This window comes from Notechis scutatus, chromosome Z, assembly GCF_049901735.1.
Source record: "Notechis scutatus isolate UNSWTSFEM ecotype Mainland chromosome Z, rNotScu1.2, whole genome shotgun sequence".
In the NCBI taxonomy this organism is placed as follows: Eukaryota; Metazoa; Chordata; class Lepidosauria; order Squamata; family Elapidae; genus Notechis; species Notechis scutatus.
This window is the reverse complement of record NC_142025.1, coordinates 56,414,195-56,486,283: the sequence shown is the minus strand read 5'-3', so window position 1 is coordinate 56,486,283 and position 72,089 is coordinate 56,414,195. Positions and strand designations below refer to the sequence as shown.

Sequence of the window (72,089 nt, the reverse complement as noted above, 5' to 3'; positions counted from 1 at the left end):
ACTAGAGTGACAGCACCACCAGCATTTAAAAGTGACCAAACCATCAGCCAGAAAGCATAGGAACTGAGAAGTGCTCTGTGGTCACCACCTGCAGAACCACTCCTTTATTGGGGATGTCTTGCTAACTGCCTATGCTTTCCACCTGTTGTCTATTCCATTTGCACAACAGCATGTGAAATTGATTGTCAATCAGTGTTGCTACCTAAGTGGACAGTTTGCTTTCACAGAAGTGTGATTGACTTGGAGTTACATTGTGTTGTTTAAGTGCTCCCTTTATTTTTTTGAGCAGTCTATATTAGTTTCATTTTATTTTTACTCATTTTCAATTGTTTATTATATACCGATCTAGAGAAAGCTAAGGATGATAATGATGTATAATGTAAAATAAAATAGATGGCAAGCTGAAAATGGAAATAATAAGGGATAAAGAATTGAAAATATATGTGTAGATGAAATGATATTGATATTGAACTAATGAATTGAAATATGAAATGGAAATTTATCTAAAGATTAGTGGAATGGATAATGACTTGAGGTGATGTTAAACAAGATTGATGGAAATGTAATTATGACTATGTATAAATGTTGTGATCTGGAACCACGTTGCTCACGTGAAGAGATGAGTAAAAAAAACACCCTTTATTAAAAAAACCTTGCCAAGTTAGTTTTCTTCCCATTGGCCAAGATATTTCTTTATTGGTGTGTTTCTTTTGTATTTAACAAATAAAACTTTTACTTGCCTTAGAAAAAAGTGATGGGGAAAAGTTAACATTTTTCAAGATTTTATTGCAATACTTAAGGCAGTTTTTCTGGACCTTGGTTGGGGAAGTTTGAAGTTGTCATGGTTGAGTAAACAATGACTCAGGGAACATTATAAAGATCAATAATTATGCATAACTTGAAACTGCACAGAAATTTATGTTAAAGTTATGTTATTATAACTTCAAGGTGTTTCACTGAGGTATTCTAATCCAATTTACTTATGGTTTATTCAATCTTTTTTCTAGGCTTCTATGACACAAAACATAAAAGAAGCATAAATCAGGGACTGGCTGACAGCATGCTAGCCAAAATGTAGCTTACTTTGGCTCAGGATGTTGTACAAATGCAATGATGTATACTGATTTCATTTATTGAATAGCATGAGGTTATGAAAAGCAATGGAAATGGTGCCTCACTCTTTTCTGTTAGGGAAAATTATGGACTTCTATTTTCATTTAAACAGGATAAGCAGAATTATAAAAGAAGCATAATTGCAATGGTTTCTAACAATCATCTTAGCAATTTACAATCTCATCTTTTACAGCAATTTACAATCTCATCTTTTTGGAAAAGTAGATCCTACAAAATTTATGAATGCAAGCTCAACCTTTCTCCTTTAGGTGCAGAGGCCTAAATGAAACTTTATAAAAATTTTCTTATATTTGGAAAGGAATGAAAATTGGCCTTCTACAAAGAAGCTGAACTATTGTACATGAAACAGGCAAGTAATGGATAGAAAATACCACAACTTTGGTTTTGCAGCTTTATAATATTAACCATGGTGAGAAATAGTGTGTGTGTGTGTGTGTGTGTGTGTGTGTGTGTGTGTTTTTCTTAAGTTTTAGGTACTTACATGTATGGCATTCAGCTTTGTTGGGTATTTTCCCACGTCATTATAGTTGTGTTTTTAAAGTTGTAGCAGCGTTTGGCAGAATCTCATCTGCCATCATCAGGCTTCTGTATTGTGTTCGTCTGTGAGTCAGACTTTCACTGAAAGCGGCTGTGAAAGTCTGACTCACAGACAACACTACAAAGCCTGATGACAGGAATTCTGCTGCTGTTCACTACAACTAAGCACAACTACAATGGCGATGAGGAAAATACCAACAAACTGAATACCATATATATATTTTGTCCAACAAAATCAGTAAGATACTACACAGGCATCACATCAAGACTGCCTTCAAAACAGACAGAAAAATAGCAGCCATCCTTAGAAACCCCAAAGATAAAATTGACCTGGAAAACCAAGGCATATATGAAGTCCCCTGTGCATCATGCCCGGCCACATACATTGTACAGACCAATAGAAGAATAAGTACCCGCCTGGATGAACACAAAAATGCAGTAAAAAGCGGAACACACTTCCTCACTAGTCCAACACATGAAAGCCACAGGTCATAGCATCAACTTCAATGGCACCAAACCCTAGCCACTACAGAAAACCCCAGCCACAGAATTATCAGAGAAGCCATAGAGATTAAAAAAAGACCTGAAAGCATGAATAGAAGAGATGATTCCACCAGACTGTCAATTATTTGGAAGCCTGCACTCACAAACAAAAAAATCTCCACATAACAAGCCAGGCAAATACCTGGGCACAAACAGATCCCCCCTGATACCTCTAGCTCAAACACACCCCAAATGGCACCCAGATGAAACCTAGCTTCCTAACAAATGATAGCCGCCCATTTACTCGGAGCCAAGCTGCACTAAAAGCCTCCAATACAGGAACACAATGTTGCCAGCCAATCAAGACACAAAAAGAGCCACAAAACAGACAGAAAATATTAGAAACACCAATCAAGCAGAACACAGCAAACTCCAAGACCAATAAACACAGACCAAGACTCCCAACCAATCAGGATGAAGGAAAACCATTCTGGCACAGCAGTAGGCTAGCCCCAAATTTAAAACTGAAACAACTGTAAAAGTCTGACTCACAGATGAACACAATACAGAAGCCTGATGATGGCAGATGAGATTCTGCCGAAACGTTGCTACAACTTTAAAAACACAACTATAATGACGTGGGAAAATACCCGAACAAAGCTGAATGCCATACATGTAAGTACCGCGAAAACTTAAGAAAACACACACACACACACACACACACACACACACACACACACACACACACCTTGCAGGCACATGCTTCAAAGAGTACCCCATCTGTTCCTCTACATGTCTACTGTTGATTGCCTTATGCCCATTAACATTGTCCTGTTAAGCTTAATGTGAATGTAAACATAGTGATCTGAGACTTAAACAAATTATTGCTTTATGTGAAACCTTATCTTTTAAGTCAAGTAACATAATATACCCAATATTAACTAGTTTCCTTTTTATCCACAATTTCCTTTTCTGTGCACAGAATTGAGAAGATGTAGTAATTCAAAGGTAGCATACAGTAACTTTATGAAGGCACTGTGATATTCAGCAAAAACTCTGTGTAACCAATTTTATGCTATTTCTAAGTGCTGTTACAATAATGTATAACTAATTGCCGGAATATTCAATAAATTTAGTCTACTAGATATATTAAGATAATAATAGTTTTGTTCTATAAGAGAATATAATGGTTAAGGTACCAGGCTAGAAACCAGGTGACTGTGAATTTTAGTCTTGCTTTAAACATAAAATCAACTGAGTAACCTTAGACCAGTCATTCACTCTCAGCCCTAGGAAGGAAGCAATGGCAAACCACATTTGAAAATCTTGCCAAGAAAACTTCAGGGACTTGTTTAGGCAATCTCCAGGCAATACTGACTTGAAGGTGCACAGATACATGATTGTCTATAGATTAATATTGTTTATAAATGTTCCAGGCTATTGGTTACTTTGCACATTCTTAACTTTTCTGTGGAATACTTTGTTTTTATCTTTTTTTGCTTCCCTCTTAGTGGTTGTCCTTGTTTTTATAGTCCCAATATTGTAGTCCATACTTTTCACATAGCAAGTTAAATATTTATATCAACTACCCATTATGGAATGCAAAATAACAGTTGAAAAGAAGCTTGTCCAACTCCATACCCAAAAAAACCCAATGCAGTCCTAGGCTGCAGAGGAATAACTATCAAGATCATGTCAAGTTTAGTGTTTCATGTAGAGTAAAGATCACCCTACAGGTGATCACTGTGCAGAAACCATTTTATTAGAGAGAGTGATACAACAGGAACAGAAAATGCATCACAGGAGCGATAGAGATGAATCATAGTGGCAATATGATACAGGAAACAACTAGAATAGAGAGGAATGATAGAGCTAACATAACACCTGTAACATCTTCCTCTTTTCATATTAACCAACAAAACATTGTAAAATTTCAGATGAGAACCCATATCAAAACATTCTACAGGTTCTGTGTTGGGTGGTTGTGAATGTCAACCACTATGGGTGAATACTGGCCATCTTTGTCCTGAGAACTTCTCCAACTTTGCTGAGGTGGATGGGTTCTTCTCCCTACTTACTGGGACATTCTGCATTTGACTGCTATCAGGTATACTGGCTTGCTCAGGATTATGATTAGCATTGGTCTATGGTATCAACACTGTGCATTCCCTATGGTCAGTGGGTAAGTGTGGCCTGGTAATAACAAGTAAATCTGGCCCATCCACTGGATATGGAGAGTCAGGCTGCTCAGCCACAGGCAGATCCACATGATTGTGATGATATAGGGTTCCCTCAATGTGCACTAGATAGAAGCATGGTGCTACCTGTTGTAAAAAAAACACAATTTTCCAGCAACCTGTTCAATCTCCAGGCAGTGGTCTCATATGGATTCGTTCCCCAATATTAAATTCTGGCAAAACTCTGGCTGAGTATTCTTTTGCGGGTTCTCTTTTCCTGCATAGTTGAACAAATCTATACTGATGATCTGCCAAGGATGTGATGGTATCTCATGTGACATCATGGTTTCTTTTTGTTGCAAACGTGCATATTCATTGCAAGTGGGACAATTGCTAACAAAGTCTTTAATTTCTCCTTGCATGTTAGGCCAGCAAAGACTACCACAAGCTTGTCTGTAGCATGCCTCACCCCCAATGTGGCTCGAATGTATGCGCAATAATATCTCTGCTCTCAATGACTTTGGCATTATGACTCTTGGACCTTTGTACAAGATATCATTTTGTATGCTCATCTCATCTCTAAAGGACCAATATTCCATCACAATTGCAGGAAATGCCTCCTTCTCATCTGGCCACTCATTCAGAATGATAGCCTTCAATGCATGTAAGGCTGTATCTGTGTTTCTGTGTTGCATGAGCTGACCTAGCCGCTGCTTAGTAACATTCAAATAGTCTGCTTGATTGACTTCAGCAAAGAGCATTCATTCCTGTTGCAACCAACAAACCATATAATGCTCGCACTCTCCTCCTGGTGATGTCTGATCTGATGTAGCCCTGCTCATAGTATCACTGATATACATTTCACATCCTGGCTTGTAGACAACATTGAGGTTGTTATGCTGCAATGTAGGCGTCCTGTTCTGCAAATGCTTAGGAGCATATAGAAAGGGCTTCTTGAATATGGCTATTAGCGGCTTGTGATCAGTTTCAGCTGTGATTGTATCCTGGCCATAAAGATAATGATGGAAACGCTGGCAAGCAAATACAATACTTAAATATTTCTTTTCAATTTGAGTGTAATTTAGCTCAGCAGATGAATGACCCCTGAATGCATATGCAACTTGCTGACCATCTTTGAATAAACAATATCCTAGGCCATTTTTGCTTGAGTCACTTTGAATTGTAACAGGCTTTGTGACATCATAAGTATTTCAAATGGTGACCAAACATTTTATCTCCTTTATTGCCTGGTTATGCTTGGGAAGCCAGTACCAAACAGCATCTTTGTGTAGCAGACGTCTCAATGGCTGACACACCTCGAACAGATGTGGCAGAAATTTTGCTAAATTTGTGACAAAACCAATAAATATCTGCACCAATTTGGCATTGGTAGGGAGTGGCATGTTTACAATGGCTCTAATCTTATCTGGGTCAGCTTTTAAGCCTTGTAAGAACAGGATATGTCCATTGAAATGGATTTCTTGCACCTTGAACTGCAATTTCTTTGCACTGAGCCTCATCCTCACCTGCCTACACCAGTCTAGTAGTTCTATGAGCTTCTCATTATGGTCCTGCTCAGCTTCTTCATCTGTATTACCACAGCCCACTACAAGAATATCATTAGCTATTGGCTCACTTAATATTTCATGCTGCTTTTGTTAATACACCTCTGGTGTTATAGAGGCTCCAAAGGGTAGTTTGAGCCATCTCTTTCTGCCCCAAGGAGTCCAGAACAAGTTTGCACTGTAAAAAGAATCTCTGGCAACAAAAAGCGTGAAAACCCATGCTTTGGATAGTTTGTGCAAAATGTCATCAAGTGTGACTGTTTCAGGGCCATATTCAGAAACTTGGATCAATGCAAATTGTGATCTTCTCAAGCTTCCTAATAACAACCATGTTGCTTATCCAATTGGTGGGCTTAGATACTGAAGTAATATGTCCTTCAGATTCATTCTTGCCCAGTTGCACTTTGACCTGTGGCTTAATGGCTATTGGCACATTGCATGGGGCATATTGTACAGGTTAAATGGCAGGATCAAGTTCAAAATGAACCCATCCTGGAACAAATAAAACTTCTCTCTCTTCACTCTTTCTGACTAATTTACATTTACTCACTAATAAAATGGATGAAATACTTCTTTTAAATAGATGCAATTCTGATTTTTACAACTCAGCAGCTCTCTTCTTCACTGAAACTTGGCTAAATGAATCAATTGATGATAGTAGCCTGCATACCCCAGGATTTCAGATATATAGAGCAGACAGAATTGCAGAAACAGCTGGTAAAAAGAAGGGAGGAGGCTTATGTTTATATATTAACAGCTGCTGGTCAAGAGATATAACTATACTAAAGAAATTCTGTGGTGTGGACTTACAGACATTTAATCAATTGCAAACCATTCTATTCTCCATGAGAGTTCTCCTCGTTTCTCCTAATTGTTGTCTATGTTTCTCCACAAGCTTGTGTTAACAATGCATTACGAACTCTAGCTGACCAGATTATATAGGCTGAAGTTAAATACCCATTCATTTCAAATTATTTTAGGAGATTTTAATAAAGCAAACTTTAAGGAAATAGCTACCAAAATATTTTCAGCATGTCAATTGTCTCACTAGAGGCAAGAATATTTTAGACCTTTGTTACACATTAAAAGATCCTTATCAGTCTTTATCATGAGCAGCTGTGGGACACTCTGATCATTGTATGATTCACCTAGTACCTGCTTACAGACAAAGACTTAAAACCATGAAACCAACAATTAAATCACTGAAGACATGGACTGAGGAGGCAAAGCTAAAGCTACAGACTTGCCTTGACTGCACTGATTGTTCAAAGATACCTCTGCAGATTTGGATGAATTCACAGATACTGTAACATCATATGTAGTTTTTGTGAAGACCTATGTGTGCCGAAACCTGAGAATACACAGTAACAACACAGCAAAACTTAAGCATCTATGTCGTGCCAAAGAGGAAGCCTACAGGAAAGGCAATGGAATACTGTACAATCAGGCGAGAAACGTATTAACAAGGGAGATCAGAGCAGCAAAAAGAAGCTACTCTGAAAAGCTAAGGAATCAGTTCTCAAAAATGAACCAGCAAACATATGGAAAACTCTTAAAAATATCACCAGTTACAGCAAACCTCCTTCCCATGCTGAAGGAAATCAACAACGGGCAGATGACCTGAATGAGTTTTACTGTAGATTTGAGAGAAAACTAGCAAACCATCTCCAAATCCCTCATCTCAGACACAACAATGCCAAGCCTCCTACAACCTACCCCATCCCATTGGACCCACCACCTCTGGTGATTACAGAGAATGTGCAAAGTCTATTTCACAGACAAAAGCCAGGAAAAGCACCAGGCCCAGACAAGATAACTCCTTCTTGCTTAAAAGCTTGTGCTGACCAACTGACCCCCATCTTCACCAACATCCTTAATAAATCACTAGAGATGTGCTATGTTCCTTCTTGCTTTAAATGTTCTACAATCATCCCAGTGCCAAAGAAACTTATCAAGGAACTGAATGTTTTCAGACCAGTTGGTCTTGAAAAGCTAATGCTGGCCCATCTGGAAACTATCACGGATCAGCTGTTATATGTCTTGCAATTTGCCAGTAAATAGATTGACAGATGATGCTGTTAATATGACTCAGCACTACATCCTACAACATCTTGAATTTCCAAAGGCCTATACAAGGGTCCTCTTTGTAAGTATTTCAATACCATCATTCCAGATCACACTAAATCAGATGGCTATACCAAACCACACTTGTAAATGGATCTTAAGCTTCCTAACAGACAGGAAGCAGCAGGTGAAGCTAGGCAAAATCACAACAGATTATACAATTAGCACAGAAGCCCCCCAGTGTGCTCTCTCCACTTCTCTTCTCACTATAGACTAATGACTGCATTTAAAAGATCCTTACTGAAGTTTGCAGATGATACAACATTGGTCTCATTCGAGACGATGAATGCATACACACAGGAGGTTGAACAACTAGCCTGGTGGTGCAATCAGAACAATCTTGAACTCAATACACTCAAAACCGTAGAAATGGTGATAGATTTTAGGAGAAACCCTCCTATACTATCACCTCTTAAATACCAGACATCACAGTATCAACAGTAGAGACCTTTAAGTTTCTAGGTTCTATCTATCATTGGATGAAAGTTATGATGATTCCGTATCTTCACTGGAAGTCCTGCCCAGAGATAAACTGACATCGACTGACATAACTGGAAGGTTGTTAGAAGAAGCAAGAAGACGACTGGATAGGGACCAAATGAGGAAGGAACAACCACAAGAAGAGGATTTGTCTTCAACTGCCTATACTGTTAGAAAATGTTTTTCTTGTGGGGCTAGAGGACATACAGCTAGATTCTGTAAGAAGGGGAAAAGACAGAATACTGGTAATCACTAGAAGGCCAAGAAGAATGTTAGTTTAGCTATGTCTAGCAATTTAACTGTAAACCATGATTTGTGGGTTGTTGATAGTGGAGCATCGCAATGCATTACTAAAGATATAAAAAGGTTTGTAAAGATGTCTACGAGTAAACAACATGTATCATTGGCAAATGGATGGAAGATGAAGGCTTCTGGTAAAGGTACTGCATATTGTTCTTGTATAAGCGAACATTTAACTATGTTATATGTACCTAAACTGACATTTAATTTGCTATCCATAAGGGCTTTAGTTAATCTTGGTTATGTAGTAAACTTTAGGGGAGATAACTGTATAATAGAGAAAGAGGGTAAAAGTGTTACTGCTACTTTAGAGAATGATTTATATGTGATACATGATAACCAGTTGAAGATGGCTAACTCAGTTTATAACAATGTTAAGCCATATGATGAATGTATACATTTACTGCATAGATGTCTGGGGCACATTAATTTCAAAATGCTCAAACAAACTGTTGAATTGTCAGAGGGAGTAAAATTGAAACCCTGTAGCAAGTATTTAAACTGTAATGCTTGTAGCCAAGATAAAAGCAAGGTTACTCCAGCAAACAGACTAAATGGGTTTAAGACCAAAGAGCCTTTAGAGGTTGTGTTTGCTGACATAATTAATCCTAAGAAACCTAGTTTAGGAGATGCCTGCTATATTTTGAGTATTATGGACCATTACTCACGACACAGTTTCTGCTATCTCATAAAAAACAAAACAGAAAATGACTATGATGAGGTGTTTGCCCCTAGTCTGAAGGCTACTACTTTAAGGGCAGCATTAGTGTGGGCAGCTAAGGAGAAATACATTGTAAATCATTTAGATGTAGAGATGGCATATCTGCATGCACCGTTGCAACACACTATATATTTAAAGAAACCTTTAGGTATTAAAAATGATAATCCAACTGATTGCTCAAAATTGAAAAAGAGTCTTTATGGCTTGAAGCAATCAGGATATGAGTGGAACCAATGTATAGTTAAAGAATTAACTAAGATAGGTTTTGTAGCTGGCATGGCTGATCCATGTTTATTTAAAAGAGAAAGTAATGGTGTAGTTTCATTATTGCTATTGTTTACTGATGACATAGCATTAATCACCAAAACAGAACAAGAAGCTATTAAAATAATCTCATTGTTAAAGAAGAAATTTAAGATAAAACAAGAGAAATCAAACAATATCTTGATTTAAAGATAGATAGAACTAGGGGAGGATACAAAATCTCACAAGCAGATAAAATTAACCAATTACTAAAAAGTTTTAAAATGGAACTTTGTAAGCCGGCTAAAACACTGATAAACCAGGAGTTTAGTCATAGTGATATTCAAAGTCCTGTTTTTGATAAGAACATTTATCAGTCCTTGATTGGTAGTTTATCTTATCTCAGTAATTGGTCAAGGTCAGATATAGCATACAGTGTTAATCAATTAGCAAGATTTTTATGCTGAGCCAACTGAAAGGCACTGGCAAGCTGCTAAACATGTGTTAAGATATCTGAAACAATGCACTATGCATTGTATTTGGAGCCTAAAGATGAACTGAGTTTAACTGCATATGCTGATGCAAGTTTTGCTACAGACATAAATACACGAAAATCTACATCGGGTACTGTAATATTATTGGGAAAAGTGTTGACTGGATGGAGGTCTATTAGACAGAAACATCTAAGTTTGTCAACAATGGAGGCTAAATTCTCATGTTTATCTTTATGTACAGATTTAGTTTGTTATAAGCAACTACTAATTGATATGGGAATTGATGTAACAGATTCTATTGTTGTTTACGAAGACAACCAATCAGCAATACAGATGGCTTCAAATATTGCTGTTAAAACAAGAATGAAACACACAGATTTAAGATATTTAAATGTGAGACAATGTATGCAAAGTAAAATGATTAAGCTAGAATACTGTATGTCAGAAAACAATATAGCAGATCATTTTACAAAGGCCCAAGGCTCTATAAAGTATAGGGTGTGCTGTGAGGATTATGGACTTAGAATGTAAGGTTGTATATATTGTCCTACCCAAAAGGGGAGAATGTTAGGAATGTAAGTCACCTAACAGTTATTTGGGTTGGAAATATATAAACTAGGATAGACATTTTAATACTGTATCTTTAAGAGAATGCTAAAACTGTAATTGGGTGTGGTTTCTCAAACGGCCATAAGATGGAACCAGAAACCTGGGTTGTCTCAGTGAGTGTGTGAGTCTCTGTTTCTTCTGTTGGAGAGAGTTGCCATTCCTCCTAAATGACTGTTACTGATCATTGATATAAGTCTGTTACTGAACTGTTTTTTGATACTGGATTTTGATATTTGCATTACCCCTGAACTGAACACTGACTGCCTTACCTGTGAATGACATGGACTGCTTATTTGGACTGTGCTTAAACGTTTATTGGAAGTAAAAACCTACATTTACTGTACAGTGTATCTGTGTGCTGTGTGTGTATTATTCAACACTACTCTCACTATGTCTCCCTGTATGCGCTCATTCTCCTAATGGGGAATTACCTCAACAATGCATACAGACAGGAGGTTGAACAACTCACCTGGTGATGCAATCAGAACAAACTTGAACTCAATACACTCAAAACCGTAGAAATGGTGATAGATTTTAGGAGAAACCCTCCTATACTACCACCTCTAAAATATAGTATCACAGTATCAACAGTAGAGACCTTTAAGTTTCTAGGTTCTATAATATCTTAAGACTTAAAATGGACATCTAACATCAAAAACACCATCAAAAAAGCATGAAGAATGTTTCTTCTGTGCCAACTCAGAAAGCTCAAACTGCCCAAAGAGCTTCTGGTTCAGTTCTACAGAGGAATTATAGAGTCTGTCATCTGGACCTCTATAACTGTCTGGTTTGGCTCTGCAACCAAACAAGAGAGACACATACTTCAACGGATAATTAGAACTACAGAAAAAAAATCCAATTGCTACCAATCTGCCTTCCATTGAGGATCAGTATACAGCACAATTTAAAAAGAGGGCTGTGAAAATATCTACAGACCCCTCACATCCTGGACATAAATTGTTTCAACTTCTATTTTCAAAATGACACTATAGGGCACTGCACACCAGAATTGAATTGAAATCTTTATTGTCATTGTACGTATATACAGAGTATACATACAACAAAATTCACATAACACCCAGAGACCAGACCCAACACACACATGACAATCCCTAAACACTCCCCGGCCACCAAAATTCCCAGCCCCTAAAAACACAGACGCATCCACCCACAGATCAAGTAATACTCTCCAACAGCTCACTTAAGGTAGTCCTTAAGTTCATTGTTAAGTGCAATTATAGCTCTGGGATAAAAACTGTTGAGAAACGTGTGGTCCAAGTTAATTGTTCTGTATCTTCTACCAGAAAGCAACAGTTCATGAAGATTGTAAACAGAATGGGAAGAGTCTCTGAGAATGTTGTGCAATTTCCTTAAACAGCGAGATGCAAAGATGTCATCCAAGGCTGGTAGCTGGAGCCCGATGATATTCTGGGCAGTTTTAATGATTCTCAGTAGAGCTTTATTGTCTGCTACAGAGCTGCTCCAATACCATGCGAGAATGGCATATGCCAGGACACTCTCAATAGTGCTGCTGTAGTAGGACAGAAGTATATGTTGAGATAGATTTATTTTCCTGAGCATTTTCAGATAGTACAGCTTCTTCTGTGCCTTCTTTACAAGCATGCTGGCATTCATAGTCCATGAGAGGTCCTCTGACATAAGTGCCCAGAAATTTAAAACTACCAACCCTCTCCACCTCCTTGCCAATTATGTACAATGATAAATGTACATCTCTCTTCCTCCTGAAGTCAATTATGTTCTTTAGGTTTTCTTGGTGTTAAGTGTAAAATTATTTTCTTTACACACAGTGTCATCCCTTTCTATAAGCAGACTCAGTGTTCTTATTAATGAGCCCCACCACTGTCATGTCATCCGCAAATTTAATAATTGCATTGGTGTTATACAATGGGGTGCAGACATGTGTGTACAAAGAAGAAAGGGGGGCTTAGCATACAACCCTGGGGGGCTCCTGTGCTTAGTATCAGAGTAGAAGAATGGTGAGATCCCATCCTTACTGTGGCCCATCTGTCAGAAAATCCTTTATCCACAAGCAAATATTCTGATTTATACCCAAATTGGACATTTTAAGAAACAACCTGTTGGGTAGAATAATGTTAAAGGCAGAATTATAATCCACAAATAACTACCTTGCGTATGTTTCCTGTTGTTCCAAATGATTCAATACAGTATGAACAATAGACATAGCATCATCAGTTGATCTGTTACTCTTATATGCAAATTGGCATGGGTCCAAAGTAAATGGAACACTAGCCTTAATGGAGTTCAACACCAGGCTCTCAAAACATTTCATGACTACAGATGTTAAAGCTACTGGTCTATAATCATTGAGTGATACCACTACTGTGCTTAGGGACTGGCACTATAATAGATATCTTTAGGCAGGTAGGGATAGAGCACTGTGACAGGGATAGATTGAAAATATTCATGAACATTCCAGCTAACTCTGCAGTGCAGTCTCTAACAACTCGTCCCATGATTCCATCTGACCCAGCTGCCCTCCGGGTGTTAATATTCTGGAAAGCATGCCTCACATCAGAAATCTGATAGAAATGGTTGTCTATCAATGGTAAATGTTAGGGGTGTACTATCAGTGGTAGATGCTGGAATGATGGCCGTTCCTGTTTCCACCTCAAAACGGCTGAAAAATTGATTTAGCTGCTCAGCCAAAGAATCTACTGCTAGACAAACTATTTTTGTTGCTCTGCCCTATAATTTGTCACAGACCTTGCCATCCCTGATGAGCTCTCAAAATAATGTTCAATCCTCTCTCTGTACGTAGTGTTAGTGTCCCTGATGCCATTTTTCAATTTAGCTCTTGCCTCACTGTACTGTAACACATCACCAGAATGCAAAGCAGCATTTCTAGTTCTTAATGAAAGATACACTTCTCTATTTATCCAGGGCTTGTTGTTAGAAAACACCCATACCTATCTGGTGGTAGTGCCAGCATCAATGCAGCTTTTGATATAAAACTAATGTTGAGGTGTAAGAATCAATATTGTCCTCCTCAAACAGTGCCCATTCAGTGCTCCTAAAGCAATCTTGAAGTTGCTCAGATGCACCCACTGGCCACAACTAGACACAAGACAGTTTTTTTTTCCTGAATGCCATCACTCTACTAAACAACTAATTCCACAACACTGTCAAACTACTTAGTAAGACTGTATTACTATTATTCTTCTCATCCTTCCTATTACCTATCTCTTCCCTCTTATGACTATAACCATGTTGCTTGTATCTTTACAATTTATATTGTTTTATTTGTTTCCTAGTGATTGCTTATTAGTAACCTGTGACTACTAAGTGTTGTATCATATGATTCTTGATGAATGTATTTTATTTTTTCTTTATGTACATTGAGAACATATGCAGCAAAGATAAATTCCTTGTGTATCCAATCACACTTGGCCAATAAAGAATTCTATAGTATTGACTTCCGGTTTGTCGGCTTCGCTAGCGGCAGGATTTGTGATCTCTATGCAATCCCTGCTAACCGCTTTGGGTGCCTCCGATCCACGGATCTGGAGGCTAAGGCTGCCACGAAGAGGCAGTCGAAGATAGGAGGGATCCGGACAGGGGTTGGGGTTTGCAGACCCCTTCCCCACCCGGCTTAACCCTCTTTTCTCAAGGCGGTGGAGCGGCGGTCAGCAATGGCCGCCACAAAGAAGCTGACAGCTGGACAAGATTGTGCTGGAGGAAGAAGGAGAAAGTTTTGAAGCGAAAGTTTTTTGGCTGAACTGGGACTATAAGATACAAGTAACATCCTGAAAATTCTGATTTTTGAAAGATACTTTGTTTCCAGAAGAGATTTACAAGCGGCGAGTGAAAGTGTTTAAAGAGAAAGTTTACTCTCCTTCCACATGGATTTAACAAATGGATATTGAAAATCCTGCTATTTTACATAGGTAAGGTAAAAATTTAAAAGCTTTCTGTTATATAAGTGGGAAGGGAGAGGACAAAGGAAAATTTTCATTAAGATTTTGTTGGAGGAGATGCCTGGAAGATTTTGAGATTGGAAGTTAATTGTAATAAGACTTTAAAATACAGATTGGGTTTTTTTTTTCCTTGCCAATTGATATTACCCCAGGAAGAAAAAGTGTGAAGAACTTTGTGTTCTGTTTGGATTGTTTGATGACTTTGGGATTTTGGGGAATTGTTTCAAGCTTTGAATTATCTTGGTTGTTTTAAGAAGAAGAAGAAGAAAAAAAAGAAGAAGAAACTGTTTATAATGGCTTTATCTGTTGATGAACTGAGAGAGAATATGGTAAAATAAAAAAAAGAAGAGTAAAGACGGTGTGAGAGAAATTTTTGCTTTTTAGAAATGGCGCTTGCCACTTATCAACAAACACAACAATTAATGGAGGATGCAGAAGAAGAAGAAGAAGAAGAAGAAGAAGAAGAAGAAGAAGAAGAAGAAGAAGAAGAAGAAGAAGAAGAAGAAGAAGAAGAAGAAGAAGAAGAAGAAGAAGAAGAAGAAGAAGCCATCTTTAATGAGTCTACAAAGTTGATCAAGAAAGGAAGGAAAAAGAGAGGAAGGAAAAAGGACATAAGACTTAAAAAACATCCAAGAAGAGAAAATAAGATGCGAAACCAATACAATGTTAGAAAGCAAAAGAAAAGAAAATACAACAGAGGGGGAAGCGAAGTGGGGTAAAAAGACCAGATGGGACAAGATAGGAAGGAAGAAGGGGGAAAGCCACAAAGGTATGAAACAAGATGTGGAAAGAAATCTTTTTTTTAGGGATAATGGGTAATGCATAAGTTTGTTCCAAAATGTTTCTGCAAGGTACATGATAGTATTGTAGTATTTGTATTAGAAATAGAAAATTAGAATTTAATAAGGCTTAAGTAAAGATTAAAACATTAAAGGTTTAATAATGATAGATTTTAAGATTTAATAAAATATTAAAAGGAATGTTTAAAATATTTAGTTTAAGTATAGAGTTTAATTGACTATTGTGTGGATGTTTGTATGAACCTATTATTATGGTATTTGTTTTGAAATAGATAATTGGAATGCTATGAGATTTAATGTTTAATTATATATTTAATTACTTTATGGATTTACTATTTTAGTAAGTAGAATGTTACTAAGCAGAATTAGATAGGGAATTAGGTGTTACCTTAAATGTTAATTTAGGGAGCGATGGAAAGGCATCATACTTCGATTAGTGATTTCAGGAGAAATATTTTTTTTCTAATATGAATGAGATAAATGGATAATTGGAAAAGAAGGGACAAAAGATACAAATATAATGATTTAAATTAAGATGAAATAAATAAAATAGAATTAAGAAAGTGGAAAGCGGGAGAAGTTATAATGAAGATATAGAAGGGTAATAAGATAGGTAATGGCATATAAACTGAACACGAATCTAATTGAAGTCCATATAAAGAGAGGTAATCTGGGGCCAAGCTACTTTTTAAAAAGAAGTTTTATGTTTTTGTGTTTTTGTGTCTGTATGTTTGATTGAGATTTAATAAAACCTTGGGAGAAAGCGAGAGGAATATTTGTAAACAAGGCAGAGGGAAATATGAATATGATGAGTATAAAATGGATAAATATAGAAGAAATGTAATTGAATAAGAGCAAAGAGAAATAATGAGAAATCTGCTAAAAAATATTTAAGTGGAAATGGGATATATTAGAATTATATTGTATACAACAATGTTTTATCTGCCTTGTAAAAATTTATAATGGAAAGAGGTTTAATGTCTTTAATGTCTAATGATGCTTTGTTTGTCTGTAAAATTAATAAAATTTGTTTCAAAAAAAAAAAAAAGAATTCTATAGTATTCTATTCTATTGTGTAACTCAGCCAGAATGGTGAACAGCTTCAAACCAGATGCACATATGCTCGCATGTTAATCCTGACAATAGTAGTTTCTGATCGGCTTCCACAATCTCAAATTAAAGTTTGTAAATTCCCCCACATATGCTGCATTGGGAAAAGTCCCAATGAATACAACTTCAGCTTGGTGCTACTAGGCTGAATAAGTATCTCAGGTGCCAAATTCATTTTGTCCTTTAAATTCATGACATCATATGTTGCACCAGAGTCCAGTTGCAGGGTTGGGTTATATTGTTAAATCTGAAATTTACAAACCATTTTTTGCCTTTAGAGTGTACTGCATCAATGCATTCTTTTTTAATATATTTTTAATTATTTTTTAATTATACTTCTGTATTGTGTGTGAACAGAGTTGGTTCCTGGTATCATTCATATTAATCAAAATCACATTAACAATAATTTTTCTTGCTTAAGGCTGCCAGATATATCTTTCAAATATGACATTTTTAGAAGCCTCTGGAAAAGGCTTCAAAGGCATCTAGGAAGCTTTAGTATCATATTTCTGCTCCTCTGTATGGGTTAAATTGCAAACAGGGAGGCATTCACTGCCCATCAACCTTCTCAATGTCGCTGCTTGCACTGATGCTTGCTTATCATTTAACCCTGTGTCTAAGCCCTAGCTAAGGAGTAATCCTCAAACTAATCCATAACTTCAGACAGTTATGTCAGTTACTGCTGCTATCTCCACTAACTCTCATGGCCTTGGGCAGTGATATGCTGTTGGTGGCTGCTATAATGCTTTTCTTGCTTTGAATTGCTTGGCTTCCAGGACAGGACCACAAGTGCTAGACTGGTATGAATCAAATGTGTAGAGACAGTGTAGATTCAAATGCTTCTGACACCATGTTTCATGTGGAGTAAGTAAGCATACTACAGGCCACCATTGTGCATCACTCTTTACTAGAGAGAGTGAGTAATACAACAGGAACAGGAAATGCATCACAGGAACAATAGAAAAGAATCATAGACTGGCAACGAGATACAGGAAACAACTGCAATAGAGAGGAATGATACAGCTGTATATAAGGTAGACAGAATACCTGTAACATTTAGTACTTCTATATACTGCTTTGGTGAGGCCACACTTGGAATATTGCATCCAGTTCTGGTACCTACATTACCCCCCCCCCCCAAATTGAAAGGGCGCAAAGAAGAGCAACAAAAATTAGGGGTCTAGAGGATGAAACATACGATGAACAACCGTTCATCAGGAACAGATATGTTTAAGCAAAGAGAAGGACTAGGGTAAGGCAGGACATAAAAATATATTAATTTTAGAGAAATAATGATACAAGTTTTATAGATAGTGAAATATGTGGTATTAGCACGAGAAAGAACAAGGAAGTGTGAAAAGCCAAACCACAAGGATCATCTATCGGTCACAAAGTCATATTTGCCAAGATACCTTGTCTTGTTTGTAACAAAACCACAAGCTAAGGAGTTTAGCAAGGTGGGTTTGTGACATCCAGTCATCCTAGCCTAGCAACAGGAGAGGGGGAAAGCTGTGTTTCAGGTAACCAATGAATGACTGACAAGTTATATTTCTGTGTTTTGCCCCTTCTGAAGAAGTATATAGGCTGAAGAAGTATATGTGCTGTTCTATAAGAAATTTGTTCAGAAGTATCTCTGGCTAAAATATTCTGAACCTGCGCAAATAAAACCAACTTATTTTTGGATTCCAAGGTCTGAATCTTGTAATTTCCTGCAACATTTATGGTGACTCCACTGGAACTCAGAGCGATATTTTGCTGAGGACGGCACGGACTGACCGGTGCCCAGCCGGGGCTGTCTCACTGACTCTTCAGCCAACATGGATGATTTATCCGGAAGGGGCAGACGGCACCATAGGGGTATCTGGTGGATAACCGACTGATCCAAGAACCTAAATGGAATCAAAAATAAGTCATGAAATAACACCAGCTGGAAAGAAGATGCCTGCAGGCAAGTATAAGAATTAGGGAATTGTAGACCCACTCATTTGAGAGTGGAAGAGCGGGCCTGATCACCCCACTGGGTCTGGGATCAGTGAATCCTAACGAGGCCCTAGTATTGTGTGAGTGGTTAAGCCATTGCAGTTCCTGTTGGTGACCATTGGAACGTCCGCTATCACAGGTCAGTGGCAGTGTCTAGAAATGGGTGGTGGAGGAAGTGTCCCCTGGATGCCTCTTCAGTGTATGCTGAGGAATTTTAAGAAGGGAAGCCCGAAGGCAGTTTTAATCTAGACATCATTTCAAAAGACCACCAGATTGTTACTGACCCAGATAATGGTCACCCAGATCAATACCAGTATATTGACCAGTGGCAAGTAGTAGTAAAACAGAATCCTGAATGGCTTCGCAAATGCTGAGTCCCAGATCTCAGATCAAGGCGAGTCAGATTAAAATCAAACCTGTCTTGAAAACTGAACCCTATGAAGAAGATAATCCCCCCGCAATGTTGATGATGGCAATAATCAAGTTCCCAGGGCAGGAGTGCAGGGAATACAAAAGGAAATGCCAAAAACAGATCAGGCCTAAGGCTAATTAGGTTAGGCCTAAGGAACCTCTTCTGCCCCCCGCCCCTGAACCCTTGGTCTGAATGAAGATAGAGGGCATCTAGATTTGTAGTTACTAAGTTGTTGGCTCCCCTTTTCTGCTGATGCTATAAATATACAAGGAGTTGATGGCTCTGTAAATTGCCACCCTTTTCTAAAGCCCCTGAGATGTTCCCTGAATAGAAGGGACATTGAATATCAATTCCTATACATGCCCGAGTGTCCCATTCCCTTAATGGGCTGGGACATGTTATGCAAAATGGGGGCAACTTTGTCATTTGAGGAAGATAAAATGGCACTAGTCATGAGGCATTCTCCAAATGAGATGTGGCAAGTAATGGTGGCCCAAGAGGTTTGAGTCCTCAATACTTGGCAGGAGTTTGATGTGACCAATTATGGGCAAAAGGTAATCTGCCAGGATATGCAGTGCACCATATATCACTAGTCATTCAAGTGAAGCCTCTGATAGTACCTGTTTGTCTCCGGCAGAAAAGTTACCCTCTCCCAATTGCACAAGCAAGTCAAGACAAAGAGGAGGGGCAGTTACACAGGTTAGGGAATCTCGACAAGAATGGGGAATTCTTGTAGTTGTTTCAGCTAACTTTTTTCCTGCAGGAGGTAAAGCGAACCCTTAGGGGTGACTCTAACACGTAAGGGCGTGAAAATACCCTTTAGAGCAGTTATTGAGCCAGCGTAGTGAGGAAAACCTACTCTCCTGGACTAAAAGTTTAAAGCAAGAACAGAATGATAAATTTGTGCATTGAAAAATGGCAAAATACATAATTGAGGAACCACAATACAGGTGAGATCATCTGGGGAAACAAGCAAATGTTGGTTGGGTAAATTAAAACAATACTTAATCAAGAGAGCTACCTTTAAAAAAAAATGAAATACCTTATCTTAAACCCTAGTATTTCGTAAATTGAAATACCTGAGCCCCCAGCAGATAGTAAAATGCTTTTGGCTAAAGAAGAAGAAATGTGAAACTCCTTAAGGACAGAGAAATAGGTAAGATTGGTGTTATATTTGGAAACAGGCATAGGAGTGTCTATCTGGAACTGGTAAAATTAGGGCAGTGTTCTCCATGGAGCCCATGAGGACACATTAAACAGTAAAATTTGTCTTTAAAAAGAAAAGTGGAGTTCAAACTTGCTCATGACAGCCCTGGCCAGGTGCAAACGAGGTGTGAAAGAAGGTCTCTATAGATCTTGATCTTTAAAAGTAAGCCAGCTTCGGCTGAGAGATCCAAACTAGAAAGATAAGGGACAGAACATCCAGGGCAGAGACAGGTAGTAAAAAGTGCTTAACAATGAGTGTAACTTCAAGTAAAAGTGACAAAGTTCACTAAAGCAATAAGAAAGAAAGCCCAATTAGTGAAACCCCAAGTTAAATACTTAGGTTATACTATAAGTTAAGGCCACAGAACTATAGGACATGAGAAAAAGGAAGCTGTGTGCTGAATTGCAGAACAGGAGTTTTTTTAAGCAGCAGGCTATTGTAGAAATTTTGCCCTGCTAGCCAAATCACTCTATGAGTCCACAAAGGGGGGAGAAAGGGAACCCTTTGTTTGACAGTGTGAACAAAAACAGGTTTTTGAGACTTAAAAAAAATTAGCATCTCAAGCTCCTGTTATGGGACTTCCCAACCTTGAGAAATCTTTCAATTTGTATGTGGACTCAAAGAATAATATGGCTCTTGGAGTCCTGACTCAAGAAAAAGGGAAGTGGCAACAACCCATTGCTAAAGAAAGAAAAAGTGGAGATTTAAAGGGACAAAACCTCCCCAGGTCTGGAAATGTTGTGTGTGTGAATGTGTCTGTGTGTAATCATTTCCAAACCTGGAGGATGAGACCCTCTAACAACAGTAAAAAAAAGAAAGAAATATAGCACATTGGCTTGAGAGAAAAAGCTCTCAGAAAAGAATTGTAAGTAATGATTGATTTGCTTGGAGAAAGAATGAAATGAAATTTTTGTGTGAGAAATTGGTTATGCAAGCAGTCTGGATTACAGTATAAATGTGTGAGTATGTTAATGATGAAGAAAAAAAACATTGGTATAAATGTCTGTGTGTTGACCCCCATCCCAGATTAAAAGGAGAGTACTTTCATATAAAGAAATTGCATGTACGAGGAAATGAGAAAGGTCTCATGGAGAAATGTGTGTGATTTACTAAAGCTAGATAGAACAAAAAAATTAGATGATAGAAGAATAGGGATGTCAGGAGTCATTGCATGTGAAGTGCCTCCAAGAACACTGGATAAAATTGCAAGTGGGACCAAGAAATTGCGAAATTAAATTTTTAATGGATACTGGGGCATCCTGGACATCTTGAAGCATAATCCCTCTGGGATGCCACATTAGCCAGAATTCAAATTTCAAAATCAAGAAATAAAAATCAACCCATGCCACATCAAATTTAAAATTATAGTATGTAGATAGAGAGATCAAATATCTTGGACACTTGATTAGTGAAGGGAGTAGAAAAATAACTCCTGCTAGAATTGAGGAACTAAGAGAGACTTGAGAAAGTTTTTGGGACTGTTAGGCAATTGTCGAAAAATTGAAAGCAGCACTTAAAACAGCTCCAGTTCTCTCACTACCTCATGGGGAAATACCTTTCCACTTATTTGTAACAGTCTGTGATGGAATAACAAAAAGGGGTTTTAGCTCAAAAATGGGGAAGTCTCTTAAAACCAGTAGCCTTTCTATCCAAATTAATGGGGGTGGCCAGTATGTATTCAAGCTATTGCCACCACAGCTCTCTTAGTACAAGAAAGAAGAAACCCCACATTTGGGGAGGGGGCTTTGGTTTGCCTAGAACTGAGCTAACAGACAAAATTGTGAGAAAATATATTTTGAATTGTCCCAGTCTCTCTTTTAAGACAGAAAGGGGTCCTTGCACAAACACCACCTTGGACTTTGTTCTACATAAATTTAAGGCAGGATAGTGGGTTTTGATAAAATCCTGGAAGGAAGAAACTGTACATTCCTTTTCTATTTAGGACTGAGTGGTTGCCTATGTTATTTCCCCAACATAAAATAACAACCACAGAACAAATCCCACTGCTAAATTTACCTGACGTGCTGGTCTTATAATTGTCTTGAGACTGGTGTAAATACTGAATGTTTGGGTGGTGGGAGTTGGGAAATTACATTAAGTGAGGACTTTCAATAGAAAGGAAGGAGAGAAACTTTGTATCAAACTGTTATGGGACCAAAGTGGCCTAAGAACACGTGAACTATTTAGGAACCTTGAAAAAGCAACACGACCACCACCAAAACCAAAAGTGTGATTGCAACTAGCCTCTAATAAATGGGAAAAGCTAACTCCAGCATCAATAGCCAGAGTTGGGAGATGAATATTAATTTGTAAAGCAAAAGATAAGAATTTAGGAAAAATGCTGAGCTTAAAATATAACTAGTAAAAATATAAGCTCTCTATGCAACTTATTACAGGAAAAAGCATTTTTGCATAGATAGATAGATAGATAGATAGATAGATAGATAGATAGATAGATAGATAGATAGATAGATATGTATAAAACTTACTGCAAGTCAGCTAGGTGTCGAAAGAATCTTAAGGCCGTGCAACAGGAAGAAGAGAGGACGAAATTGTCTAAAATGTCTTCAACAAGACATTTGTGTGTTTTGCGTATGTGTGTGTAGAATCAAATATAGGAGATTAATGGAATCCAACAAATTAGGATTGTGGGTAGCTGTTTTGCCCAATGGGACTGGACTGAGAGAAGTTCTAATAAAAATGTGACTAGTAGTCAAGTGTGATATTGTAAGAATCATGAAGCAAATAATAGCAACTGGACTACCCCAGAAGTTATGTATAGGGAATGTGAAAAATATGCCTATACTAGCCTCCCCACTTGGATTCATAAGGCCAATCTTTCATTAAAGCAACATAGGGGAATCCATATCGAAGGAATGAATTCAGGCTTGGAAAGCAAAGAGCCCTTGAATCCCTAGATACCAGTGATGCCCCGGATGCTTGAAACTCTAAAAGGGCCTACACGTAGATGGAGGATGGCACTCTGGGAGGTAATGGACATACAATTAAATTTGACTACAAACTGTGGTAGAAACCCTCTTAAAAGAGGTGACTGCAGTCTTGGGACCTTAGCCAAAGTAAAGTGTGGAAAATAACATTGTGCAAAACCAGCTAGCCCTAATAAGAAAATTTTTGGAGCGTAGCAAATTGGGATGGTGAAGGGTTCAACAAAGTCTGCTGTATTAGGATTCTGGGTTCTAATGTTTCTCCCCTGTTTGATTCCCTTTATAAGAGATGTAGTACTATCAAAGTTTAAAAGAATCAAAAGTAATAAAAGTAATAAGGTTATCTCCTTTTGAAATGATGTTTGGAAGACCCCCTGTCATAAGTACTAGTTTGAGAAATAATATAGGGGATTTAAGTCAATTAGGGGATTCATGAGTGAGTCTAATGAATGATACGCTTGAAGAAGTGTCCCTTATAACTGCCCTACTGGCAATGGGCAGGCAACATACGGGGCAGAAGAGGCCTTACTGGTGCCACTCCGGAAGCTGACCCTCTATGTACGGCTGAAAATAAGAACAAGTAAAACATATGTTAATGTGTTAGGGATAGAGTGTGTGGTGGAAAGATATATTCTTTTGAATTCTTTTAAAGGATTTTATGTATCAAAAAGGGGGTTGGACTAGATGACCTAGAGGGGTCCCAAATTTTAAAAGCTGATATGTTTAAAGTGCTTATCTGAGTTGAAGAAACCGCAACATGTTTCTTTCTCAGTTGCCTAGCTAAGAGTTTTCAGTGTGGTCAAACTTCCCTGTCTCGATAGAATACCTAACATTATATGTGCAAGGGCTAATCTAAGACATCATAAAAGCGAGACTTAATTGTTAAATAAAGTCTCAAAGGGGGGAATAAGACAGGACATAAAAATATATTAATTTTAGAGAAATAATGATACAAGTTTTATAGATAGTGAAATATATGGTATTAGCAAGAGAAAGAACAAGGAAGTGTGAAAAGCCAAACCACAAGGATCATCTATCAGTCACAAAGTCATATTTGCCAAGATACCTTGTCTTGTTTGTAACAAAACCACAAGCTAAGGAGTTTAGCAAGGTGGGTTTGTGTCAACCAGCCATCCTAGCCTAGCAACAGGAGAGGGGGAAAGCTGCGTTTCAAGTCACCAATGAGTGACTGACAAGTTATATTTCTGTGTTTTGCCCCTTCTGAAGAAGTATATAGGCTGAAGAAGTATATGTGCTGTTCTATAAGAAATTTGTTCAGAAGTAGCTCTGGCTAAAATATTCTGAACCTGTTTGCGCAAATAAAACCAACTTATTTTTGGATTCCAAGGTCTGAGTCTCGTAATTTCCTGCAACAAGGGAAGAGCATTACAAGACAGAAGCTTTTTAATATATACTTGCTTGAGTGTTCAGATGTCTTCTGAAATGCTTGTTTTCAACAATGACCCTCCCGATTCAGAACAGTATTCCAAGAGATAAATGTGCTTTTAAATGAATGATTATTGTGTTCTAAATACTTCCTATAAATGTGATCCTAATGTAACATTTTTCATAATATGTTGAGTCCCAAGGATGTCACCATGATTATAATATTTCACATATCCATTTTATTATTGCTTTTATAAACTGCCTTAAGGTGATTATTATTTCAAGAATGTTGTGGGTTTCAAAAGTATTTTCACAGTCTGCATCTCCTCCAGAATATGTCCAATTGTCATCTGTTTTAAAAGTATTTAGGGATAGTAGCTTGTGGGAAGAACAGAAAGGTTCTATAGGCCATAATGGGTCACATTAAAGATTTGCATATTTTAAGGATGAAGGAAATTACTAGATTAAACCAAAAGTCTAATTCATCTAAAATACTGTTTTAAAATATTAGAATAGTACAGCTGGAGCAAAAAAATCTAGAATTATGTATTCCAGTAACCTGAACACACAATGGCCAGATGAGCAAGGAATAAATTCAACAATTCTTTCCAGAAACCTCTGTTTGTTTGTGTGTGTGTGTGTGTGTGTGTGTGTGTGTGTGTGTGTGTGTGTGTGTTACATCTGTAAACACATGTACATATATGAGGTTTGTCCTTCGAGCTTGCTGCTTGGCTCCCTGATGTTTAATTACCAAACTAGGTAACATCTTTAAATGGTCTGAGCAGGGATGGGATTCTACTGGTTCTGTCACCTCTGTAGAACTGGTAGTTCTGAAGAGCAGCAGATAGAGAACATACATAGAACCGATTCTATGCAGGGGTGGGATACAACAGGGTTAACTACCAGTTCGTGGTTTACGAGCTTCCCTGTCCCCTGTGAGCTGCGTGCCTGTTCATCATCATTAGCCGCTGCATGCTGAGAAGCAGCCTTTGAAACAGCCCTCTTTTCTTGTTTTTTTAACTGCAGCTGTGCCTCGGTCGGCAGCTGAAGTTGAAAAATCAGGAAATAAAGATCAGGTAAGAGCCCAGGTGGGCAGGCGGACAAAAACATCAGCAGACATAGAACCGGTTCTATGTCTGCTGCTCTTGAGAGCTACCGGTTCTACAGAGGTGGACAGAACTGGTAGAAACCCACCCCTGGTTCTATGTCTGCTGCTGTTTTGGCCCACCTGCCCACCCAGGCTCTTACCTGACCTTTATTTCCTGCTTTTTCAACCGCAGCTGCTTTGTGTGTCATAGCTGCGGTTGAAAAAGCAGGGGGAAAAGGGCTTTTCCAACCACTGCGCACTTGCACACAGCGCTGGTCAGCTGTCCGGGCAGCCCAGCAGGTCGTAAATTACACTCACTTGACTCGTGTATGCACATGTGACAAAGCAACAGAACCGGTCAGATCCCATCCCTGGGTCTGAGGCTTTTCCATATATATTCCACATTTGCCAATTTTTAAAAAGGCAAAATAAATATCAACCAAGGCAAAAAGATGACGTCCCTGAGCATGTTTGTATCTACAGATGACTGAGTATTATAGTTTTATCTTTCAGCCACTATGCAAAAACTTGCAGACTTCCTGGGATATTTCTTGCAAAAATTGCTGCTTTAAAAATCAGGATATATAATTCTTTCAAAGTTCAGGTACTTTTAAGACATTGTCGTGTTATCTCCAGCATTTTTAGGCTGTGACATGATTCAATATTCCATACAACGTAGTAAGAACTTGAGTGACCAAGTCATTGGTGACTGCACCGTTAGTGAAATAAAAGCAAAACAAATTGTGTTTCCTTAATATAATTGAATTCCATCTGCCCAAAGTTTGAGTCCTGTATCTGATGAAAAGGATAATGAAGCATTTTTAAATTACTAGATTAGAATACAATCAAGAAATCATGACTATATTGTCATGACTATTCACTCAGTGACAATTCAAAACTATGGTGCTAAATGAAGGGGTATGCAATCTGTGTTATGGCAGCTGCAGCACCCCCACAATGACATGAAAATTCAAGCGATTGGCAATCTGCCCGCCCTCATGACCCATTGCAGGGATGCTGAAACAATTCTGATCTGCCTGTCTTACTCCCCATCTCAGCCACCACCTTGGTCTACCAGTGTGTACAAAACTGATTTTGGTCCAAAGGCTTTGAATCTCCTTCCCACCCTGCCAGGTCCCAGAGTCCATGGGCCTGCTTTCTGCCCTGCTAGGTTCCACAGGCCTTGAGATTGCTTCCTGTTTACGTTATCATTTTTCCATAGTTGTCAAACAGGCATCATCCAGTCAGTGCAATCTACAGGGTTCCTGCAGACGCCACTTCATGCCATTCTGTAAATAATCACCATACTCACAATCTCTTGGAACAATCCTTTAATCTTCGTAATCTAGGTTTAATTAATTGCCTAGAAACTGAATAATACAAAAAAAATTGAAGACATTATATAATTTCAATAGTCTTAACATCTATCTATGTCACTATCACCTTTAAACAGAAAGGAGAAAAAAAAAGAGAAATAGATTTTTGACTTCTTAATTTCTAGCTTGGTTTAAAGATTTTGTATCTTTTCTTATTCCTTGTGTTTTGTTTTATTTGTTTTGATTTTGGTTTTTAGGTAGTTTAATGAAAGTAAAATGCTCACAACATTGATATCACCTAGTATAACAAAAAACAAAGACTATGTTATATTGATAATCCTCACTTGAAGATAGTAATTGGGACTGGCAACTCCATTGCTAAGGGACACAGTCATAAAGTGCAATGTCATGTGACTGCACTGACTTACAATGATAGTTGTAACAGTTTGAGTTGTCTTTGTTAGGCAAATCCTACAAAATAACAATATTCCGCTATCACCTGATCACCATTTGTAACCTCAGGCCCTCTTCCCTACTGATTTTGCTTGTCAGAAGCAGGGCAGTGAAGGTTACAAATAGCAATCATGTGACCTCTAGATACTCTTAACTATTGTAATTGCAAGCCATTTGCCAAGTAGTCAAATCATGATTACATGACAAATCATGATTACATGGGAGTCCCATCATTCAGTCCCATCATAACTTTGAATTGTAGAGTGGTCATTGAACAAAGACTACTTGTTTTTTAAATGTTTGTACTGCATAGAATATCAACATTGTATCTACAGAATACTGTACTTAAGAAAAAATGAAGAATTTTGAATAGCTCTCAAAGATGAGCCATCTTATCTTCATAGAAGATCTAAGTCTTATTACATATTCCTTGACTTTCTTGTAGAGGTCACATGCACATTCAAAGAAGTGGGAAGAGAACTAAATACAAAGAAGCCCATCCCTAACAATTGAGAACATTCTGGATGTCTCTCAAAACTTGGTTATGTCATTTGGAAATGTAAGGAATGAAGAACTGAGGCAGTTCCATTGTGTTGACTCTGTTTATCCTCTCTTAGTCTTCCATTACAATTTAAAAATTTTCTGAATTGTAATTTAAAATAATAATAATATATATTTATTACTGTATTGCACACTACCCAAAGTTACAGTTTTGTAAGATGGATGGCCTTATAATTTGGATGGATGGATGGCAGAAATACATTTAGACTCCATCTAAATGATCACTGATGACATTCATTTCTGTGGATAAAAAACAAAATCCTGATTGGCTTTAATGGCCCAATTTTTATAAGCTTCAATAGCCTTACACAAATGGTTTAACATCTGTTTTAGTTTTATATATCCTTCCTTCTATGCATAGTTTAAGCATCATACAGAGGTGGTATTCAGCAGGTTCTGACCAGTTCTGGAGAACCAGTAGCAGAAATTTTGAGTAGTTCGGAGAACCAGCAAATACCACCTCTGAATGGTCCTGCCCCCATCTATTCTCTGCCTCCTGGGTCCCAGCTGGGCTGGGTCTTATTTTGTTGCTCTGCACAGAAGAACGGAGTGGAAAGCAGGTTAGTGGGGTGGGGAGGGAATGGGATTTTGCAGTAGTCTCTCCCCAGAAGTGGGAAGGGAATGGAGATTTTCCAGTATCCTTCCCTTGCCACGCCCACCAAGCCACACCGACAGAACCAGTAGTAAAAAAATTGAATCCTATAACTGGCATCATACCTACCGGGTTTCCCTGAAAATAAGCCCCAACCAGAAAATAAGCCCTAGCATGCTTTTTCAGGATGCTCATAATAAAGCTGTACCCCAAAAATAAGCCGCAGTTAAGAACATCAGCCCTTTGCATGGCCAGCACAGGTGGTGTGAATACACAGGGGTTATCAGTGTCTGGCAGCAGCTACAGACTACCAGCCTCTTAGGGCTGTGCAGCCCATGCAGCACTGGTTGATTGACTGCTGCCACCACCAGGCCAGCCTTCTGAGCAGCAAGCAAAGACAGAGGGGCAGAACAGGGAGGGAGCCCCAGGTGTCTCTTGGAGGTGGGGACTTCCCACCCTTCCCATTCACTGGAGCCATCTTAGGTGGGGCAGTGGGTGAGAGAATCATCCCGCATGTGTGAGAGAGCTAGAGGACAAAGTTGGATGGCGGGACCTGAGTTCACAGGGACCACAGAGCAGCACCACTCTCACCCCACCACCTGCCTTATCTCTCCTCGCTGTGGTGGTACCAGAAACAGGAGGCAGAGGCATGGGGGAAGGTATGCAATCTGGCCCACCGAACGTGACATATGACCACATGCCCCATCACAGCCGCAGGCAAGCAGATGGTGGGATGGAGTGGATGGGTGGCTGTATGGATACATTCCCCCAAATGCCTGACAATTGTCCAATCTTATATCAAAATAAGATGTAATGCCCTTAATAAACCCTTAATATTTTCATTTTTGCTTTAGGTTTCAATTTGCTGTCAGCCCAGAAAACTGTGGCCTAAGAAAACAGTATAAAGCCATGGCTTCCAAATCATTATATCCATATTCTTTGTGAGTTTCCATCTTTCTTAGTTTCCTTATAAGTTTATGTCCACACAAATGAGAACATATTGTAATGTTTACAGTAACATATCTAATCTCTTACTAATTTTGTGAACGGACTATTTGGTATTCAGGTAAGGTATATGTAATTTAGATTTTTTTTTATTGTAGTTTCAGTACTATGCAAATAATTGCCTCAACAATATTTAATTTTCCATGCATAGAACATATTCTGTTAAGATAATAGAACATTTTGTCTTCTTGCTTTCTCTAAATGATTATGTTGCAAATCAATTATTTTTATTGTTATTCTGAAACATTACTTGCTATGCACATTCTTAAATATTATGTTATCTGTAATTCTCTATTGCAATTTAGTGCTTATAATCTTGTAATTTTCAAGTAAAAATATAAAACCATTGTATCCATTATAATTTAGGACAATTTTCAGATATAATCTTGCCTGAAGAATATCTATAATCAAATATAAATTTGATTATAGATTTAGAACAGTATTTAAAAAATAGTGCATGCTCTTTATTCATCTTTATTTTCTTGATACACGATATTTATATGACCTTTCTCAGTATTAGAGGTAATAGGGGAACTAGGATATTCCCATGACCTTACCAACTCTCTGAGACTTTTGCAAAATACTGACAGTCTGGTGGTTTCCCCAGGCATTTGAGTCAGGGCTTTATATGATCTACTCACGGTAGGTGGAATTAACAGTTTAACCTTGGGCACCAGGGTTCTTATGTTAGCTGGAATTGTGAGCCAGAATCACTTGTGCCTATATAAATCTTATACTTTTCTTGAAGCAGTTGTAACTTTGAGCCATTATTAAACAAACGGTTATAAATTGAGGAATACCTATAGATTTATATTAAGATTGTTGTGGATTCTCACTTCCCAAAGTAATTTTTGCAGTCTTTATCTCCTACAGAATCCTATTAATGAAGTCAACATAGCTATGAAACCAAATGTTGAAATCAACATTAAATTATTCTGTTTCAATAATTTTTGTTTGATTGAATTTGTTTCAATTTCTCTCATTGATTTTCTTCCACTGACTTACATGGAATCCCTGTAAAAACTATAAATGAAGCTATAAATAAATATATACATTCCAGTAAACTACACAAAGCTTATTGGGTTTTTTTTGTCAGTGTAAGACATATGAGCAAGTTTAATATTTAAGAATCAGCTAAGTAAAGTATAATAAAGTAACCTATAGTAGAAGTAATGATTTCTCCTCCCCCGATTGACCTAATGGATCTTACTATGCTTAGCAGCATCAGGCAGCAATATGCAGAAGCCTGTATATTAACTGTGGGATACTAATGGGATGTCCAATCATTACTGCTACGAAGGAGGTTCATCATAATCCAACACTTTCAAGGAGGAGGATTAGGACTGGAAAATAGAGAACCTTTGTTCCATAAATGTTCCATTTTTGTTGCCTGCTATGATGATTCCAACCTTATCTATTGTGAATGTGTGCAATCTGGGAGGCGGGGTGAAAATAGAGGTGAAGCTGAGCCCAGTCACATATATTTTTAAGTCACTGCTTTATTTATTTATTTAAAAAGTGGTATGGATTTATTAAAAAGTGGTATTCTCATGTACTGAGCATAGGCTGGCTCACAACTACATTCATGTCTCTAGATAAATCCAGCCAAATGCATTAATGTCTCTAGATAAAGTCCTTACACTGATTAGGTACCATCAAGCAATCACCTAGACTTTAAGGGAAATGCAACAGGGAATGGAATTTCAAGAATTTCTTGGGAGAAAGAAAGCATTGTAAGAGTAGATAATTTGAAAAAGAGACAATGGAACATAACAGAGAAGGGAGGAATTATTAAGAGGAATGGTCAAAAAATGATAGATAATGGGAGACTAGCTAGGAAGTGATTAATTAAAGCTTTAATGAGAGTAAGAGTCGATGGCTAAAAGGGAAAAAAGATTATGATTCCACATAAATGTGAAAAAATATGATTCCACATATTACTTAAGATATATATTTGCTAACTGTAAACATGAAAATTAATATTTTATTGTAGGAAAAGAAGATGTGGAATCTGATAGATATAAAAATAATATAATGAAATATAGCATAAGATAAAAGTAATATTACTACTAGAATTGTATAATTTGCGTAAAGAGGTTGAATATTATGTTGTTTGTATTAAAATGAGACTAGAACAGAATTTTGCCTTAAATATAGTGGCACAACCAAGAATCAAAAAGTGGATAAATAATGAAAAATATAAACATTTATGAATGGTTATTAGAATTATATAATTCATTAAACACTGCAAATATGACTATTAATATAGTATCTATAATCAAAGAAGCAATGTTAAGAATAGAAGATAGACAAAAATAACACTTGGTAATATTGAATAATTAAGATTGATAATTTAATAAAATTGTAAATATCAAATTAAATAAGAATATTAATAGTATTAAAGATGAAATTATTGTCATGTTTGTTCTAAAATGTAAACACTCTGCAGTACACTGTTTACACAATGATATGTTTGTTGAAACAATAAAAAATGTATTTTTAAAAAAATGAGAAAAGAACAATACAAAGAAAAACTCTTTTCAAGATGAAATACCCATGGAGTCTCCACCCATTGCTTTGCTCTTTAAAAGCACATAATTTCCTTGCCCAGTTTTTCCCAAAAGCTTTTTAGTGCTACTATCAAACATATGCATGATGAATCTAGTGTTTATCTTCCATTGTTTGGGCTTCTCCTCCCTTAGCCTCTTCTTTGGTCTGCTTTTCCACTGTGCAACAGGAAGGCAAATGAAATTAAATGTAATTGTAAGTACATGGTGCTTTCTCATTGCTGTGTGTCCTTTGCAATTTAGCTATGCTTTTTCTTTCTAGATCCCACATTTAGATTTTGATTGCCTTGTAATGATATATTGGATAATTACTGTTACATGTATATCAACATCAGGAGCCAGAGAAATGATATTTAGAAAAAGGCTGCAAAGACTGAGAAAAAATATCCAAAACCAAAGATATCCCACATTTTTAGTCTGAATTTCATATCCTCTCAATCTAAAGAAGATCATTGATTCTAGAATTTTGATCTGACTTCAACATATAAAACTGACAACAGTAATAGCATTCATATCTCCAACAATCTTTTCCAAGATTGTCTTTTGCTGTGAATGTTGAAAGATATCCAACACATCTAATGATCAACTGGTCAGAAAAGGCTAGTTAAGAAGATTGTCATCTTTCCATCTCTGAATATATGAAAAGGCCAATCACAGCCTTTTGAGATCTGAGCACATTTTCAATGGCAGGTATGCATTTGAACTGCAGTCCTGTGGAAATCTTGATAGATAATCAATTTATTTATTTGTTTGTTTGTTTATTTAATCTGATTTGTCAATCACTTACAAGATAATAGTTATAAGAATAAAAATGAGCATGAATACAGGAATTAGGTATGAATAAATGGGGACAATAGGACAGGGATGGTAGGCATGATGTGCATATGCCCGCTCCTTACAGACCTCTTAGGAATGGGGTGAGTAGATAGTTAAAGGATTGGGGGGGGTTGAGGATGTAACAACAGAGTCAAGTTTGCAGGCATTGACCACTCTGTTGCTGAAGTCGTACTTTCTGCAATCAAGTTTGGAGAAGTTTACATTGAGTTTGCATCTATTGTGTACTCTTGTATTGTTGCGGTTGAAGCTGAAGTAATCATTTACTGGTAGGACATTGTAGCAGATAATTTTGCGTACTACATTTAATTGTTCAGTTAACTTTTAGTGATTATAATATATAGACATATTTTTTTTCATGATATGTCCCAAACATCATCACTTTAATAGAATCCAATGTCATTCTCTTTTCCTTTCCATATGTCTCAAAATTAATGACAATTTTGCAGAGACTGAGGTCTTTGCATAATAAGATAACTCAATCCTCAAATGAAAATTCAGATTGAATTGTTCATGAATCATTTGTGTGTTTTCTTGGATTGTTCACAACATTTGTCATCTCAAATACCAAAATTCAAAGTATCAATTTTTTTTCTTAAACTTGAACTTTCGCTCCCATAGAGTATATCACAAAAATACTATTGTTTGCACTATTCTATTCTTTGAAGATATACATTATAGCATCTGAATATTTTTTCCAATGCCCACATGGATGCTGTACCATGCCATTCTCTAAAGTTATTTTTTGGGGGGAGGAGGAATTACATTCAAAATATAGTAGCTGTGTTACCACCAAATCTTGTGGGATTTTGGTGTTCTTCCCTGAAATCTTAGTAATTGTGTGAGACTTCTATCATTTAAAAAAATGATCATGAAACGATAATCAAGAATTTTCTGAAATATTTGATCCTACCTAACTGGAGGAAATAATTTCTTTATTCATTTTTAATGTTTCATCCAAATTACTTTAGAGAGAGACTGGAAAGGGCTTCACTTTCCTGATTCAGAAATGTCATTGCAAGTTCTCGTATTTAATTATAATAACATGCTTTATATCAAATTCAAGTTCTTCTAACAATTAATATTGTCTCCAAACACTTTTACCAGCTTTATCGGCATGGTGACAGATCTCCTCTTTCAAGTTTTCCCCAAAATTCAGTCAAAGAACATGCCTGGCCACGGGGATATGGACAACTGACAAAGGTTTGATAGATATTCTTAAAACGTTCATTAATCCAAGTACAGTATTATGTATTTTAATTCCATTTTCCATAGCTTCCTTTGTCCAAGGCTGTTACTCAAATATTCAGCATTTATTGACTTATCTCATCCAAACTTCATGGCATAACTTTTTTAGGATGCAATAGATCTTTTAATTTGGTGACAGGTCAAAAAATGTATTGCCTATTTCAAGATATTTAACTACATATTATATTATTCTTAACACAGACTGGAATACAGCAGGCCTATAACCTTGGGCAGTGGTTAAAAGATAGATATAAGAACTTCTTAAGTCCTTCATACAAGCCAAAAGAGGTAAGAATGAGAAATAAACTTCTTTATTTCTTATATATCCAGTAATAACACTTTTTTTGACATGAACTAAAGGTTAGTTAGCTCATTTAGGGATACCATAGACAGGTCTAACAATCACAAAGATGAAAGGCTGTATTTGAAAGATAGTGTCCAACATCAGTCTAACGGTTCTATACTTGTCTGAAATTGTAATTCCTAAGAGATACAGACAGTTTCCCTGTGATGATGTTTTCTTATTTCTTGTCACTTTCCTATCCCAATGGTAACTGTTGTGATGGCAGAAAAGAAAAAAAAGTCCAATGGAACCGGAACCATCTACAGTCATTCTTTTTCTTACCGTTTCTCTATGTTTCTTCCCATCTCTCCATTTTATTTCAGGGAACTTTAAAAAAAATTCTTCAGATTTTCTGGCATAGAAACAGAGGGAGGGAGGGAGAGAATTGTATGTTCATCATTCTCTCAAATTCTTGTTTTTCATTACTTGTAAAAGAATGTATGGGAATCAGATATTTGAGCTTTCATTTGAGGTTATCAAAGATAGAATTGAGATCCCTGACTGGATACCCTGTAAGACACTACTACACTGCTCAAAAAAATAAAGGGAACACAAAAATAAGACATCCTAGATCTGAATGAATGAAATATTCTTATTAAATACTTTGTTCATTAAATAGTTGAATGTGCTGACAACAAAATCACACAAAAATTATCAATGGAAATCAAATTTAGCAACCCATGGAGGTCTGGATTTGGAGTTACAATCAAAATTAAAGTGGAAAAAAACACTACAAGCTGATCCAACTTTGATGCAATGTCCTTAAAACAAGTCAAAATGAGGCTCAGTAGTGTGTGTGGCCTCCACATGCCTGTATGACCTCCCTACAATGCCTGGGCATGCTCCTGATGAGATGGCGGATGGTCTCCTGAGGGATCTCCTCCCACACCTGGACTAAAGCATTCCCCAACCCCTGGACAGTCTGTGATACAACGTGGCATTGGTGGATGGAGCGGGACATGATGTCCCAGATGTGCTCAATTGGATTCAGGTCTGGGGAACGGGCGGGCCAGTCCATAGCATCAATGCCTTCATCTTGCAGGAACTGCTGACACACTCCAGCCACATGAGGTCTAGCATTGTCTTGCTTTAGGAGGAACCCAGGGCCAACCGCACCAGCATATGTTCTCACAAGGGGTCTGAGGATCTCATCTCGGTACCTAATGGCAGTCAGGCTACCTCTGGTGAGCACATGGAGGGCTGTGCGGCCCCCTAAAGAAATGCCACCCCACACCATTACTGACCCACTGCCAAACCGGTCATGCTGGAGGATGTTGCAGGCAGCAGAACGTTCTCCATGGCGTCTTCAGACCCTGTCACATCTGTCACATGTGCTCAGTGTGAACCTGCTTTCATCTGTGAAGAGCACAGGGTGCCAGTGGCAAATGTGCCAATCTTGGTGTTCTCTGGCAAATGCCAAACGTCCTGCATGGTGTTGGCCCTCATACCACCCTCATGGAGTCTGTTTCTGACCATTTGATGAGCTGTACTACCTGAGCCACTTGTGTGGGTTATAGACTCTGTCTCATGCTACCACTAGAGTGAAAGCACCGCCAGCATTCAAAAGTGACCAAACCATCAGCCAGAAAGCATAGGAACTGAGAAGTGGTCTGTGGTCACCACCTGCAGAACCACTCCTTTATTGGGGATATCTTGCTAACTACCTAAGCTTTCCACCTGTTGTCTATTCCATTTGCACAACAGCATGTAAAATTGATTGTCAATCAGTGTTGCTACCTAAGTGGACAGTTTGATTTCACAGAAGTGTGACTGACTTGGAGTTACATTGTGTTGTTTAAGTGTTCCCTTTATTTTTTTGAACAGTGTATATCATACTGATGACAGTTAAAGACAAATATTTCTTCATTCAAAATTTATCAGTCTTTTTACTGGAATTCATATCATTCACATTAGCAATGTACATATCCACATATCATGGCAGGCCATGAATCAAACAATGAGATAAGCAAATGCATAACATTTTAAAAAGCAGGGCTCACATGATGTAGAAGTTACAAAGAAGATCAGGTTAGACAACTTTTTTTTTCCAGATTTATGTTCAAAGTACAGATTATGATCGAACCATAATGAGTGCTGAAGCAGTCCTGGCTGGTCTCTTTCCTCCTTCAGCCGAAGAAGAGTGGAACCCAGATATTCACTGGCAACCTATTCCAGTTCATACTATGCCTCTTTCAGAGGAAAAGGCAAGGAAGCATGTTATCTTTTAACGTTCTCAATGACTTTAAATAGTACCTTGTACCGTGTGATTCAGAATAGGCTATGATGGCAGAATATGTGAGTTACAATACCTGTGAATTGGTGCCATTTCAGATTGCAAGAAAGATACAGATCCTTGAATATTCCTATATATAGAAAATTAGAATGCTGGAAGGAAAAGTAGCTTTGTCTCTTACCAGAGAATTGCCCATAGAACAGCTTCCTCTGGAGATTTGTACTACCTCAATCCTGTTGACCTTTTGGAAGGTTTTTCAACCTTGCCTTTTTCCTAAGGACAACTCACCTGACTCGCCCCACCCATCTTGCCACAGCCCACCCACCACAGGATAATTCACCATGAGACAACTCAATGTGAGATAATTCAAAAGAGGGACAAGTGAATTGCAGGGGCCTTGTCTTTTTATAAGTTTAAGCCTTTTCAATTTAGAAGTCCTTGAGGCTGGGTGCAATTCATTTGTCCCTCTCTTGAGTTATTTAATTGTCCCACAGCTAGGCAGGATGAGTCAGTCAGATGAGCCAGCCGGGATGAGTCAGCCACAACAAGACAGCCATGGCGAGTTATGGGGTAAGTTAGCTGCAGTATCCTATTCCAGCTTTGGGGTGTTAACAGAGCACGGTCTGCATTTAGTCTGTATTTATTCAAGAGTTTTTAATCTAGTATCTCTATTGTTTTTATCATTGTTTAAAATATTTCCTTTCATACGTAATTTTATCTCATTCACCATCCAGACTTGATTGCAAGATGGGCAGCCATATACATTTGCATAATAAACACATCAAGAAAAATTGTGTGAATTTCTACCTTTATTTTTCAGTACTTTAGTGACTTCAGATAGTTGAATTGATTTTTTGCCAAGGAAGCTGAAGTCTGCCAGCTAGCAATGCATTTCACTGCATTTGTGTGTGTGTGTATGCAACCCCATGTTTTTCTAGACCATTATTCATTATGTTCATATATCATATATGAATCATATATGAATATGAATAGCTATATGTATGTATTCACATTTACATATAAACCAGCAGGCAGTGATATTCTGATTCTGATCAAAAATTTAGGGCATCAGGATTACTTTTAAATTGAACTACTCAGTCTAAAATAAAAATATTACAAGAGGCCCAGCTGACTCCCCAATAAAGAGGGTAATGACTATGCTTGAACAAGATTCCCTACAGCATAAGCATTTCTCAGTTAACAAAACATCTATTTTATCCATGTAAACACCTAGCTGCCTTGAACACAGATATTAAAAATAATCCCCAAAACAACATGAATTCAAACTGTTGCCAAGAGTTCAGTGGTTTCTGTTCTGTATTACTGTATTAGCATTCTTGTAATACTCAATCCTGATTGGTTAAGACGCACCGCGCTCGGATTGGCTGAGTAAGCCGCAGTGATTGGCCCGTTGTGAATCACCCGCACTTGGATGAAACCGATTGCGGGAGATTCGAAACGATGTCATTGGCCGCGGCGCCGAGAGCAGGTTCAATATAAGCCGCCACCGATCCAAAGCCGAGCCGAGCTGATCTAAACATGCAATAAAAGAGCTTAAAAGTCACTGAGTCTCGCGTCTCTTCTTGGGACCGATCTGCGGACTTAACAGTTTCATACAATAATTTCAAAGCAGAGGTAAATTCTAAAACATTTTTTGTCTATAAATGGGAGTAAAATAGCTGATTTAAAAAAAAAATATTTTTAATGCCAAGAGTCAGAATGTATCTTCTGGCAGAACTCTGAAACAGTATGAATTACACACAATCTTTACAACTCCACATAATATATAATGTGAAAGGGAGATCTTGTGCCTTTACTAATAATGCAAATAATGCAATTAGGTTAGCTAGATGAACATGAAAATGATTATATGGAGGCAATTCTAGTTATTTAATCATGATTCTTTTTTCATTTCTTGTTGTAGTTATTGATATATCCCAATTTTAAATGCTCAAGTTTTAATGGATTACTACAACAGTTCAAACAAGAAATAAAATCCAAGAACATCTTGAAAAAACACATGGTAAGAAACAGAAACAAAAAAAACCCCATGTTTCTTCTGTTACCTTGAAAGGCATACTGTAAAAAATATGCTTAAATTGTTTTTAAGCTATTGTTGTCTAGAAGTACAAGCTACCCCAAAATAAGAAGTGAATGGAGTGACACAAAAGGAAAACAAAAATGTAGTTTCAGCTGGACAAAGTCAAGCTCCCCATAGGCTGTCTTTGTGCACAGTCAAAATGGCTGCCATTTTAACCCTTTTGCTTGCCTGCAAAGACAATGATCTTGTACACATATAATCAAGACATGACACACCTGGCAAATATAATCAACTAATATCAAATGTGTGGGGAAAGAATGATTTTGAAAATTGAGGAAATGACTAAAACATTTCCTGCCTGAAGATAAGACTTTCTGATGATTTTAATCTAGATAATTTACTTTTCATTTACTATTTAGTGATAGGGTGGTAAAGTTTCCATGAGGGCGAGACAGAGTCAAAGGAGGATACAGCAGTTCAAGCAAGATTATTGAATACTGAGGGTGGAAGAATAGAGGTGACAAGAAATAACATTTGCTAACATTTATTACTTCTAAAAATTCAGTTAACAATGACAGCAGCTCGGCTAACAGCAATAGCTGACTCCATCTGACAGTGCTCCTTTTATAGTCAACTGTCAGAGGGGGCAGCCAATCTGAACGAATGCCTCTTCCCCCTTAAACAGCAAACCAAATTCACAACAGAGATATTTTTTATTTACAGTGGCCATCTTTTTATGGTCTACTTTTTATGGAGCTACTTTGCTCCTCATACAACTTTCTTTATTCAGAAAACAACTTTCTTTATTCACAAGTTTATTCACTATTTACCACCTTCATTTAACTTTAAAAGTATTGAATTGTTTACAAGAAAAAAATTGGAAGAGATTAAGATCTCATTCAAAGTGCCACTGATTTTACCTCATTTCTTTGCTGCATAAAAATATGAAATCTGAGGGTCTTTTTTCTTCTTTTTATGTATTTCAAATATTTAATTCTTCAGCCAGCTCAAGAAAAACTAATTTTTTAGTTTTTCATTTTGGCTGTAGCTGCAAAGTTCAATCTGAAGTGCAGGCTATTGAATCCTCCCAACTGGACAGTTCTCTTTTGTTGTGTCCACCCACCTATCTGTGCACAAATAAATTGACAATTGTTTTCCTTTCTATGCGCAGATCCTACTCGATTAGTTTTATAAATATGTGTGTATATGAATAAACACAAGTATAGATATCCAAAATTAAATTAAATTTATACAGACATAGTTAAAGCTCAAAATGCACATATATGGAAGGACAAGAACCGCCTTTAAAATTAAATTTTCTTTTTTGTACCACCTGATTTTTTTTATAGGGTTGAGATATAAAAAAATGAAATGGCTATGAATTTCCTAGATTAAAGGAGGTTGTTTGGAAACCCAGCAGATTTTTTTATAATTATTTTTTCTTCTTACAAAAAGAAAATACTGGCCCTGTACCATTTAATCTTTTCTCCACTCAAATGAGGTACAAGGATTCCTTGAACTGGAGAAATGATGAAATGGTACATCCCCTGGACTTAACTGAAATAAGATAGACCTATTCCAATACTGTGATTATAAGAACACTCTAGAAGAATTAATGATCAGGCCCACTATTCTCAGTAAGGGGCATCTTTCCTCTTTGAAGGAGCCAATGAATTTCTGGGAATAGCCTGTAAGGAAATAAAGATTATTCAAAATGGACTGTAGCAACATAAGGGTAAAACATAAGGGTTCTTGTATCTTTTGGAACTTGGCTGTTTGCTTGCAGATATTATGGGGGTGTGGTTTTCTTCCTAATAGTTTGTAAATAGATATTATTTTGTTATTTGCTTATTTGTTTATCTGCATGAATTCTTTGATTGGTGTATTATTTTCTGGCTGATTTCTTGTCTGATGTTAAACTTGCTTATCGGGGTGTTATGTTCTGGTCTTTTTGTTTATCTTAGCTTTTTCCTGATATGTTTTGAACAATGTATAATGGTGGTTTATCTCTATGTATCTATTGATGGCTGATTTGTCTGAATACCAAGCTTGCCGGAATTTCCTAGCATTTTTGGATTAGTTTGTTCTTGGATGCTCAGTTTCCAAGTTTAAACTATTGTTTAGTTGTTCAACAGTTGTGAGATTAACCTTCATTGTACCTTCTGGCTGTTAGTTGTTGTTCCTGCATGTGCTCTGTGAATCTTCTGCATGTGCTCTGTGAATCATATAGTGACCGTTAAAGTCCCCACATTAAGTTTTCTGTTTTCTTCTTCTAGATCTACTGGTCCTTTGGATTTCTCAGAATGTTTTGGAGGGCTTTGATTGTTTTATGTGCTGTGGCAATACCATGTGTTTATAATAATCTTTGGTTGTTTCAGAGATGCTTCTGATGTATGATAATATTATTTTTTTCATAGTTTCTGTTGGTTATAATATACAGGTGTCATGTTGTCACATGACATTTTGCGATGTTTTTCCATTCAGGGAGCTGGGATGGGCATCCCGCCCACGGGCTGCCAATTTGACACCCCTGCTATAATAAGCATATTTTAATAAAATTGCAGATATCCATTTTGGGGGTGAGTCTAGGATTATGGTTGTGACCTGAGGCTCCACTGTACAAGGAAACAACCAATCTCACAGAGCATAAGGACTCCAGTTCAAAACTGAACTACAGATATTTTCTTCTATTAATACTTAATTAAAAGGAGAATAAAGTACTTGATGTTCCTAGAGTTTTTTTTACGATCAGTAGTTGATGACTATACACAGATGTTCATTGTTTCTGTGATCAAAAATCTATTGTTGGCCCATTTTGACATGATAATGATAGGGCATGTGTCAGATCCGTGTATCTGCCATTCTTCAATGGAAGAAGATGGTGGGGTGGATACAAGTAATCCTTTTTGATGTAACCTGAATATCCTAATTCTTGTACTGAATCAGATGACCTACATGATTTACAACTGTGGGCTGGAGCCCCCAGATGCCTGGAAACTTGTCACCTCTTGGAAAGATAGCAAGAGGAGAAGGGGACCATAAAAGTTCCAGTTCTGAAAGAAACTTCCTGGGAATCTCTTCTCAACTACATTCCCAAGGGAAAAAAGGGGGTGGGGAATTAACACATTGTATTGACGAAATCCACATTGGATCAAGGGGAGGGGTTCTAAGTCACTTTATCTAAGCTGCATGCCTGGAAGGATATCATATCCTGCTTTGAATGTCTTCCTTTCCAATAAAGAATTCCTTTTGAAAAACCCAGTTTTCAAAAGTTCATTCTTATCCTCTGAGGGGGAGAATCTAGCCCTTACAGCATGGTTTAAGCGTAATGCTAGATAATAGATTGCAAAATATTAGAAATGTAAATAAGAAAGCTGCAGTCCTCAGTTAACAGGGAATACTTTCAAGTGGGATTTTTGTAAACTTTTTTTTTTTACATTATAAACTTCAGCTCTTCAAGGTCGGTTAGAGTAGGAAATGCAATGTGTTAAGTTTGGAGAATAAGGAGACCAGACATCTGACCAGTGACTTCAACTCTTTAATAATAACAGGAATCAGAATGGAACAGAGCAAAGCTATGGGTAGCAGTAGCTCTTTTATAGGGTTAGCTGCTACCTTATTAACCAATGAGCTTGCAATAGGTTCAAACTATTAACCAATAAGAAGTATTCCCAAAGTGGCCAATCAGGGTCTAGTTCTGGCCCAATCCCAAGTTGTTATACAAGGACCAATCAAGTCTGCAGGTTTTCAACCCCTGATTTGCATTTAGAATATTAACTTTTATTGATTCACAACACCCCTCCCCCTTGGGTTCCGTTTGAGGGAGCTGTAATAAAATCCTCAAGATAGGCAGGCCGTTTGGTCTGCCTGGATGATTCGAGGCTCCACGGGTTTTGTCCAATGTCCGGTTCCGTGGAGCGTTTGGATGACCTTTATTAAATTCTATTTCGCTGCACGGCAATTCCGTGCTGCATTCGCTTTGGTTGTCTCTGCTACTCCGTGTTTCTTCGGGGTTTAGCAGTTCAGTTTCCCCCGTATTAGAGTTCCCTGGCAAAGTCAACTCCCTTCCCGCTTCACGCTCCGGTGTTTCGCTGGGCTGTAGGGCCTCCGTTGGCCCGCTATTAATTATATCAAAGTCACCCTCCTCGATGCTTCCTCCCCTTGAGTTGGAGAACCCGGGGGCCATGACCGCTGGGTGGTAATCTCGACCAGAGCTGGTCTATGTGGCGTTTCCACACCCTCCCATCGTCTGTAAGCAGGCGGTAAGATCTAGGCCCGGTGAGGTGGGTAACGGTTGCGGGTATCCATAGCGGGTCGCCGGAAAAGTTTTTGGCAAAGGTTAAATCGCCTACCTTAAATTCCCGGCATTTGCTGCTGGAACCGAAAGGCTTTTCTGGTGCGAAAGCGGGGTGGAGCCGGTCAAGGTGCGATCGGAGTTTCCGCCCCATAAGAAGTTCAGCGGGTGTTTTGTTGGTCAAGCTGTGAGGCGTGATGTGTTGCAACAAAAGAATTCGATTGATTTTCTCGTCGATGTTGCCAAATTCCATTTTGTGAAGGGTCTTTTTTACGAATTGTACCATGCGTTCTGCACGTCCATTCGCCGCAGGGTGCGCGGGCGAGGTTAACGCATGGCGGATGCCCCGATCGGCAAGATATTGTTCAAAGGGCAATGCAGTGAACTGAGGGCCGTTGTCCGAGACCAACATGTCCGGAAACCCGTGTGTGGCGAATAGTCTGTTTAATTTATTAATAACTGAGTCTGTTGTAGTTGTGTGCATTCGATGAATCTTGAGCCAGTTAGAATAGGCGTCGACAGTAATCAGGAAAGTGTGCCCTTTGGTAGGCCCCGCAAAGTCAATATGAATACGGGACCACGGTCCCCTCGGCGTTCCCATTCGGTTGGGCTTGCTTTAGGTGGGGCGTTGCTGACGTCCTGGCAACGTTGGCAAGTAGCGACCCAGGCCTCGATTCGTTTGTCGATTCCCGCCACCAAGCGTAGCTGCGTGCGGTGATTTCATCCGCACAATACCGGATGTCCCTCATGCAATACCGCCAAAACAGTCTGTTGCAATTTGTCAGTGATTACGACTCGATCGCCCCACAAGATACAGCCTTTTTGGGAAAACAGTTCGGTTTGGCGGGCTTTGAAAGGCGCCCATTCAGGTGCTATTTGGTCCGTCGGCCATCTCCGTTCAACCCAGTGGAGTATGTGTCGCAGAACTGGGTCGCGTTTCGTTTCAAAAGCAATGTCTCTAGCCGTCAAGGGTGGTGCCTGTAGCGCTTCGATCTGGAGCGTTGAGATGGTTGGGGCTGGATCCACAACAGAGTCTGGAAGCGGTGTTCTACTCAATGCATCAGCGTGGAGAATCGATTTCCCCGGGCGGTATTGCAAAGTGTAGTTGTAGGCCGCCAAGAATTCGGACCATCGGGTCATTCTGGGGGATAATATATACGGGGTTGGTTTATTACCCGCAATGATCCCCAGTAGCGGTTTATGATCAGTGATTATTGTAAATGTACGGCCATAAACATATTCATGAAATCTTTTAACTGCAGCAACAATAGCTAAAGCTTCTTTGTCCAGCTGACTATAATTTCGTTCAGCTTTAGCTAAGGTTCGTGAAAAAACGCGATGGGGCTTCCGTTCCGTTTGGTAACACGTGGGCCAGGATTGCCCCAACCCCAAAAGGCGATGCGTCACACGTGATAGTGAGCGGCAGAGTCTCGTTGTACTGCATAAGTACTGAATCCGAAGTTAGCAATTTCTTTACTTGTTGGAAAGCATGTTGTTCCCGTTGCCCCCAAACCCACGTTGCTTTTTTGTCTAATAGTCTATGCAATGGTTCAGCTACTGTTGCTTTGTGTGGTAAAAAAACATTATAGAAATTGATAAGTCCAAGGAACGCCTGTAGGTCTGCCTTGTTCCTTGGAGTGGGTGCCTTTTAATTGCTCGTAATTTGTCTTCGGTGGGATGAATTCCTTGGCTGTCCAGGAGGTATCCCAAAATTCTACTCTTTCGGTATATAACTGGCATTTATCCTTTTTTACTCTGAGGCCTGCATTCTGGAATCTTCGTAAAACCTCTCTGAGTCTTTTTTCTAGAATGTCTCTGTTAGGGCGGCGATGAGTACATCGTCGAAATATGGGACAACGCCTTTTATCCCCTGTAACAACCTTTCCATTAAACTCTGGAAGATTCCAGGGGCGACGCCGGTTGGAGCCGGTTGCATTTAAATGCGCCCCTATGTGTTACGATCGTTTGTGCCTCAGCTGTGGTTGGGTCTACCGGCAATTGTTGATACGCCTGGGCTAGATCTAGTTTGGCGAAAACTTTCCCGCCGCCCAGAGAATGGAGCAAATGCTGTACTACCGGTACTGGATAAGCACTTTGCTGTAGTGCGTGGTTTAATGTAGCCCGGTAGTCTCCGCAAATTCTTAAGGACCCATCAGGCTTGATAGGCGTCACTATTGGGGTTTCCCAAAGGGCGTGGTCGGTGGGTTCCAGTACACCCTGCGCTATTAGCTTATCGAGTTGTTCGTCGATTTTAGGCTTCAAGGCGAACGGCACCCGACGCGGTTTAAGGCGAATGGGTGCTATTTCAGGGTTCAAGTTAAACGAGATTGGGGTCCCCTTATACTTGCCTAGTCCGTTCGCGAAAACGTCTTGGAATTCTTGCACGAGGTCTTCCTCCCAATCGACACTGTCGGCCTTGTGGACTCCGGCTACCGTGATTCCGAGTGGCTCGAACCATTGAAGGCCTAGAAGACTAGGCCTGTCTCGATCCACAACAGTCAGTGGTAGTTCGATAGTGCGGTCCTTGAATGAGACCTGGAATCTGCGGGACCCGACAACGGTAATTCTGTTTCCCTGATAATCTTTGATTATAACCCTTTGAGGGTTAAGGTCTTGGCGTCGGATCGCGGGAATGAGCTGTTGGAGCATTTTCCACGACACCATCGAGAGGGAGGATCCCGAGTCTACCTCCATCACGCAAGGTTTGTTTTCGATGGCGACCTTCACTCGGATTTTCCCGGCATCAAGGGATGTAGCGTGGCCTATGGTGATTGTTTGGTGGGTCTCTTCCCGCCGGGTTTCTTCGCGCCTGGTGGAAGTGGTGGACGGTTTGTTTCTGTAGGAGTGGTTCACTTTTTCTCGGTGTGTGCCGAAGAATCCTGAAGACTGGCATTCGGCCTGTCGGGGTTTGGAATTCTGTTTGCTTCTGCAAACCTTTGCGATGTGACCTCGTCTCCCGCAATGGCGGCAGAGTGCGTCGAGGAAATTGCAGCCGGATCGTGGGTGATTGGACCCACAACCGGCACACGGTCGGAATGAGTGTTGTGTGAACCGGTTTCGCTCCGTTCGCAGTCGGTTGACTTCTTCCACATCGCTGTCGGATGGGGACTCTAGGTCTTCGTGGTGAGTAGATACCGGTGTCTCTGTGCGGTGAGGTATCCATGGCGAGTTTGCGTGGCGGTGCGTCGGTGCGGCGCATTCGGGCTGCCGACTTCTTGGTCGCCTCTGCGGCGAGAGCTTCCTTAAGGGCGTCGGTGAGGCTGATGTCTCCCTTAGCCATAATTTTACTCTGGATCATGCCGTCTTCTAGGCCCAGAACCAGGCGATCCCGGAGAGCTTCTTCTAAATTTGCGAATCCGCAGAGGCCTCCCAGGTTTCGGAGGTCCGCGATGTAATCGGCAAGGCTTTCCCCTTTCTGTTGGTCCCTCCAGTAATATTCGTGTCTTCTGACGAGGGTTGGCACCGTAGGTGCATAGTGAGCCCATAGTAACGGCTCGAGGACGTCCCAGTCCATCTCTTTTACCTCTGCTGGCCTGGCAAGTGACTTTGCCATCTTAAACACGGTCGGCCCGCAGTGAGTTAGAAAGATAGCTCTTTTTTTTCCCGCTGTTGCATTTTTTAGGTTGTTGGTCTCCAGAAACATCTGGAATCTATCCATGTATGACTCCCAATCTTCGGTTTCGGGTCGAATGGAGTGGGTGGTACGACACCGCTGGCCATGTTGCCGTTGATGGTGCGTGATGAACCCACGTGCTCTGTAGGTTGCTCTGTAGGTTTAGTCAGCTCTTCGGTCTCCTCATCCCACCCTCGTCGCCAGTGTTAAGTTTGGAGAATAAGGAGACCAGACATCTGACCAGTGACTTCAACTCTTTAATAATAACAGGAATCAGAATGGAACAGAGCAAAGCTATGGGTAGCAGTAGCCCTTTTATAGGGTTAGCTGCTACCTTATTAACCAATGGGCTTGCAATAGGTTCAAACTATTAACCAATAAGAAGTATTCCCAAAGTGGCCAATCAGGGTCTAGTTCTGGCCCAATCCCAAGTTGTTATACAAGGACCAATCAAGTCTGCAGGTTTTCAACCCCTGATTTGCATTTAGAATATTAACTTTTATTGATTCACAACACAGTGCTCATTTTTCTTTTCTTTTTTTGCAAAGATACAGTTAATAGAATCTTGCAAGTCTGAATGCATTTCTCCCTTTCTCCCTTTATCTTCATGAAAACTAGGAAGGATTTTTTTCTGAGATTTTTTTCTCAGGTTACATTTCTGCCCTAGACTCAGCTCTCTTTTAACTGACTATTGTCTTGTTCTTTCTCCTGTACTTCTAGTCCATTCCTTCTTCTCGTTTAGGCCTGAAGTATTGCATAAGAAACTAGGATGAAATGTTCATATATTTTTCATTTGCATTTTTAATCAATTTTATTTCCCAGATTCCAAGAATCCTTTCACAGGATCTTGTGTAGAATGCCAGTTTTTTTTTTTTAAAGACAAAATAAATATCAGCCAAGGTCCAAAGATGACTTGTCCTATGAGCTTGTATGTACAGATGACTGAATATTGTAGTTTCATCTTTCAGGCACTGATACGAAGATTTGCACACCACCTGGGATATGACATGCAAAAACTGCTGGATTTTCAAAATATGTTACTCTGGAAAGCATATGATACTTTAAAAGTTCAGGTACTTTTAAAACATTGTAGTGCTATCTCCAGCATGTGTGGGCTGTGATTCATGATTCAAAACTCCATACAGTCTGTAATAAGAACTTGAGTGATCAAGTAATTGGTTAACTGCACTGTGAGTGAAATAAAAGCAAAACAAATGTGTGTTTCCTTAAAGCTCTAGTCAAAGTTCTAGTCATCTCTGACTGACTGTAGTTTCTTTCCAGATACAAAATCATTCAGCACATCTGAAAACAGGATGTTTACACATTCTCATTTCAATTTATTTACCCATTGTAATCTTTATTATTTCAGTTGCATTATATATTCAATTTATTTTGAAAAAATGAATACAAAATATATCAGATTATGTTAGTAAGTAGTAAAGAAAAGATTTCTTACCTATCTTTTTTGTTGGCATACCTGGATAACAAACTGTCGCTCCCATAAAATGTCTGTTTTGGAGATCTAGATAGTCACTAAGTCAGACACATGAATTGGATCTGGATAGACTAAGTCTGGCACACAAATTTGACTCTCCAAGCCAAGCCAGGGTTCTGTCTTATTAAGACAGAACAAATTAAGTAGTCCCCACAAAGAAACTGTTAATTAGGCAAAGGTGTTCGACCTTGTCCAATCCCTGCAGAACCCCAGAATTGGCTACCACTTTCTTGTGAAAATATTCCAAAATTTATCCAAATATTATTGCTGAATCTTAGAAAGTATTGGAAGTCTCATCATAAGAATTTTTTTAAGTGTCATGAAATCTCATGAGATCTTACTTGCCACATTCCTGGAAATTTTAGCTATCTAAACTTTAGGGGGAAATGGATCTTTGTGCAATTTGTGAGCAGTTGAGAGTATTATATGGGAATTGATCAGTAGATTCAGAGAGTTTCATTTTTATCTAACAAAACAGATAAAGGTAAGAAAACTATTGCCTACTTCTTAAATTTTACATAAACACAATAAAGATACTCCCATACATCAGAAACACAGCAGGCAGGAAATTTATGTTCCTGAAAAACAAAGATTATTTCATTTCACTCAGGGTAAAACATGTATATATCTTTGAAAAGCCTTAGTAAAGATATTTTCAGTTCACTTTTGCTGCCTGTAATGTTAATAATGGCAGTGAGGTTTTTTTCTACTCAGGAAAGTCTGTATGCAAAATAATAGAAGGCATGGGAATATTACTAAGCATAGCTTACTGTTTTTTTTTATCTCCCCTTATTTCTGTAGGAAATACACAAACATTCTTTACCAAGATGGGCTGATAAAAGGACTATGCAACAGATAAAATCACTGCTGGAATATTTGATAAATGCCGCTTTGGGGGGACCATTAAAAAATGAGAAATCAAAACTACAAGGAGGCAAATATTCTTTTAATTGTAGATTTATTTGTTTGACCTGATTTTCAGATGTATGAAAATATAAATATATATCATTGTAGTAGCCATGACATATAAACATATAAAAAAAATGTGCATATTTTTTTCCAAATATGGATAGATTCCCGATATCAGCCTTCACAGGCATGTAAATAGATGTCCCTATTTAGCTCTTAATGTTTGGCTCAACAAACATTAAGAGATGCGTAACTTATCCTGTGTTGCCTGTTATTTTTTTTTTTAAAAAAATATAGTTTTTATTTTAAGAATTCAAATTAAGAATTTTTATTACAAAGGTATCCACCTCATCCCATGGTGATGGATAAGCACATAGCGGTCTTATGTAGATGTTTAATAGAAGAGAAAGTACTGATCCGTATGGCGTGCCACACAGTAGAGTATGAATCTGGTCTATCTAAAAAATAAATTGCTTCATTAGTATAATGACCTACAGATAAATAGCAGAAATGTGTTTTGAAATGCTTCTCTAAAAGTAATTATTTAAATTTGTTTAAATTTAATTATTTAATTAAATATTGGGAAAAGTGCATAGAAAAAAAACAAACAGTACATAACAATGTTATTTATGAACAATTTCTTTAAAATGACAAGATCAGAAGTAAATATAAATACTTCTAAAACCTTATGTACTGGTAACATTTTAAACAAGCAAATTAATATTTCTATTCAAAGAAATATTTCTATATATTGACATTTTAGGAAGTGCATGGTATATATATTTTTATATATGTATGGTATTCAGCTTTGTTCGGGTATTTTCCCACGTCATTATAATTGCGCTTTTAAAGTTGTAGCAACATTTCGGCAGAACTCATCTGCCATCATCAGGCTTCTGCATAGTGTTTGTCTATGAGTTAGACTTTCACAGCCGTTTCTGTTTTAAATTTGGGGCTAGCCTACTGCTGTGCCAGAATGGTTTTTTCTTCATCCTGATTGGTTGGGAGTCTTGGTCTGTGTTTATTGGTCTTGGAGTTTGCTGTGTTCTGCTTGATTGGTGTTTCTAATATCTTCTGTCTGTTTTGTAGCTTTTTTTGTCTTGATTGGCTGGCAACATTGTGTTTGCTGTATTGGAGGCTTTTAGTGTGGCTTGGCTCCGAGTAAATGGACGGCTATCATTTATTAGGAAGCTAGGTTTCATCTGGGTGCCTGGTTGGGGTGTGTTTGAGCTGGAGGTATCAGGGGGGATCTGTTTGTGCCCAGGTGTTTGCCTGGCTTGTTATGTGGAGATTTTTTTGTTTGTGAGTGCAGGCTTCCAAATAATTGACAGTCTGGTGGAATCATCTCTTCTATTCAGCTTTCAGGTCTTTTTTCAATCTCTATGGCTTCTCTGATAATTCTGTAGCTGGGGTTTTCTATAGTGGTTAGGGTTTTGGTGCCATTGAAGTCGATGCTTTCATGTGCTTTCATGTGTTGCACTAGTGAGGAAATGTATTCCCGCTTTTTTACTGCATTTTTGTGTACATCCAGGCGGGTACTTATTCTTCTATTGGTCTGTCCAATGTATGTGGCAGGGCATGATGCTTTTCCAGGTCAATTTTATCTTTGGGGTTTCTTAGGATGGCTGCTATTTTTCTGTCTGTTTTGAAGGCAATCTTGATGTGATTCCTGTGTAGTATCTTACTGATTTTGTCTGTAGTACTTCTTATGTAGGGCAGGACAGCTGTTCCATAGTCTGTTCATCTTCTAGGTCTCCATTATATCTCAGTGTGTTTTTGTGGATCAAGCTGGTGATTTTGCTTTTGTGGAAGCCGTTAGCTGTCAGTACTTTAGTCAGGGTGCATAGTTCGGTCTTTATGTGTGTCTTGTCTGCCAATTTTTATATATTTTTATATTATATATATATATATATATATCTTCATGGTATATATTTTTAGCATGTTTGTAGTTTGATTGATATAATTTTTAAAATGCAGAAAAATATCAGTAAAGTATTCCCACTAAAGATTTCTTTGCTTTCATGATAATTTTTTTAGATAAATTTTAGAATTCTATTTCATATACTTTTCAACTAAGAAACATATTATTTTCAATTTAAAATATATTGTATTTGATGTGGAAATCCGGAAGCTTAATAAGTAGAATACTTTAACGCATGAATTTATGAGTGTTGGAAAAATGAAGACTAAGGGTTCATTATATTTATTTTCCAAATTCTTCAAAAAAAATATTGGCCAAAATGCTTAATTAAATTAGAAATCAATTTTTCATAGTCAACATATTTCACACAGTCTAGAAAGATATTGGTTAGTATGGGTTCTAATGCCATTCTTAAATTATTCTAATAATTTCATGCCACAAAGAGTTATCACCAAATTCCTGACCAAGTCTTTTTTCCATATTTTTCAAGACCTATTTTCAAATTTCACAGCACTCTTTTTTTTTTTTTTAATCTCCATGAAGGTATCCTCGTAAAACATATTCTGGAAGAAATTATCAGCATTGTTAAGTACAATAAAGGATGTAAAATGATAATGTATTCAGCAGTAAGTATTACAATTTATAACACTTAAGGGTTATGCAGTTTATAAACTCTTGCTATGACACAGCCTTATTAATAATATATTAATACTCTGTAGCATAGTCCTTGTCAATATTGACATGATCTCTTAACTTTTATATATATATATATATATATATATATATATATATATATATATATATATATATATATATATACATACATACATACATACATACATACGTTTTCTTAAGTTTTCACGGGTACTTACATGTATGGTATTCAGCTTTGTTCGGGTATTTTCCCACATAATTATAGTTGTGCTTTTAAAGTTGTAGCAACATTTCAGCAGAATCTCATCTGCCATCATCAGTCTTCTGTATTGTGTTCGTCTGTGAGTCAGACTTTCACAGCCGTTTCTATTTTAAATTTGGGGCTAGCATACTGCTGTGCCAGAATGGTACAATGCAACCCCAACCTGCTTCAAATTAACATTTCATCACAGCACAGCAGCTACTAAATGTATCCTGAAATGAACTGAAATGGCTCTACTCAGGAACGAGCTGCACAGAAAGAGATTCCAATTGGATCAGTTAAACAAAGATTTGCTAACACTACACCTGGAATTGAGCAGCAAAATCCACCCTCAACTTTGGGACAAGATAAAACAACTTACAACTTGGAGAGCTGAAACTGAAACCACTTACAAAAATGACAAACTCTTGAAGAAACTAAAGAAATTAGAACATGACAAGAAAGCCCCCAACAACTCACAACAACACCTGAAACAATTAGTATATAACATTTCCAACAGAGAACTGACCAAAACAGAAACAGATGTCCTAACCAAAGGATTCAATTATGCTATAGCACCCCAAAAAATCCCCACAGAATCCATCATATGTGGAGTAGAATCCAGCCTAACTAAATTAAATACAGATGAAGCTGATAGAATAAGACACCAAGTTACTAACATCCTATGCACAAGCAAACCACCCAAAAGCAACTTGCACAAAGAGGAACTAAAAGCCCTGCAAGCCCTAAGGAACAACAGCAGCATAATCATACTTCCAGCAGATAAAGGTAATGCCACAGTAGTAATGGATAGAAAAGACTATGAAACAAAATTGACAGACCTACTCCAAGACTCCACATACAAACCCATAAACACGGACCCAACCACATATCTGGAAAAAATAACCAAGAAGAAAATTATAACCAGCCACATGAGCAAAGAGATCCAACAGACGACCATCCCAAGAGAAAAATCTTCCAGATGCCCCAAACTATACAGCCTCCCAAAAATACACAAAGAAGGCATACCTCTCAGATCCATAGTCAACTCTAGAGGAGCACCAGTACAAAACCGAGCTAAACACTTAGCAAAGCAGCTACAGCCCCATGCTAAAGCAGCAGCTTCACATGTACAAAACTCATACCACCTCTTGGAAATGATCAAAGATCTACAAGTGGAACAAGAAGATCTGCTTGTAAGTTTCAACGTGGTTTCACTATTCACTCAAGTCCCGATAAAATAAACTCTTGAAATCATCAAAAATAAATACCAACCAGCTAAACACCTCATGGAACTAGCAGAACACTGCTTAACCAACACATATTTCATATACAAAGGACAAAGATACAAGCAAATTGAAGGAGCCCCTATGGGATCACCACTGTCACCCGTCATTGCAAACCTGTTCATGGAAGAATTTGAATCCAGAGCCTTAGATAATGCCACCCACAAACTCAAACTATGGTTAAAATACATCGATGACACATTTGTGATTTGGCCCCATGGAAAAGAAAACCTAAACAATTTCCTAACACACCTAAACAGCACACACCCCAAAATCAAATTCACCATGGAAATGGAAACAAACAAACAACTATCATTCCTAGATGTACTAATCTACAAAAAAACAGATGGCACACTAGGACACACCATATACCAGAAGAAAACACACACCAACTGCTACCTCAACGCCCAATCCCACCACCACCCAGCACAGATAAACTCCGTGGCCAAAACACTAATTGCCAGAACCAAACGCCTGGCAGATAAGACACACATAAAGACTGAACTATGCACCCTGACTAAAGTACTGACAGCTAACGGCTTCCACAAAAGCAAAATCACCAGCTTGATCCACAAAAACACACTGAGACATAATGGAGACCTAGAAGATGAACAGACCTATAAAACAGCTGTCCTGCCCTACATAAGAGGTGCTACAGACAAAATCAGTAAGATACTACACAGGCATCACATCAAGACTGCCTTCAAAACAGACAGAAAAATAGCAGCCATCCTAAGAAACCCCAAAGATAAAATTGACCTGGAAAACCAAGGCATATATGAAGTCCCCTGTGCATCATGCCCTGCCACATACATTGGACAGACCAATAGAAGAATAAGTACCCGCCTGGATGTACACAAAAATGCAGTAAAAAAGCGGGAATACATTTCCTCACTAGTGCAACACATGAAAGCACATGAAAGCATCGACTTCAATGGCACCAAAACCCTAACCACTATAGAAAACCCCAGCTACAGAATTATCAGAGAAGCCATAGAGATTGAAAAAAGACCTGAAAGCTGAATAGAAGAGATGATTCCACCAGACTGTCAATTATTTGGAAGCCTGCACTCACAAACAAAAAAATCTCCACATAACAAGCCAGGCAAACACCTGGGCACAAACAGATCCCCCTGATACCTCCAGCTCAAACACACCCCAACCAGGCACCCAGATGAAACCTAGCTTCCTAATAAATGATAGCCGTCCATTTACTCGGAGCCAAGCCGCCCTAAAAGCCTCCAATACAGCAAACACAATGTTGCCAGCCAATCAAGACAAAAAAAGCTACAAAACAGACAGAAGATATTAGAAACACCAATCAAGCAGAACACAGCAAACTCCAAGACCAATAAACACAGACCAAGACTCCCAACCAATCAGGATGAAGAAAAAACCATTCTGGCACAGCAATAGGCTAGCCCCAAATTTAAAACAGAAATGGCTGTGAAAGTCTGACTCACAGACGAACACTATGCAGAAGCCTGATGATGGCAGATGAGTTCTGCCGAAATGTTGCTACAACTTTAAAAGCACAACTATAATGGCGTGGGAAAATACCGAACAAAGCTGAATACTATACATGTAAGTACCCGTGAATATATATATATATATATATATATATATATATATATATATATATATATATATATATATATATATATATATATATATATATATATATATATATATATATATATGTGTTGGCTTGGTTCGGGTATTTCTCACGTCCATGTAGTTCTTTTAAAGTTGTAGCAACGTTCAGCAGAATCTCATCTGCCATCATCAGGCTTCTGTATTGTGTCCGTCTGTGAGTCAGACTTTCACAACCGTTGATTCAATGTTGCCAGCCACAGAAGCCTGATGATGGCAGATGAGATTCTGCTGAAACGTTGCTACAACTTTAAAAGAACTACAATGGCGTGGGAAAATACCCGAACCAAGCCGAACACCATACATGTAAGTACCCATGAAAACTTAAGAAAACATATATATATATATATATATATATATATATATATATATATATATATATATATATATATATATATATATATATATATATATATATATATATATATATGTTTTCTGAGGTTCTCAGCTGGTATTTGTATGTGGATCTTTGGTTATTCGGGTTTTCTCCCGCATAAGATTGGAAGTAAATTTAAGAATATATATATAAGAATATATATATATTCTTAAATTTTCGCGGGTACTTACATGTATGGTATTCAGCTTTGTTCGGGTATTTTCCCACGTCATTATAGTTGTGGTTTTAACGTTGTAGGTACGTTTCGGCAGAATCTCATCTGCCATCATCAGGCTTCTGTATTGTGTTCGTCTGTGAGTCAGACTTTCACAGCCGTTTGACAATGTTGCCAGCCAATCAAGACAAAAAAAATGTTACAAAACAGACAGAAGATATTAGAAACACCAATCAAGCAGGACACAGCAAACTCCAAGACCAATAAACACAGACCAAGACTCCCAACCAATCAGGATGAAGAAAAAACCATTCTAACACATCAGTAGGCTAGCGCCAAATTTAAAACAGAAGCCTGATGATGACAGATGAGATTCTACTGAAACGTCGCTACAACTTTAAAAGCACAACTTTAATGACATGAGAAAATACCCAAAACGAGCTGAATACCATACATATATATATATTTGTGTATATGTTCACATTACAAATGAACTGCACTGATTTGGAAAGATTATTTGGAAAGGTTTTTTTATTTCTTTTTTTATGTTAGGGTTTATTCAACCATTTATGTGTTTCTCATCTCAAAGTGACAAAGTACTGTCTAGGCTGCAAAATATTTGTTCTGTTTGTACCTGAGACAATGGTGTCACAGAAATGAGACTGAGGAATAACGGGGTACCCATTGAAGTCATAGCTGAAATAGGGAACTTCTCTACATTTGCCGCTTTAGAGTTAAGTAGTTTGAGATATTATGCACATTTTAATACTTTACCATTTTACCATTTTTCTTTCTATTTTAGCATGATATGACAATAATTGCCCTCCAAATAGCACTTGGTGTTTTCAACCAGTTATTACCTCCTTATGCTGCTACCCATATTTTTGAGCTATATGAAGAAGACAATGGGCAAGTATTAATTCATAGATACGCTAAATAACCATGATTACCTGAGTAAGATTTTGCATACTGTAAATATAGTCATATTCTCACAGGGCACTGAATTCAATTTACAAGAACATAACCATTTGGAAGATGGAAACGTGGTTCTCATTTTATATGTCCTATATTGTCTGTTTGGCCCCCACATCCTTGTTTAGACCAATTTATTTTCATTGTGTGAAAATAAAAATAGGAATTTGTACTGTAAACCATATATTTTTGCCTTTCTTCCTCTTTGGGATGATTCATATTCAGAAGTCATACCATTGAGATGTATTATCGGAACAACACTGCTGTTGAACCCCATATGCTCACTTTGCCAGGATGCTCAAAGGCTTGTCCACTGGAGAAGTTCCAAAACTTGATTACTCCTATTTTGCCAACAAAGGAATGTTGAAAGAGGTAAGAATATCATGTTTCCATCTGTTTACCTGAGATTTTAATAAGATGTTGGAAACAAATTTAACAAGAGGTTTTCCAGATCTCTTGTATTGCTTTCCAAGCATTTTTCTTCATTACCAAAATGGCATATAAAAAGTACTTTTTACTGTTTCTCAGAAAGTCATTTAAATATCCCTGTGATTGGATAACGGGTTTGTATGTCATAAAAAATATTTTTACTCAATTTTGGATCATTTATCTAGATTTGGGAAGCACTGCTTTATTATAATCTTCAGAAGTTTGGTTTTAAACTTGAGGAATCCAACACCACATTTCATCTTGTCCTATTCTGAAGTATTAGAAGCCTACTAGCCTTTTTGCACTTCTAAACTATTCCACTGCTGAATGTATGTTTCAGAGTATGTTGGAAAGGACTTTTTCTTCCTACATGAGTCTAGTTGATTGATATGAAGTAATAACAATTCGGTGTATGTTTTATAGAGTATCAAATTATAGGAGAAACCAATTCTCCATTCAATTGCTAAGGGGAAATTTCCTGTCAATGGGGGCAATTAATCAGTGAAATGATTTGCCTCTGGAAGTTGTAGGTGCTCCATCATTGGAGATTTTCAAGACAGCCATTTCTCCAGAAAGATAGGATCTCCTGCCATGGGTTGGATTAAAAGACCTCCAAGGCTCCTTCCAACTCTATTATATTATGTTCTATAGAAACCATTCTCTAGAAATCATAACAATACCATACATATTTTCTAGAAAATATATTGCAGTGAACTTCTGGTTTAGTCATGAATTAGTATGTACTTCACATATCTTATCATCAATGAGCCACCTACACACATGCATTGGCTTCTTGATGGCTAACAATTGTCTTCAGTATCAGAAGCAGTATATTTCAAACTCAATGAGTCCCAAAAGTCTTAATGCAGTTTTAAAAGCTTTAAACTGCACTTTTACGAGATACTGTATATGTTAGTGGGGATAAAATGTGCAATTAGTTTGTTGACATTTCCCAAATAAATATTTATAAATATTGTCATTAAGCATTCTTGCATTTGGGTCTCCTTTCTCATTTTTTTCAGGAAGAAATTAAAGCAATGAGTAACAAAATAATCAACATCTTGAATGGAAGGTCAAAGATTACTAGAACAGTGAAAATGTTTTTAAGATACCAAAAATCAAATCACACAAATATTCTACTAATTAAACATAAAAAATAAAGGGAAAAAGCAGAATTTTTTTCAGCCTGACATTTTCTTGGGAATAATAAAAGCGTAAGCCTTGCATCCCGTGAAATTGTATATAGTTAAATAATGCTCATCAGAATTCCATTCTCCATGAAATATGACTCCATATCATCCAGTTAACAATTTTATTTCTCTAATGATTAGATTACATGAAGCTTACATACACCAAAACTATCAGGGAGGATTTCAGGAAGATTTTTAACAGTTTGGACAATCATCTGTCTGAAATGATATTGGGTTCTTGCCTGAGCAGGCATTTGGCGTTTCCAACTCTGTTACCCAAGGATCCCTAAGAATTTCTGATATTTTCATGGTATGTTGGAACAAATTAATTACACCAGAAGTAATGTATTTGAGTCTAACCTGATTGATTGAGTGATTGATTGATTCATCCATGTAGAATATGACCAGGGGAACCCAAAGGAGGGGTCTAGAACATCATTAGTCACTAGTCCAGCCCACCTTGAGTTCTGTTTACTTTTATCTATCACCAATTCACTTTGACCATTAATAGTTCAGATTTTTGTAGACAGTGTTAGCATGCAATAAATCTGTATTCATTTGAACTGCCTTGTCTCCTGATTTCATGTGCTTGCCATTAATCTGAACTACTCTATAACACCAGAAATTTTCACAACCTCTGAAAAACTTGAGCAATGGCATCCAATCCCAGAGCTACAGAAACAGCTGACAAGCTGGGCACCAAAATGAATTGATAAAATCATGGTTCCCACTTTGGATCTACTCTGAGAATGAAGCTCAGCACACAGATGAATAGGGATAGTTCTTAGTTAGTATATTAAATACTTAGTAGACTAAGAGACAACCATCTCTTTGCCCAGCCAGAAAAATAGGCCTTTGATCTGCAGTAGCTGGACGTTTTGGGATATTGCATTTCCATAGGAGGCATAGAATGGATCCCCAAATGCCTGTTTCTAGACTGAAAACCTTGCACCAAAGACATCCAGTGCTTATTGGGCTTCACTAACTTGCACAGAAAGTGTTTGCTCAGGACTTCCGGTTTGAGCCTCTTCGTGGACAGACTGAAACCGCGATTGTGCGCGGTTTCGATCCATGCTTGCTGCTGGAGCGCCCCGAGCCGGCTGGTTTCACAGCTAAGCCACCTTGTAGAGGTGGTGAAGAGGGGGGAGACTGCCAGCAGGGTTGAGGAGAGCCCGCATCTCTCCTCCTCAGCTGGCCATTACTCCCTTTCCCAAAGGCGGTTGCAGCGGTTGTCAGAAATGGCCACCTCAAAGAAAAACTCAACCGGAAAAGAATGTGCAGGAGGAAGATAAGAAGAGAAAGTTTTGGTTGACTGGTTAAACTGCAAAAGCAACAAATAAGGTATCCTGGAATTTAAACTAAAAAAAAGTAACATTGTTCCCAAAGAAGATTTTGAAGTAGTGAAGGAGAGAGAAAAGGGAAAGGATTTGGTTTTTTTTTCTTCTCTTCTTTTCCCTATACTGACAGCTAAGAGATCTAAATAAGAAATTGGGGGGAAAAATCCACTTTGACATTAATAGGCATTTAAGCTGAAAATAAAATGTCAAAGAGATAATAAAGATTTCTGGATACTTAAAACCTTTTAAAAGCAGAAAAGGGAAGAAAAAGAATAAAAGGGCAGGATCTGGAAAAAAGGGAGGAGACTGCCTGGAATTAAAAGGAATTTACAGTAAAACCTCAACACAACTTCTAAAAGATACATTTTAACTGAAACTTGGCTACAAAATAGTAAAACCCCAGGAAGAGAAAGTGGAAAAAAGAAGCATGAAGAAACAGCTTGGGAGTATTTGGATTATTTGGTGATCTCTGGATTTTTGGTTATTGCATTTGAATGACTAAAATCAATTGCGTGGTTGTTTAAAAGTGTTTTAAAATGGCACTACTTTTAGATGAACTGAAAATGGAACTTAAAAAGTACAAAGAAAATGCACAAGAAGGGAGAGGTTCTTTTGGCTTTGTATTTCAATTCTTAGAAATGGAGATCTCGAACTATGAGAAGCAACAAGAAATGCCTGCAGAACAAGAAGACTGGGACAAAGAAGAAGCCATCTTTAATGAACAAGTAATTTTATGTGGGGGGAAAAAGGGAAAGGGGGGAAAGAGAATGAAAAGTTTAAGATTTGAAAAAAACAACCAAGAAAAGGAATTATAACTTGAAAAATAAGTATAATATTAGAAAGCAACAGAAGAGAGGAACACAGAAGATAGAATTAGAACTAGAGAGACAAGGGGGTAAAAAGGGGAGGGAGAAGAAGAGAAGGAAGAAGGAAAGGAAAATAAGTTATAAAGGACAGAAACAAGATATTTAGAGATAATGGGTGAAAATTTAATTGAAAAAGGGATTCTGCAAAGGTACATAAGAGTATTGTTATATTAGAAATAGAAATAATTTTAGAAAATATGAAACAATGTATGATTAAAATGGATAAAATAGTTATTGTAATCCAGTGAAATGTTTGTTAATAAATAAATGAAATAAAATGAATGAGAGAATTGAATTAGGAAAGGATGGGAACATTTTAATTATTTAATATATAAAATATAAGGGAAGAGAAATAGGGGGAAAAAGTTAATTACATAAAGCTTATAAGTGTTCCCAAGGAAGTATGATATTTAATTGAAAAGTAATGTTAAAGATGTTAAGACTTTAATGAATATTAATGATAGGATTGAATTGGAATGGAATGAGTGTTTTAATTACATATATTTATAATCACCTTTTAAGAATATAGTATGTATTTTAAGAATGTACCAAACAGAATTCGATTGGAAGTTATGTATTATATTGAATGTTATAACCTCAAGGTATATATTGAAGCTTAAATAAGAGTTGAATGGATAAAATTAAAAGATATAAAGGTGTCATACTCCAATTAGTAACTACGGGAGAAAATTTGTTTAATGAGAAAAGAAAATATAAAATTGAAACAGGACAGACAAAAGTATAAATATAATGATGAATTGATATGAGATAATTAAAATAAAATTGAGAAAATTAAGAGAGGAGAAAAACTATGTAGAAAATGTAAAACAGTAATAAGATATGGAATAGAACATAAAAGTGAGCATGAAATTGAATTTGTGTCTATATGAAGAAGTGTAACCCAGGACCGTGCTATTTTCAAAAAAAGATGTTTTATATGTATTTTTTTTGTGAAAACCCAAATAAAATTTTCAAAAAGAAAAAAAGAAAGAAAGAGTTTGCTCACAAAGCCAAATTCTTCACCCAACTGACAAAGAAAGAAGTGAAATTTGGTTGGACTTCTACACATTATGTGGCAATCAAAGAGTTAAAACAAAGAGATAAAACAGCTTTTTGCCCACAAGCACCTCCTGCAGCACCCAAACCCATCAAAACACATTTGTGATTCAAATTGATGCTTCAGATGTTGCCATCTTATTGTGACATCCTCAACAAAAAGTTCATAACTATTAAATACACCAGTGGTGGTATTTGACTGGTTCTGGAGAGCCGGCAGCAGTGATGAGCAGTGGAGACCGAACCAGTTTTCTTCACTGCTCTGTGTTTGGCCCACCCACCTGCCCGGAGTGCCATACTCACTTTTATGGCCAGAATTCAAAGCGCAGCTGCTTTGCGTGGTGCAGAATAGTGCCGCACAGCAGCTGCTGCAGTGACCAGCATCGTGCAGGCTTGCAGGAGGCAAGTTAGAACACCTTTGCACCTGCGCAAAGTGCATGTTTGGCACGCGTGTGCACACAAAGTATGCATGCGTGCAAAGCGCGGCCATCAAGCCACGCCCACCGAACGGGTGGCAACTTTAGTTGAATACCACCACTGAAATACACATTCCAAAACTGGAGACACTTCCTGGAAGAAGTGCATTTTCCTATAGAAGTCAACATAATCATAAAAACCTATAGACCAATAGACCAAATTGCTTTCACCCAAACAAATCAGATGGAGCTCATTCTTCTTGATGCCAGATGTTCTCTCACAAATCAGAATATTCTCAAGTTTCAGCAAGTATCAGCAACAATTCTACAGTCATTGCATTTTCAGCCTCAATGGCAACTGATAGTTGGGAGCTATCCCACCACATCAGGACCTAATCACCAGGATAAAAGCTCAGCATTCTGGACCATTTCTCACAGGTCCAAATGGATGACCTCATGGTTTCCTAGCAAATACTGTGACTCCATTCATAATGGAGGAATACCTCCAGAATAGTAGTTTCCCCCAGGAGGTTCCCCCCAGGATTGTGTCTTGAGCCCCCTGCTATATGCCTTGTACACCTTTGACTGCTCACCAAGCCACGCAACAAACACCATCATAAAGTTTGCAGACGACACGACCGTGGTTGGTCTCATCTCCAGAGAGGATGAGACAGCATATAGGGCAGAAGTAGAGAACCCATCTATCTGGTGTTCACAGAACAATCTGTCACTGAATATCCATAAAGCCAAAGAACTGATTATGGACTTCAGAAAATATGGACAGGACCACACCCCACTCATCATCAACGGAGAACAAGTGGAAACTGTCCCTGATCAGATTCTTTGGCATCCATATTTCAGCTGATATCTCCTGGTCCCCTAATACCAAGGCCATAGTGAAGAAGGCTCAGCAGTGGTTGCACTTCCTGCGGGTTCTCAGGAAGAACAATCTGGATAAGAAGCTGTTGCTGGCTTTCTATAAAGCCTCTGTGGAGAGCACTCTGACATATTGTCTGGATGTGTGGTATGCAGGCTCTAAAACTGAGGACAGGAAAACTGTACAGAGGGTGATAAACACAGCTCAAAAGATCATTGGTTGCCCTCTGCCCTCCCTGGAAGACTTAGCCAGGTCCCACTGCCAAAGCAGAATCAAGGCCATCATAGAAGACCCCTCACACCCTGGCAATTATCTTTTTGACCTGCTGCCATCTGGACGGCGTTTTAGGTCAATAAAATCCCACACCACTAGACTAACAAATAGTTTCTTTCCCTGGGCCATCCAAACCGCAAATAAACACAAAATCACTACCTTATTAAGATGTGAAAAGATGTGAAATCTCAATACCCCATTCAGATGTATAATAACATATTACAGTACAATCCATGTAGTACAATCCATACTCGGCTAAGCGTTTGTCAGTGTTGGATGTATATTTTGTGTATATTTGTAGATATTGTACTCTCAAATTGCAAATGGAGACATGGGTATTCTATTTTTCTTATCTTCATTTTTAAGTGCTTTGGTTTTATTGTATTGTGAACAGTTGCTGGGGTGCAACTGTTTCGATCTTCTTCTTCTTCTTCTTCTTCTTCTTCTTCTTCTTCTTCTTCTTCTTCTTCTTCTTCTTCTTCTTCTTCTTCTTCTTCTTCTTCTTCTTCTTCTTCTTCTTCTTCTTCTTCTTCTTCTTCTTCTTCTTCTTCTTCTTCTTCTTCTTCTTCTTCTTCTCTTGTAGGGAAGAACTTTGTCATGACAATCAGATAACAGCATGGGGAAATTTTCAGAACTCTGCATAGAATCTTTTGGTGGCCCAAGAAAGCAAAAGATATTAAGGAATATGTGGTCTCTTGCCACACATGCAGGAGAGCCAAATCTGTCCATCAAGTGCAAATGATTGCTTGTATCTCAAATACTCAGTATTGGTTTAATGAAATAGATCATCCTTTGAATTAACTTTGAATATGTATAGATTCTTCCATGTATAGATTAAACTTTAAATTGCTAGAATGAAGCCACCTTCTTGGCTTCAGCCCAAAATAAGTCATTATTGGTACATGTTTCTGGTAGTAGCTGACATACCAACAGATAAGCCAGGCTTTGTATCTGTTCTGACCCAAGTCTTGTTCAAATTAAACAAACACAAACTCTGCAAACCTTTTTTAATGTGGCACTGGGAATTCAATGCATTTCCAGCCAAGAGACATTTAAACCTAATTGTCTGATATCAAAAGCAAGCCCTTTCAAGGTTGCAAAAGGCTGCCAAGAACAGAAGACTAACTACAGAAGACTATCCACCAACAGAAGTTTCAAAAACAAACCAGAGTAAGCAGGGCTTCAACAAGGACTATGAGTCTAAAGAACTTCTTTGCTTGCTGCAAAGAACACATCCTTGAGGGCGGGTTTTTATCCCTTATGGGAGGGGCCATCACCTTCCAGCCTTACTCCTGAGTCACCCTTGCTGCTCTTTCCTTCAAGCAGCCCTGCACTGGGCACAGGATTCCTGGGGTCGTCTGCATCACTTCTGCCAGGCTCCACAAGCTCCGAAGGCAGCACCCCACCCTCCAATAGTCCTGCCCCATCCCTGCATCACACACAGGCCCCTCATCTGAGGCCTCGCGATCAGAGACCTTTGCTGTCCGCACCTGCTGCCAGCGAACCACAACACTATCCCTCACTACAGGGCCTTTCCCCCAGGTCTGACAGTCCAGATGCGGCTATGACAGGAATTGTGTGTGAAAGGCATCCACCAAAGCAGGGGCATGGATGGAAGTTGCATCTTCCCATGTGAATGCCTCTGGTCCATAACCCTTCCACTTGATGAGGTACTGGAACCTCCAAGAGTCCCGAATGCTGCTAACCTCAACTCAGGTGATCCCTCTCCATTGCATGGTGCTGGTGGGGGAGGGTGAGTTTGGCGGAGCAGACAGGCCGGCCATTCTGTAATCTGAAGGAATAGATGGAAGACAGGATGGACCAGTAGCGAGCAAGGCAAAGTCAGGCAGTAGGTGACCGAGTTGATAACCACCTCCACAGGGAATGGGCCAAGGAACTGATGGTCGAGCTTCCTAATCAGCTGGTATAATGGAAGGTGATAGGTGGACAACCACACCCAATCCTGCACAGCCAATGGTGGCGGCACCCACTGAGAGTGGTCTGTGACTCATTTATAATCTTCCTTGGCCTTCTCCAGATACTGTTGGACCAACTGGTGAACAGCCTGCGACTTAGACAAATAGTTCTTTGCTTACAGAACCGGTGAGTCAGGGGAAAGAACCGAGGATGATAGCTCACATTGGCTAGGAACGGGGTGGTTTGCGTGGAGGTGTTCTGCGAGTTGTTAAACACAAACTCTGCCACTAAGTAGTCCAACCAGTTGTCCGGTTGTTGATTTACAAAGCAGCGCAGGTATTGCTCCAGGACCCCGATGACTTTCTTAGTCCCGCTGTTGGTTTCTGGATGATGTACTAATGACAAGCAGATTTTAACGTCCAAAGCCATCATCAGCCCTTTCCAAGATTGGGCTGTAAACTGAATCCCTCGGTCCAAAACAACCTGATCACATAGTCCATGAAGCCAGATGATGTGCTGAATAAACATGCGGATGGTGGTGCAAGCCATGGGTAAGCCAGAATGTGGAATGAAATGCGCCATCTTCATCAGCATGTCGACCACCACGAACACTGTGGTAAATCCCAACGATGGAGACAAATCTGTCAGGAAGTCCATCAAAAGGGCACCCCAAGATCTCTCTGGTGTCTGCAAGGGCTGGAGCAGTCCTGGGGGAGCCCCTGTTACCAACTTGGCCTGCTGGCATTGCACACAAGATGTAACATAGGACTGCACATCATGTTGTAGTAGGGGCCACCAGAAAGTCCGAGATACAAGATTCAACATCTTGAAGAGGCTGAAGTGCTCCGCCGCCAGGTTGTCATGGTACTGCGACAGGTAAAGTCCCCGGAACAGCCCTACTGGGACATAGAGCTTGTCGCAGTACTGCAAGAGTTCCTCCATGAACGACCATGGAGAGTTGGGTCCCACCTTTTGCTTCCATTGATCCACCCAAGAGTTGTGCTGCTGCGCCTCCTGTTTCTGCGCCCATAGGTCCACTGGCTCCTGAGCTGTGGAGAACGGGCAGCACCATCCAGAGCAGGAGTTGGTCCTCTCGGGTTTCCATGAGAGGACATCCACCACTTGGTTGCAACCACTCACAATGTAAGGGACATGGAAATTAAAATGAGCAAAGAGGAGGGACCACCGGATCTGGCGTTGATTCAATTTTCAGGTGGCCTGGACTTCCACTTGATATTGTGCCCCCTCCAAATGATGCCTCCAGGCCTCAAATCTGCCTTAATGGCCAGTACCTTCTTCTCCCAGATGGTATAATTGCCGGAAGATTTGAGCTTCCTCAAATAATACGCCCAAGGGAAAAGAGTACCACCGGATGCATAAGCCTGGAGGAGCATTGCACTGACTGCCACATCAGATGCATCTGCTTCTACCACGAATGGACAGTGTGGATCAGCGTGTTTCAGGATCGGCTCTTTCATGAAGGCCTGCTTCAAGGCCTGGAATGCCTGCTACTCAGGAGCACTCCACTGGAACAGGACCTTTTTCTGGAGGAGCCGAGTGAGGGGCATGGTCAAGGAAGTGAAGCTGGGGATGAAGGTCTGATAATATTTGACAAACCCAAGGAGTTGCTGGACATCCTTCACTTGCTGGGGAAGTTGCCAACTGAGCAGCAACTTAACCTTGCTGGGCTCCATCGAAATACCCTCCGGAGACATGAGATGCCCCAGGAACTCGATGGTGGACTGGAAGAACTGGCACTTCTCCCAACTTGGTGTACAAGCAGTTCCCCTGGAGCCATTGCAGAACCAGGCACAGGTGGTACAGGTGACTTTCCCTGGAATTGGAATAGATCAAAATGTCATTGAGGCAAACCACTACACATTGATCTAAGAGGTCCCGGAAAATGTCATTCATAAAATGTTGGAAGACAGCAGGAGCATTGGTCAACCCAAATGGCATGACCATGTATTCAAAATGCCCGTACCTAGTACCAAATGTTGTCTTTCACTCATCTCCACACCAAATTATATGCCCTGGGCAGGTCCAACTTAGTGAACATGGTAGCCTCCTGGAGCCACTCCATCAGTTTCAGAATCAAGAGCAGAGGGTACCGATTGCACAGAGTGATGGCGTTCAATCGACAGTAATCACAGCAAAGCCACAAGTCACCAGTCTTCTTTTTTACAAACAGAACTGAGCCAAACAGTGATGACAATGAGGGCCAGATAAAACCCCGAGCAAGGTTTTTGTCCAAAAAGTCCCGCAACATGGCCAACTCTGGATCCAACATTGAATACAAACGACCCATGGGAAGGGGTACATCCAGCACCAAACCAATGGGGACAATCATAAGGCTGGTATGGGGGCAATTGGTCCACCTCCTACTCGCTGAACACGTCTTCGAGGTCCATGACTTCTGAAGGCATGGACCTCATGGGTGGACTCAGCAACTGCCCTGGCGCAGACTTGATGGGTGTGGTTCATGCATTGCAGGCTCGGGAATGTGATCATGTTCTGGGACCAGTAGATCTGGGGATCGTGAGTCCTGAGCCACACCAAGCCCAACACCACAGAGAAATGCAGGCTGGAAGTGATGTAGAACTGGATAGCCTCCTCATGCAAGCCGATGGTCAGGCACAAAGTTTGGGTGGTGGCCTTGATAGGCCCAGACAAAATCACCTGGCTATCAATGGTCTCAACAAGCATGGGAGGTTCTACTGGGCACTGAGGGATGGCATACTGTGCTGCAAATGCCACGTCCGTGAAGTTCGTGGTGGCACAGGAATCGACTATTAAATGTATTAGTTTTACATTTAGGTGCTCTAATTCTCCACCTATTCAAGGTCCTCAAAGTGTACAAGGGAGGTCAGATCCTTTAAAGTTATTCTTTGTCCAATGGTCTCCTTCCTCCATCTTTTAATTCAATGTTTTTCTTGTGCACCCTCAAGAATGCTTGTTCTTGCCATAAAGCTGTTCCTAGATTTGAGTCAGCTTGGGGCATATGTCCATTCAGACCATATCAAGGAACATGCTCTTCTTTAGTTCTCTCATCATCTGCTGCTATTTCTCTCATTTTAGGTGGGGCAATACCAGCAAGAAGCCATCTTTTCTCAATTGATGTAGGTTTCAGACAACCTGTCACTAAACATACTGCTTCACTGATGGTGATTAGAATAGCATAGCATAGCATAGCATAGCATAGCATAGCATAGCATAGCATAGCATAGCATAGCATAGAATAGCATAGAATAGAATAGAATAGAATAGAATAGAATAGAATAGAATAGAATAGAATAGAATAGAATAGAATAACAGAATTGGAAGGGTCTTCTAGCCAACCCCCTGCTTAGGCAGGAAATCCTATACCATTTCAGAGAAATGGTGATATCAACTTGTTCCATGTGTGCAGGCACCCCACACTGGAGCAGCGTACTCTGCTTCAGAGATGTGAAGGCTAAAGCTGAAACAAGTTGATGCAGTATAGATGGTTGAGGTCTCTATTTGTAGTTTATCAATTTCCTGATATTGTTCCTCAAGCCTTAGTGTTAGGCAATGCTGATTAAAACAATGTGTCCTGTCAAGTGTCATGCAATGCTGTAATGGAGTCCTTGCCACATAACATCCAACATAACATCCTTGCCACATAACATCCCTTATATCTTGATTTTGAAGGTGGAAAGCACACACTAAGGTCTTGTTTGAGCTGGGTTTTCAATGGTTGATGGTGTAATGTCTGAATTCTTCAAATACCATAAGTTTCCCAGCTATGTCACCCAAAGTTGATCTTTGTGTGGTCAATGCTGTATTGTCCTCATAGGTGAATAGACATGAGTTGTTGGGGAGTTGTTGATTATTCATATATACTGTTATACAATATTGGAGGCAATACACTTTCTTGTGGCAGCCCATTCTTCTGCAATAATCTGCATCCTCCATATCAGCCTCCACAAAGTTTTCTTGAAACCTTTTGCTGCTTGCTTCCTGTTGGCTGCCATAGAAATGGGGGGAGGGATAATGTTGGTATTTGGGAAGGGAAGGGTGCTGGACAGTGAAGATGTTTTCTGTGTAAACTACAAAACATCCCATTTTCCTGCTTACCTGTGCATCTGCATAGACTTATCTCTACCAAGCCAGGGTCAACTGCCTTGGCATACCAGGTGAGTGAGAAACCACCTGAAGATGTACCCTACATGACATTATAAACATCTCAGATTGGATGACCAGTCTGGACTCTTGGGGGAGGGAACCTGGGATAACTTTCAATATGTAATATTCATGCCTATTTGCCTCAGATCTTGCTTTCCTTTTGTTGCTATCACTTCAAACTCAGTAAAAGTACTTTTTCTCTTCCTAAATGGAGTAGAAGGGTTCCTTTCTTGGATTTTGAATGAGGTACACCTGACAATAAGCAAGATCTCCCTTTACCAGCCTACCCAGAAATAAACTCTGCTGTGGGGGTGCGGGGGTTGAAGAAAAAAATGTCTAACCAAGGCACCAATCAAGAAGATTTGGGAACTGTTGGGTCTACCCCTTCACAGTTCCTTTGTAGTCAAGTGGAAGGCAAGCGGCTGTCTGTGTTGCAGATTGAGGAGAAGCTGGTGGCTCATCCCAAATGGTCTTTGGGAGTAGGATGGATGGAAATGCCAGAGGAGTTCCCCCCTGGGAAGGCTGCTAGACACTGGTGGGGAGAAGCTGCCTGGCAGGAGGAAGACAAAGAAGACCTCCTGCTGACCCAAGTTTTGCAATTATTGCATGAAGCTCTAGAGAATCAGAGAGCTAGAGAAAGGTATGCATTGCCTGTGCACAAAGAGGCTGGTGAAGCAATAGGGAGGGCACAAGCCTCTGCAACCCCAGAAGTGCTTCCTATAGCCCAGCTGGGGCCAGTGCAGGTTTCAGGAATTCCAGCGGCTCCATAGCCCAGGCCCCCCTGAAGGGGGAGCAGCACCTCAGAGACGCCAAATTCCAAAGTTCCTCCACTGGAAGTAAAATACAGAGGGGATTCCAAGGATTTGGGATTTTCTTTAGCACAAGTTTGGAATCATATGGAGGAATATGGGGATGATTTTGCCTCAGAAGCAGCCAAAGTGAGGTGTGTCACCAAAGCCCTAGAAGGGACTGCAGCCCAATGGATGGTCACCCTTCATAGTGATGATGCCCCTCAACTGAGGGATTACGGTATTTTTATGGTGACCCTACGTGCTCAGTTTGAAGATCCCCTTGCTGAATGTAAGGCAAGTAGTAGGATAAAAACCATAAACCAGGGGTGAACAGACAACAAATGGTCAAAATTGGAAGCGTCCTATCAAATTCTGTACCTGTCAATAGTGGTGTCCCCCAAGGCAGTGTTCTAGGACCAACTCTCTTCATACTGTACATAAATGACCTCTGTGATCATATTAAGAGCAACTGCGTTCTTTTCGCTGATTATGTAAAGCTGTTCAATACCACAGACAATACTGCTACCCTACAAAAAGATCTTGACTATGTATCCGAATGGTCAAACAAATGGCAACTTCAAATCTCAACAAATAAATGCTCTGTCTTACATATTGGCAAAAAAAATCAGAAAATAAAATACAGGCTGAATAGTCAAGATCTTGTTTGATGACCCAAGCTCTGTAAAGGACCTTGGAATACTCACCTCTAATGATCTAAGTGCTAGAGCCCACTGCAACTACATAGCCAAAAAGGCATTAAGAGTTGTTAACCTAATCCTACGTAGCTTCTTCTCTGGTAATATCACACTACTAACCAGAGCATACAAAACATTTGCTAGACCAATACTCGAATACAGTTCATCAGTCTGGAACCCACATTACATATCTGATATTAGCACAATTGAGAAAGTCCAGAAATATTTCACAAGAAGAGTTCTCCACTCCTCTACTCATTGTAGAATACCTTATGCCACCAGACTTGAAATTCTAGAACTAGAAAACCTTGAATTACGCCATCTTCGGTCTGATTTAAGCATGGTATATAAAATCATACATTGCAATGTCCTACCTGTCAATGAATACTTCAGCTTCAACCATAACAACACAAGAGCACACAATAGATACAAACTCAATGTTAACCGCACCAAACTTGATTGCAGGAAATATGACTTCAGCAATAGAGTGGTCAATGTCTGGAATACTCTACCCGACTCTGTAGTTTCTTCCCAAACCCCAAAAACTTTAACCTTAGACTGTCTACTATTGACCTCACCCCTTTCCTAAGAGGTCTGTAGGGGCGTGCATAAGCGCACCAACGTGCCTACCGTCCCTGTCCTATTGTTTCTCTTATTCTTCTTTTATTTTTCTTATATGTACCCATTTCATGTATTCAGAACTATGTATACACTTATACTTATTATCTTGTAAACAATTGGCAAATCAAATAAATAAATAAAATAAAATAAATAAAAACTGAGGGATTACGGTATTTTTATGGTGACCCTACGTGCTCAGTTTGAAGATCCCCTTGCTGAATGTAAGGCAAGTAGTAGGATAAAAACCATAAACCAGGGGTGAAGGTCGGTAGTTGATACACCCAGGAATTTCGGGAGTTGGCATGCTACATGCAAGGTTGGTCCCAAGAGGCCCTGATGGATTTTGTTAGGCCCTGATGTCTAACAAAGCTGTATCTCCAGAGGGGCTCCTCAAGATCTTCAGCACTGGTATGTATTGGCAGCCAATGTGGAGATTGATCTGGCCAAAAACAGATGCAGGGATGGCCCCAACTGGAGTAAGCCTCCACATATCACTCTGAGAGAGGCTCCTAAAGCTCAAAAGAATGGATCAGTGGTGAAACCCACATGCTTCCGATGCAGAAAGGAGGGTCACCAAGCTGCCAATTGCCATAGTAAACTAGATTCAAAGGAATGTCTGCCTGTGGGAAGAAAGTCAAAAAACCTCCAGCCAAGTAGCATGAAACGGCCCTGGAGGCTGTGGAATTTGTTGAGTTTGCTCCTCCAGGAAAAGAGGAGCTGGGAGTGACCACCTCAAGTGATAGTGAGTCCGATTCTGACAACAACCCCCTGGTAAGTCAACAAGTGGGCCTCATGACTATCCCAGTGGAATTAAGGGTGCCTTCATCTGGGGAAGATGTTAGCCCTGTTGGATTCTGGGTACACAAGATGTGTAATTAGCCCAGAAGTAGTAGACAAATTGAGATTGAGACTAAGAACATTGAAAACACCCATAGAATTTTTC

The 72,089-nt window shown here is 38.9% G+C and overlaps 1 protein-coding gene across 1 annotated transcript; it reads left to right on the top strand.

The window, feature by feature from the left end:
• The first annotated feature begins 32,332 nt into the window (after window positions 1–32,332).
• ACP3 (acid phosphatase 3) lies at window positions 32,333–58,608 on the top strand. The gene is made up of 11 exons (XM_087945867.1): window positions 32,333–32,440; window positions 34,186–34,281; window positions 34,528–34,614; window positions 36,721–36,873; window positions 38,827–38,925; window positions 47,819–47,923; window positions 49,147–49,279; window positions 51,719–51,801; window positions 56,363–56,469; window positions 56,758–56,904; window positions 57,984–58,608. The coding sequence occupies exons 1-10, from the start codon at window positions 32,333–32,335 to the stop codon at window positions 56,897–56,899; spliced, it is 1,113 nt and encodes a 370-aa protein (XP_087801993.1). The 3' UTR covers window positions 56,900–56,904; window positions 57,984–58,608.
• The last annotated feature ends 13,481 nt before the right edge of the window (window positions 58,609–72,089 follow it).

Excerpts from the sequence above, each read along its gene's own strand:
- ACP3 (XM_087945867.1), top strand. The coding sequence starts at position 32,333 with ATGAATCTAGTGTTTATCTTCCATTGTTTGGGCTTCTCCTCCCTTAGC. Across the intron at positions 34,282-34,527 it reads GATATGGACAACTGACAAAG|ACTGGAATACAGCAGGCCTA; the intron begins GTTTGATAGATA and ends TTCTTAACACAG. Across the intron at positions 47,924-49,146 it reads ATGATACTTTAAAAGTTCAG|GAAATACACAAACATTCTTT; the intron begins GTACTTTTAAAA and ends TTATTTCTGTAG.